General features: G+C 38.4%; 5 protein-coding genes across 10 annotated transcripts in view; 3 read left to right on the top strand and 2 right to left on the bottom strand.

The window, feature by feature from the left end:
- Nucleotides 1-620: 620 nt before the first annotated feature.
- zgc:91944 (uncharacterized protein LOC436941 homolog) lies at nt 621-14,185 on the bottom strand. Of its 2 annotated transcripts, XM_026929914.3 has the most exons (11): nt 13,938-14,185; nt 13,328-13,439; nt 10,633-11,044; nt 9,645-9,730; nt 7,514-7,624; nt 6,580-6,705; nt 6,221-6,374; nt 4,598-4,680; nt 4,351-4,446; nt 3,597-3,718; nt 621-2,021 (listed from the first exon to the last, which is right to left on the bottom strand). In XM_026929914.3, the coding sequence occupies exons 2-11, from the start codon at nt 13,404-13,406 to the stop codon at nt 1,878-1,880; spliced, it is 1,413 nt and encodes a 470-aa protein (XP_026785715.3). In that variant the 5' UTR covers nt 13,407-13,439; nt 13,938-14,185; the 3' UTR covers nt 621-1,877. The 2 variants fall into 2 exon arrangements, with proteins under 2 accessions (XP_026785715.3, XP_026785717.3); XM_026929916.3 differs by lacking the exon at nt 6,580-6,705.
- Nucleotides 14,186-17,604: 3,419 nt separating this feature from the next.
- LOC113536238 (gap junction beta-4 protein) lies at nt 17,605-19,065 on the top strand. Its single transcript, XM_026930078.3, has one exon. It carries the CDS (start codon nt 17,673-17,675, stop codon nt 18,489-18,491), a length of 819 nt encoding a protein of 272 aa, XP_026785879.1. The 5' UTR covers nt 17,605-17,672; the 3' UTR covers nt 18,492-19,065.
- Nucleotides 19,066-20,234: 1,169 nt separating this feature from the next.
- On the top strand, nt 20,235-22,369 carry LOC113536239 (gap junction beta-3 protein). The gene is made up of 2 exons (XM_026930079.3): nt 20,235-20,346; nt 20,838-22,369. The coding sequence occupies exon 2, from the start codon at nt 20,988-20,990 to the stop codon at nt 21,756-21,758; it is 771 nt and encodes a 256-aa protein (XP_026785880.1). The 5' UTR covers nt 20,235-20,346; nt 20,838-20,987; the 3' UTR covers nt 21,759-22,369.
- A 1,208-nt stretch (nt 22,370-23,577) lies between these two features.
- tmem54b (transmembrane protein 54b) lies at nt 23,578-34,581 on the top strand. Its single transcript, XM_026929808.3, has 6 exons — nt 23,578-23,737; nt 26,831-27,021; nt 27,294-27,353; nt 29,300-29,491; nt 31,601-31,732; nt 33,869-34,581. The coding sequence occupies exons 1-6, from the start codon at nt 23,701-23,703 to the stop codon at nt 34,082-34,084; spliced, it is 828 nt and encodes a 275-aa protein (XP_026785609.1). The 5' UTR covers nt 23,578-23,700; the 3' UTR covers nt 34,085-34,581.
- An 885-nt stretch (nt 34,582-35,466) lies between these two features.
- Nucleotides 35,467-53,276, bottom strand: part of hpca (hippocalcin) — a 32,506-nt gene continuing 14,696 nt past the window's right edge. Inside the window, exons 2-6 of one of the 5 annotated variants that reach the window (XM_026929806.3) lie at nt 47,187-47,269; nt 43,945-44,092; nt 41,461-41,742; nt 36,921-37,026; nt 35,467-36,831 (exon numbers count right to left, since the gene is read on the bottom strand). In XM_026929806.3, the coding sequence (XP_026785607.1) occupies nt 36,734-36,831; nt 36,921-37,026; nt 41,461-41,742; nt 43,945-44,040 (582 nt within the window). In that variant the 5' untranslated portion in view covers nt 44,041-44,092; nt 47,187-47,269 and the 3' untranslated portion in view covers nt 35,467-36,733. The remainder of the gene's footprint in view (nt 36,832-36,920; nt 37,027-41,460; nt 41,743-43,944; nt 44,093-47,186; nt 47,270-53,276) is intronic. The other 4 variants (XM_053228471.1, XM_034298596.2, XM_026929803.3 and 1 more) reach the window with 4 other exon arrangements.

The raw sequence follows: 53,276 nt of genomic DNA, 5'->3' as shown, positions 1-53,276 counted from the left end.
GATTAAAAACTAACCTTTCATTATCATACTGGTTACAGCTCCTTACACTTCTGTCCTTAAAGTGAAATGGCAAATTTGCTTACGTGTTTTTTTCAAAGTTTGTGTCTCTGACCTTCCCACATTTGTACTTTTCTTTTGGCTTTTGTACTTCACATTTGACTCAGCAAATACAAAGCTCAAAATATGTCAATAAATACACACCCCACTGATTGGCAAATAGGAGTTAGTAAATAGTGTAATGATTTGAAAAAAAACTATTACTAGTTGGAAATAAAATGCACATTATCATAATAATTTTTTTTTTAAATTTTCATTATAATTTCTCATTGCCAAAAGCTTCTTCTTCATCTTCAGTCCTTTACCTCAGGCATATAAAATCTCTGATCTCTGCTCAGTAAAATTCTAAACAGCATTTAAGCCCAGGTCTCTGTTTTTGTGTGTGTGTGTGTATACATCTATCTGTCTGTCTGTCTGCATATATATATATATATATATATATCAAGCTTTGAAAATTAAAACATGCATAACCACAACTCAAATGCGTACCCTGAACAAGAGAGGAATCATGTGTGTGTACATACAAGCAGGTTGTTTCAATAAATTCAAACATGACACTGAGATATTATATACTGGTTTTATTTAGGTCATCGGGGAAATGCAGACAGAAATGAATCTTGAAAGCGTGCAACACTGCTTCCAGTTTTCATATACAGAGCTGAGGCCTGAAATATCATAGCTTTAAGTCTTCCTATGCTCAGAGCACATTTCATTTCAGTACGCACCTCTTAAACGTATCCCAGGGAAAGACTATTTAATTTGCCTCTGACCTTATAAAAAGCATCTCTGTAAATGATCTGATTTCCAGGACATACCTTTGGCTTCAAAGAGACAGGGAGAAAACAGTGGATCATCCACCGGAAAGAGGCATTTTACATTAGATTCTAAATCTGTTACAGTTATTACATGTTGTTATAATACTGCATTAGCTTATTAAAGTAATAATGGTGCTCATAGCAAAAAATATTTTTAAAAATGAACAATTTAGAGCCCAAACACCAGTCATAGATCACAATAGCTTAAATGACTGAGTATAGAGAGGCTTTAAGTAGTGGTTAAATATAAAAAGATCGAAAAGTCATGACCCTGCGCTATTACAGCTAGATCACACTTACAGAAAAACGTTTAGCTTTGCTTATTAAAGATTGAAAGGAAAAAGAGAGACATATAAACGATGATACATGACGTGTACATGAGACATGACATATGAAATCACAATACCCAAGACTTCATTTCAGAAGTGATATTAGCAATAGTGAGTGAATATGGGGTTGCTTCTCCATCAATTCTCTAACGTAGCTTTACCTGAGTAAATGGTGGCGTTCAGGTTCCAGTCTCATTCGAGAACTATTGCATATGGCTAAGGAAATCTCAACACACCCTTCCTGCATTCATACTAGCACCACAAATTTAGTGCACCCCGTCATCATACCCAAACACCTGTCCTGCAGGTTTGTCTCACACTCCTTACTCCTGTTTGCATGAGGTTTCTATTGTCAAACTGTTGCACTTGAGAATAGTGAGAAGATGGGGAAAAAAAGGCTTTAGCATGAGGTGGAAGGTTACCATTCTGCACCATAATTGTCTTTTCCTCTTAAAAGATGCATTAAGACTTCTTGGAATGCACAATACAGTGTATAGAGATAAATATTGCCATTACTACAAGCGTGATTACTGTAGATACATACAATTGCCTCTCTAGCACTAGAGGCAATTTGGTGTCTTGCCGTACGCACACATCCTCCCCCGAGATCTCGAAGAGGGACAGTAAGCGGCACAATTTCAAGCCTCTAAAACATTAAGCAGACTGCTCCCTTCGCTCACTCCTCATCAGCAGCCTCCCTTTTTGAATCATCCATCTTCTGATCCACATGCTGAGCAGCAGGGCTTGGAAGAGGCACTACTTCCACTGCAGGCAGTGTGGCTCCATCTGGCTCAGTCACTTTTCTCTGAGCAAGCTCTTCCTGAGCACAAAAAACACATCATTCACTTTTTTATAGTCGACCACAAATGGACTTCATTTGTTGCACTCTCTTTTTAATCCATCTGTATTTCCTGCTGGTTCAGTGGCATTTTCACACACATTGTGCTCACAAATTTGGGCCATCATTTCCACATTTCATGACCCCTCTTAGCACAACTATGATGTCAAAATGCTTATTTTCCTGACTTCAATTAAAGGCTTCAATTAAAATCCTGCTTTATTACAAAAATATTAACGTCACCCTTTCGTTGCTTGTGCAGTGCTACGTGTTGTGTAACACCACTCTCTGCATGGGCTCTGAAAAAAGTGATTCAGAGGTTCAGTAATCATGAAAAAACGGAGTGTGATTTTTACACCAAAGAATTATTAGAATTACTTAAATGCTTGAAGTTCTCTACTGAATTAATTCATGTAAATATGTGGCTAAAACCCAATGTGTATATAATACATTACTGTGCAAAAATCTTAGGTACCCAATTTTTTTTAAATACAAATTGTGTTACAGACGTTTATTTTATGACTTCTGCATTATTGAGTCAGCACAAAAACATTTTAGATTTACAAATATTACTTTTCCAACAAAAAATTAAACGTTACAGAAAAATGTTTGTATATCAGTAAAGAAAGCAATATATTACATAATACGCCATTTTTCAGACAAAAAACAATAATAAAGGTTGTCAGGTTTTAGTGACAGAAGCAGGTGTGACAGTTAAAGTCTCCAGAAGAACTGTGGCAGATTCTCCAAGATGCTCAGTAAAGCCTACTAACCAATTCCCTTTAGAAAACTGCACAAACTGGACACATATTTTAATTATGTTTTATTTGTATTTAAGCTTAGCATGAGGCAAATAAGTAAATAACCAAATTTGTAAAGTTTACATAAAAGAAAGGAACAATATAGGTTTGATTTATTGTTTTATTTGTGCAACATTTACCAGTCAAGTAGACGGACTTGAAATTTCAGTGTGTATCTGTTTAGTGTTTCAAATATCCATATCGGTATCTATATTATAGATTTAAACCTAAAGTGGGCGTGGCTTAAACTGGAAGGGTTTTTTTCTTGTTGTTGTTTTATTAAATACTGTATGAACTGTAGTACTATACCCATGGAAAAATCATCCATTTATTTTGAATAACGTAGATAAGGCTACATCCCTTGTATTTGCCAGGTTCATTCATTCAATTTCAGTAAATGCTTTATTCTGGTCAGGGCTGCTGTGGTTTAGGTTCAAGGTTTTTTTATTTGTCACATACATTACATACATGTGATGTATTAATGTTGTTTAATGTAGTTTAAATTACTAATGTGTTTATATTTTGGGAAACAGAAAAAACTAAGTTTATTAGACAATAAGGCATTAAAAAAAAGCAGTCTTGTACACACAACTGGCTATCAACTGTGTGGTTCTCACCCTCCAGTACCACCTACCTGGGCTCCCCTTCATTCTCTGTTCCACTCAAGTCCATGAGTTTGCCAATTCTGCTATATTTTTCAGTTTGAGTTATTATTGCTAAAATAGGGCACTGACAGTGGATTAGGTAAATTTCCCACCTGATCTGGAAATCGCTGATTCACAACCTGATCTCCAAACTCCTGGTTCTCAACCTCTTCACCATTAGAGTGGCAGCTAGGGCTTGGCACTTCTATGCCATGGCTCTCAAGAATGGCAGCCTCTGAGAAGGTGAGATAGGGTGGTTGTGGTAGAGTGAGAAAAATAGAGAAAAATAACCAAAATAGTTACTTCCATTAGTAACTATATTCCCTAACCATTGCTTCCATCTACTAGGTAATATGTAAAGAATAAAACACAACGGGGTGTGCTGTTACAGGAAAATAATCAGTGACAGGGTGGTATGTTGTGGCCTGTCATGAAGCGGAATTACTGGTACCACCCTGAAGTTAATTACTTTAAGTGTTTTATTACCACAGCAATTTTCCAATGCAAACAATTTTTATTTATTATAGAATGACATCATACCTTTGTATTCGTTTATAGCTAAGTTATGGAATCTCCACAAAACAAGGTAGTTTTTGTTATCACCTATGTTATAGCAGCTATAATGCATTGTTCCTTCACCAAAATCTGTTTTTTTTTCTCTCTCTCTCGAAGTTAATAAGACAAAAATGCAGTTTGTCATGTTACTGAGAAATTGCAAGTTGCACAGTCTTCCATCCTGAGGACTTTCCCATGTCGGAAAACTTAAAGGAACAGCTCTATCTCTGCGTGTCACTTTGGTATAATAATTAAATTATTTATTATCAAAAGATTGTCCTTCTGATTCTGATCAGTTGCAGGCAATCTCACCTATGTTGGCACGTCTCTTCATCTCCTTCCTGCGATTGGCGAACCAGTTGTACACCTTCAGAGCAGTGACTCTCTCAAATTCAGAAAGTTTGCACCCTGGAACAGCATTACACACACAGAAGAATGTGATTATTTCATTTTCATTTGTATGATCCAATCTAATTTAATTTGTAGAGTACTATCACACTGAGGCACAGAACAGGGGAATGTTATTGATCTGCAGACGAAACAGTTAAAGATTTCTCACCTGGTTTTTGGATGACAGAGTTGCAGGCATTGGCAATCTCCTCTCGTTTGGCTTCATCAGGATACTGATTCTCTATAAAGAAACTGAAGGAAGACAGCCAACAAATCATTAGTAAGAATGACCAATGACACATCTCATCCTGAAGAAACATTTGTCACCAGACATCCAAAAGTAACATTTGGATTTGATTAATATTCATAACTAAAATTATTATTATTATTATTATTATATACAATTTCTAAGTCAATATGTCCATGAATATTCAGCTGGTTATAATGTAAAGCACACAAAGCATGCATCTTCTTCACAGGCCATGAACTATCGACATTCATTGAACTCTACCTACAGTAAAGCCTGACAGTTACTACACTTGTATCCATAAGCCCTCTAATAGTGTTAAATGAGCCAGACCACGACCGTTCTGCTAGATGCAGTGTCCACTGTAAGACATATCTAGTGTGTGTGTGTGTGTACATATATATATATATAGTGTGTGTGTGTGTGTGTGTGTATGTGTATATATATATATATATATATATATATATATATATATATATATATATATATATACACACACACACACACACACACACACACATACATATACACACATATATACATACATTTGTCCATCTGATGGGAAAATTACGTAAATGGTATCAAAACCATTAACTTGATTTTCTCATCAGCTGGACAGACCTTACATTGGATAAAATCACTTCAGGTGTCCTATTGTCATTTGCATTTAATTCACAGCATTTTAGCTGATGGCCTGTTCCATTACAGTTTATAGGGGTGTCTACCTTAGAAAAAAAAAATCCTTGTGCTTGCACAAAAAAGTCATGGCCTACAATAACATAATGTTAAACCCTGTTAGTAATAAGGGTTAGTACAGCAAAGAAACCAGTCCATTAACGGTAATTGTTTATTCTTATTTTATTTTTATAGATGTAATTGATGATCGTTCACTTGCTTTCTGATGTACCTTCATTTCTTCCATAGCTTAAAACAGTACCAGCATCTTAACCCTATAAAGCCATTTTGAAAGGATCTCATTTCACTATCTATGCAAAAAAGATTGCCTATAATGTGTTGCATAGTCATCAGCATGTGTCTTGTGCCCTCTAGTGGGTCTTCAGTGAAATACTATTTCGCTGTGTGTTTACTGGTCATTTAAAAATGCTTGTGTGCCTGTGATAAATTCACATTGATCTTCCTGTGAAAGATTGCTTAATTTGAGAAATTCATGGTATGATTAAAATCAGAGTTATGAGCATTTTTTGTAAATCAATGTTTACTTAATAAGTTTAGCTTATTGTTGATTCAATCAATTAAGTTTTATTTGTCAAATAATGCCGTCAAATTAATGTGTCAAATTTCATTCTGCAGGCAGAATTGTAGGCACTGATGGTCTAAATGAACAATCGTGCTCAAAGCATAACTACTCCAGTGACAGACAAGAATTTAGGCAGGTGATTTGTAAGGATCTAAGGCTACCACGGACTGTTAGAAATGTTAAACTTTTATAAAGAAAAAAAAAAAGCGTGTCCAAGCCTCTGTAACTGCAGCTGCCATATTTTTATCTGGACCCTTTGCCACAAAGCCTCTCTGTAAATGGCTCACCTTTCCATGATCGACTGGCACTCTTTCCTCCAGGTGAAACGGCTGCCCCTCCTCAGTCTGAAAGGCCCGCCCACAGCCGCCCTGTCACCAGGGCAACCTGCAACCCTCCAGTCAGGTTCCTCTTTGACCAGCGAGCGCATGGACAAAGTAGCACCTTCGCATACATAACACAGACATGAGTCATGAAACTAAAACAGCACTTCCTTCTTACTAATGTCTCTTAGACAGACTTTACATATGGATGATGCATTTTATAGTATGATAAATCTTTTTATGAAAAATGTGAAAGGAGTGCTGTCTGGGTCATGCATTGCCTATCATCCAGCTGTAACTACAGCAGCTAGGTTCATGGCAGTTACCTGGCTGGGCCTGCTGTGCAGAGTACCAAGGGAGCAGGTGCATCAGTAGTTCTCTCTGTCTACTCCAGGGGGTGTCAGTCCTGCTCCTGGGGCCCTGAGCATGCTGGTTTTCAGTCCATCTGAACCCTTTAAGCCATTTGGGCAATCAGAAAACTGGATGTTAACTAAGGTCGCTTCCAAAGTCCAACAACGTCTCATTCATAGACGAATACAACCATATCACTCAGTTAAAACCTGCAGAGAAAACCGACGTTCTACCAGATTTATTACGAGTTGCATTAAGATGTTTTTAATGCAGGGGATTAAGTGTGCAGAGACATGCTCAATACTGCAGCACTGCAGAGGATTACAAAGCGACATGCTCAGAGCTCTGTTAGTAGAGTTAGGTGGTGTATGGACAAGACGAAAACCAGCAAGTTCCAGGCCCAGGATCAGGACTAAGAGGTACAATGCACAGTCTAGTTCTGGGGATCTACAGGAAGCTGAGGAGAGCTAAAAGTCCTAAAAGGAGGGTTTCATCCAAACTCTGCATTACTTTGTCAGCCCTTTAACCTCTGTCACTTTTACTGTATTAATGTGAGTAGATGACTGTTTTGGCTGGGTGACAGGCTCTTAAGTTCATTTCCCAAACAGTCATGCACATCTATAGGCTTTGCCAAACCCAACATTAACTCAATAATATAAATGATGGCAAATGAAATCAGCTGGTTTCATTTCAATCCATAATTGAAAAGACTTTTTATAGATTCATAAGGCCTGCTTTAGAAACCATACTGAATTACAAGCCCTGGAGGACCATGTGGAAAGGAAGTGTAAAAGAAAGTGGATGGTAAGTGGATGAACACAAAATCTAATGCAATGACTGTTTCCTCCAGAAATACTTTCACCTCATGCTAGAAACTACATGTATCTAAGACTTAGAAGCCGTGCTCACCCGGACTGTTCCGCTCCAGCAGATACCAGCGGTAAAAAGCCCGGCGCTTGGAGTCGCTCATCTCCAGGCCCTGCTGAAGCAACCACTGGGAGATGTAGCTTTGACTGATACCTACAAAAAAAACATGTGTAAATAAAGGAACACAGCCCTAATAGGCTTCTAGACAGTCTACCTACCAGATATATCATAAATATCCCAAGGTCAAGTGTGATTTCACAAGACTAGGCAGGCAACTGCACAGCATTTTTCACACGTGTCAGTGGTATGGCATCTGAGACACTCGGGCTATTTAAGGAAAATCTCTGACAGGATGGTAGAATTTAATCTATGTATCATACTGCTACCTTGCTAATAGCAAGCAATCCTCATCAAGAACCTCCCTGCTATAAGCCAATAAGCTGGAGATAAAATATTCAGGCTATTTTTAAGCCCACTGCCTAACAACAACAGAAAATAATTACCCTTTGAGCTTAACCATTACTATAAGCCATTATGGGATATTACTTTGGAATTGTTGAAGTATTAGTAAATTTTAGTGTACGTCGTAGCTGTTTCTTTTGGGTTAAATGATAAATAGCAGGACAAAGTTTAAGATGCATACCTCCATCTACCAACAAAAAATAAAAAGGGTAGTCTATGCCATTATATCGGCTGCATACAAGCTAGGTGCTACAATTTGTGAAGTTTTCCTTAAATATTGTACATATGTAAATAAACTGCATGGCCCTGCCCTGACCTGCCTTTTCAGATTTTCATCCAAGTTGTTCTTGTAGCAAATATTTAACACTGAGAAGCACAGACACTGATTGAAGAAACACATGAAATGTTATTATAATTTTAAAGTGACCTTGTGTTTTTAGAAAAACATTACATAAGCTGTACACATGAATTAAGATAACACAAATAAATCCAGTTTGACAGGTAAGACTGAGTTGCATGTCCCAACACTGGTTTTACTCAGATTTAAAAAGACATACAAATTCCTAAAAGCCTAGTGTAAGAATGTCCTGAACGAGCTCCTTGTTCAGTGAGCAAACAAACAGATAATGCACATTATTCATAGACAGGAACTTCCTTTCCATGCAAATCAACAGTGAAATATTTTCTTTAAAATGATATTAAAGATATTGGCATCACCTTATTCATCAAATTTGGAGATGGTCGAATCTGATTGTAAAATGAGTGTACACAAATTCCACGCTCAGTTTCCTTATTCATCAACTTAATCTTTTGGTGTATCTGTACAATCAAAATCACATCAGGTCTGAGTGCGTATAAATTAATTCCATATCTAAAACTACGATGCACCAGATGTGCTTTTATTCGTTTTTAATTCATTCAAATTAATTTCATTCAATATTTTGTTGAAATAAGGATTTGTTTATTTGATCATGATTGTAAACTTGGCTCGGCTGTATTTATAAATGAGGATTTAAGCTTTAAATGTTTAATCTTTAAAAAGCTTTAAGCTTTTCAAATTTAAGCTTTAAAGCTGTCTTCTGCTGAATCAGGCCTAACGAGTCCCAACATGAATAAAAATGTTGCAATAAATAAAGTTCACTTAACTACCCGCAGGTGAAGATGGAAAATGGTTCAGTTTCTACATGATTTTAAACAACTTTATGAAAAACACAGCACGCTTCCATAACTGTCTACAGTCACCTAAATAACACCGTTAATTTCATTGCCTCTGTTGAAAGTCTATTAACAGTTGGATTTATTTTATTTAAATTTTTTTTCCAGCTTCACTGTAATGAATTTTTCCATGCATAGTTTACTTCTTTCCTCAGATATTGGATAACTGTAGTCTGCTGAGTGCTTTCCTGTTGGATTACTGCTGCAACAGCTGCACTAATTAGGAAGTGTTTCATGTAAATTAGATCTATATGAAGGTAAATCGGGGCATATTGCATGCATGACGTAAATAAAGGACTAGCGGGAGGAAGCTTGCATCCAAACAGCTGAAGCTGATTTATCATTTGTGCTAAAACACAGCTCATTTTGATGTTTTATGACAGGTTCAAGAATTAGACGCAGATTTGTTCATACGTTATTCCAAAAGCTCAAACCGGTGGTCAGTTCTACTCATCTCTGATGAATAATGGCCATAGTATGAAGTTGGGCTGAGTACCTGTAACTTGGCCGACAATAGCCTGAGAGATCCTCCTGTTATTGAGGAAAGCCTTGATCTCCTCCTTTACCAGGTTACTGTCCCTCCTAAAACCCATACACACGCATCATATAAAAACTTACTGAATGTTACGAAGTGCTGACTTCTCCTGTTAAATAAACATCTCCTTACAGAAAGCTTCACCATAGCAATGATTATGCATTTTTATTCATTAAATAATACCATGCTTAATCCATTTACCAGGCTAAGATTGTGGAACAATAGATGATAACAGATTAAATAACATACATGATATATTAGAGAAAGAATAACATATTAAAACAAGTGCATTAATATAAACCTGTGATTTGGTTACAGCTGACACAGCTGGCAGATCTGCCATTATAGAAAATGTATCAAAACCTTTTGACCAATCAGGATCAAGAATTCGACACTGCGGTGGTATAAGAGTATATAATGAAATTTTAGAAAATAGTGCAAGTCCCTGAGGATTGTGCGAATTCTTCATGTCATATTACACACTAAATAGTCATTCCGATTCAGCTTTTTAAGGACCTTACCAACTTTTTAAGGGTTTTAGCAGCTGCTACAATTTATACATTGCTACAATTTGTACACTGAAACGACTAGTCCAATCACTAAAATAGTACAAACAAACAGTACTATTTGTGGTAAAAAGGAAATAGAGATGAACATTGTTTACATTCTCACAGTTAATATAGTCAGAAATTCATCCTACATACCAAAGGAAACAGCACCACTCGAACACATTTTAAGAGCTGCAAAACTTCTTATTAAAGCCAGCTGTCTCCCTCCCACGCCACCTGACCCACTTTAGAAAAGCCTACAACTCTCTGAAAATTACACGGCCGCTCCAGGGACATTTTCTGCCATCGTTCGGGGTTATATTAATCACCCATTCCTGCTAGCCTTCGGAAAAAAACAAGATAATACCAGCAAAACAAGATGATATGATACAGTCTTATACCTCATGTACTCCTCCACCTTCTCTTCCAGATCCCAATCCTCTTCTGCCAGGTCATAAGCGAACGACCTCTGAACTCCGCCGGGTGGGTACAGGGGTGGGGACGAGGCATCGTAACTGTTGCTGGGGGACAGTGCAGCATCTAGAACCGGAGTCTGTGTGGTAGCTGAGGTGAGAGAAGATGATGAGGAGGATGAGGAAGAAGGTGCAGCCGGAGCTGCAGAGGTAGGAGCCCTAGGCGGGGCTGAGTGATTGTCACAGAAAGGCGAGCGATGCTCTGGATCCAGTCTCTCTAGAGACTCCAGGGCCTGGAGGATCTGAGGTTTGGTCAAGCCTGATAGCCTGAGGCGCTGAAGCAGGTCGATCTGCTCGATCGTGTAGCGTGGTTCCACATCACAGCACTCCATCCTGGCATCTGTGAGAAGAGCCCAGTTAATCTTTCTGTAGCTGTAATTGAATTTATGAGTATAACAAAAGGACTATACATCGATCACAGAAAGAAAAGATATCTACATTCCAGTAACCTCAGAAATGTGCTTTTTGTGTGCTCTTGCACTCATTTCACCACATCATTTCTAAAAACCTGGACACACCACTGCAACCATTGACTTTTTATTATATTGCTCCATTTCTTACCTAGTGAAGGGAAATTACATAAGAACAGCTCTGGTGAGGCATTCTCTCATTTAAGATTAAGTGCAGGGGCATCTCGTATAAATGGGCTAAGCCCCTGTGTCTTAACATAAAAAAATACATCAATATAAGATTCACATCAGATCAGCTGTTTACATCGTACATATCAGATTATTTGGCGCTAACAAATAAAAAACGATCTGAAAAAGGAATATTTGGGATTTTTGTCGACCCAAGTACAACAGCACGGAATGGTATGAAGAAGCGAGGCTGGGGCTGATTTCATTCTAGTTCAGACTATAGATTTATGAAGCCCACCAGTGACAGTCATATCAGGTCAGTGACACACCCCCTAGAGTTCATCTTCATTTGTGCTTACATTTTTCATCCTGCTTATCTGACACATTCACAACAAGTCATAAAATAGTCACTGGTGTAATGAGTGCGAACAAGGTAGATTATTTACACTATCATCCTTTTTTCCCCTAAAATGTGTTTGTAGGAGAAACAAAAAGTAGATAGATAAAAAACAGATGACAGAACCATAAATTTAGTGTTTTGGGTTCAAACGAAAGGGTTACAACTAGTCTGTTTACCATCTTTAGTATTCAGGAAACACAGAATGAAGCCAATAGAGCATTACAGACATGAGAAATAAGAAATCGTGACTATATCTGCCCTTAATCCAGTGTGTGAGTGTGTGTAATAATTTGTTCCACATCATTCTTAACATGCCATCAATAAAGCCTTGTGAAATAATGCATTGCTCAACCCTAATACTGGAATTGTCCGGCTGCTGATAGATATTAGAGATCTAATATCACCACTAGCTGTCACTGATTCAGACTGTAATGTCTGCATAAGTCTGAATTTAATTTACATGTATTTTGTTTATTAGCGGACCCCAACAACTGCCCTGAGGCGTATTAATGGGTACTATAAAATTATTAATGGGTATTAAAATTATTAAGGCGTATTAATGGGTACTATTTAGGCGTACTAAAAAAATATGCAGTGGGGTCCATGAAGCATAGCCCGGGGGGGGGGTCTGTGATTTTTTTTTTTTTTTTGCAGGAAAGCCATCACTTTCAAAGCTACTATATTTATTAATGTGTAATTATAGTTATGAACATGTTTGACTGGTCACTGGAATTGAATAGGTTTAAAACCCCAATGTCTTAAAAACAAGTCATTTTTCAAAAGTAAGCTCGACTTGGACCTAATGTATTCTGTTGGTGGAAGTTTCAGGAATTGAAAAAGCTCTATAGCTCCATAAATAAAGAGCCAGATTATTATTGTACATATTTCAATAGTGAGCCTAATATTTAAACACACTATACGGTCAAAGGTATGCGGGAGCCTGATCATGACCCGCGTATGTGAGCATTCCCCAAACCTTTGCCACAAAGTCGGCGGCACGCGTGTATCTAGAACGTCTGTAGCATTACGATTTCTCTTCACTGGAACTAAGTGGCCCAAACCTGTTCCAGCATAACAGTGCCCCTGTGCACAAAGCGAGCTCCATGAAGACGTGGCTAATCTCCAAGGAAATCTCTCTTAATGTAGAAGAACTCGAGTGTCCTGCTGGGATGAACTGGAACACCGACTGCACCCCAGACCTCCTCACCCAACATCACTAAATGCTCTTGTAGCTGAATGATCACAAATCCCTACAGCCACGCTCCAAAATCTAGTGGAAAGCCTTCCCAGAAGAATGGAGGTTAATCTAACAGGAAAGGTGGGAATAACTCCACATTAATGCCATGCATTTTTTTTTTTTAATAAGATGCTCAACAAGTACATATGGGTATCATGGTTAAGTGTCCACATACTTTTGACCATATAGTGTATTAGTTTCACAAAAAAAATCTACTCTTGGGGGGTGGGGAAGGGGGGGGGGGGGGGGGTAGTGTCTGTGAAATTTCTATAGTTAAACAGCTCCAAAAGCTTTGTGAAGCTCTGATTTACACTCTAACTGTGGTCAAAGCCGCCATGTTGCGCAATAACTGGAGGCTATAATGGACTGTAATGGAAGCGTGTGAAATGTAAAGTGCGGTTTCTTTACCTGAGAGTTGCGGTGACACGCGGCCCGTGGGGAGCGGCTCAGCGCGCGGAGCCACAGCGCGGAGACTCCACTGGCGCATGATCCACTCAGCACCGGGGCTCGGGGGCAACGCCTGCAAACATCACGCTACTCAGTCAGCCTGGACAGCACAGCTCGCAGCTATGAGAAGTGAAGCCCAGTGAAATGCACAACGGAACAAACCGCAGTCATGGCGCTTGTCCGCGCGGCTCGTGCGTGCTGTGCGCGGGCGCTGCTGCAGCTCGGGAAGCGGGTGGTTAGCTTTAGCAAACGAGCGGCTAAGCGTTTTTTTTTTTTTTTTTTCCAGGCACGAGCTGAAATGTTGTTGCTTTCTGTGCGCGTTTGTTATAATCTCTTATAGTGCAGGGAAATCACTCAACATCACGGCAGCACACATGACAAGGCTGGAAGCGTTAATATTGCAAACTACTGTCGAAGTCTATAGAAATAAACCGCCACGGCTTTCCGACATACTTTTTTTTTAAGGATTGCGGACGCACGCGAAATGGCAGCAAAGCTCTGATGAATAGCTGAAGAAGTGCCAGAAGTGTTGGAAGCGTTAGCAATGCGAGCTAACGCCGTGCACACTCACCTCGCCTCCTCGCCGTGCTGCCGCGGCTCGTGTGTGCAGCCGGACTGGTTGGGTGACTCCGCTGTCCCCCGGCTTTCAGCTCGGCCCAGCTGCGCTTGGCTAGTGAAGGTGATCCGGGAAGGGTCACATTGTCCCGGGATGCTGCAGTGGTGTGTGGCTCGGTGCACGAGCCGTCTCAGCGTGGACTGACCTCTCACCCGCAGCGAACTTCATACAGGAAGTGCTTGTGATTCCACCAGGAGGACAGAGGAACTTTCGCTACACTGTATTAACCAGAGCTCACAAATAAAACTGTTTCCACACAGACCTGTGCATCTTTTATAGCCTTTATTTAAAAATATTAAGATTCTGAGTTTTTGCATTTTTTATTTTTCTTGTCAGCAGTGTGGTACCAAGAGTACATCTTTTGTATTTTAGTTTTGTATTTTAGATATATTTTATATCTTTCACATGGAAACGTGACTATCTAATGTACCTTCAGAAATAATTTAGTGTGCATAAATGGATCACTGATCTCCCTCTAATGTCACTAAAAGGTGATTAAAGATACACAACATGCGCCTTCCCAAGTGAAAGACACACGCTAAGGTACAAGATTCATCCTTCATGGCACCACCTTATAGTGACGAGGAAAAGTTCACCTTTATTTCTGAGAGTGTATAAAACCTGAAAACCTGATGTACACTCTCAGAAAATGGGATCTAAACTTTCCTTCTCACTGATGTGGTACCTACAAAGCTATATCTATTGTACCTTTGTGTATTGTGTAACTACTACATGGTATTGTGAATGTACAAGGTGTCCCAAAAGTCTCCATACACAGGGGAAATTAGTCAAGTCAAGTCAAGTGGAGTTTATTGTCATTTCAATCGTATACAGCCAGTTGGTACATAGACGAAACAACAGTTCTCCAGGACCAAGGTACTACATAAGACAAACACAGAACAACACAGAACTACAAGGGACTACATAAATTTATTCATAAAGTGACTACTGGGGTAAACAATGGCAACAGTAAGTCCCAGTGCAGCGCCGACCAGTACACAGTTCTATTAGAAGTGAATCCAGTGACAATAGTGCAAAGAGTACAATATAAGTTAACACTTTTTAGCAAAATGTCTTCCGAAATCTTTCATACTTAGTGTGTGTGTATATATATATACACACACACACACACACACACACACATATATATATATATATATATATATATATATATATATATATATATATATATATATATATATATACATATATATTTCAACTTATCTGGCTCTGTCACAAGGTTGCGATGGACTTTAACGGGAAACATGGCAAGCACATCACGCTGTTGCCAAACTTATTAACAAATTCAAAAAGACTGGAAGTGTTTCGAACCAACCAAGAAGTGGACGTCCACAAACATCCACTGACGAAGGCACAACGGACATGGTGCTGGCAAACATAGTCCCCTATGTATGGAGACTTTTGGGACACAGGGGACTGTAGTGTACTTTCAAAAATGATTTAAGGTATATAATTGGAGCTTATGGGTCACTCTTGTACCTTTTATTAGCTTTCAGAAGCTTTAAAGGTACATCTGTGGTCCAATTCTGTAGCATACAGTATATTCACATTTCCAGTGAAAGATACGTATGAAAGATATAAAAGATGTACCCTTGATGGTACCACACCAGTGACAAGAAAAAGTACAGTTTGGGACACAGGTCCATCACACGGCACCATGCAAACACACATTAATACATTCATTCATACACAGGGGCAGTTTAGCAGTCATTCCACCTACTGGCAGAGAACCCAGAGGAGAACATGCAAAATTCCACATAGATAGAACCCGCTCTCTGGCTTGAGCTGGGGACCATAGAGCTGTGAAGCAACAACGTTACCCACTACACCACCATTCCACCTCCAAAAGCACCTATTTTTAATAAAATTATTGTTAGATTCCAGTTGACATTATTTATTTAAGAAATAATCGCACAAGCAATAGTGCTGTTGTACTGAAGCGAGAGCACTGTTGGCCATAGGATTTTTATGTAACAAAGACAAGCGGAGTGATATAAACTGTGAAATGTACTAGTGCTTGTATTTATATTCAATATCAGCACTCTTGGAATTCTGCTTATCCAAGGAAATAATTGCTGGAAAAAGAAGAATATTAGAACACTGTAGAGTTAATACAACTTCGAAGCACAACTTTCTTAAAGTGTCATGATTTGGAAAAGATTTTTTATAGTAATACAGTATCTCAATCGGTCAACTCATAATGATAAGTGATGGTTGTTGTTCTCCATGTAAAGACAACGTTACATAAAACCTCTATCATTTTACACATTTTGACAAATTCTCCAGCACTGCCTTATAAAATATTTATGCAATGCAGTGCTTATGAATGTGTTATAAAGGCACTCTGTAGATACCCTTCATATAAACAGCACAGCTCTGACAGAAGATATATCTGATTTCAGATACTTTTATGGTGGAGCTCTGCATAACCTAAGCCTACTAGTAAATGGATTTACAGAACATGTTTTTTTGCTTAACAAAGAAAAATCTTTAATCATTGACATGATGAAGTTTTCTCTAAAGATATTTATTTATCATTTGTGGAAAGAATCTCCCGTGTCAATATGTTGTAATGGTCAGTAAGTTTTCTGCACCCGGATAGTCTTTAGGACAGAAGACTTTGAACATTTCAGTTTCTCTGTTACATGACAAGCTGCGTTTCTTTGTCTTATTAACATCGAAAGAGAGAAAAATGTGAGTCTGGTGAGGGAATAACTGTTTACAGCTGCTATAACGTAAGTGAACTAATAGGAATCAAATTGTCTCGTGGAAGTTCCACAACATTAAAACTGTAAATAGTTAAAAATGTGATGTGTCGTTCTTTATAAATAAAGTAAAAATTGTTTTAAATTGAATAAAACATGTTTTATATATTACTTGTAGGCTAATTTATTTTAATTGTCTGTTAATGCTATGAAAGCCAATATGTGAATACATGCATAGAAAATGTGTGAAAATGTTAAAATTGTAACATTTTCTATTATTTATAGTTCTAAAAATTACAAAACTTAAAACAGAGAAAATTGAATTTCAGGATTCCATTCCAGCTACGGTGTAAGAGCATCACTGACATTTTGAACACCACTATCTGATTACAAACTGAAGCTTTTAGGTTTATGTCCATTTCACTATGGCAAGTATCTATCCAACCACTTGATCAAAGTATGACATTCACTGTGTGAGGAAAGGCTTTAGACATCTTTAGACAACTTTAGGCAGACTGACTGTTTTTACAATGGTGTTTGTCAAACTGACTCCTTACCCCGCACGATCTTTGCAGGAAGATAGCATAGGAAAGATTAAAATGTTTTGCAGATATTTTCCGCAACATGCTAAGAGGTAGCTGAAGTCAGCCTCACCTTTCTAGTACCACAATCTTCAAAGATCCTTTTGTTTAATCTGATAACAGAGACCTTACGTCCAGAAGAAATGTTGAATTGTCGAAGAAATGTTGACTCTAGGCACAAGTTAGCAAGGCGGCCCAGTGTTTGCATGTTATCTAGGTTGTCTCACTCTCTATTTCACGCACCCACACTATTGTGTTTACTTACTTCACTGGGTTGGTCGCCCTTGGTCCACATAATAGCTGAAGTGAGTGACACACCTCAGGCAGTCGGAGCAAGTGTTAGGAGCCAGCCACACAATCACCTCGTGTCCTCTCGAGTGAAAATGAACTGGGCTTTTCTTCAGGGCCTCGTCAGTGGCGTCAATAAGTACTCGACAGCTTTTGGTCGCATATGGCTGTCTCTGGTGTTCATCTTCCGTCTGCTGGTGCTGCTGGTGGCTGCTGAGAAGGTGTGGGGTGACGAGCAGAAGGAGTTCGACTGCAACACCAGAGAGCCAGGCTGCCACAATGTCTGCTATGACCATTTCTTTCCCATATCTCCCTCTCGTCTGTGGGCACTCCAGCTCATCTTCGTCACGTGCCCTTCACTCCTGGTGGTCCTGCATGTAGCGTACAGGGATGATCGTGAGCGGAAGCACCAGCTGAAGTATGGAGAGGGCTGTGCTCATCTGTACACAGACACCAGCAAGAAGCGAGGGGGACTGTGGTGGACATATCTCTTCAGCCTCATATTCAAGATGGCAGTGGACGCCATATTCATCTTTCTTGTGTTCTACATTTACGAGGCCACCTTTTTTCCTTTGCTGGTGAGATGCCAAGAGGCTCCCTGTCCTCAGGTGACTGACTGCTACATCAGTCGGTCTACAGAGAAGCGCATATTCACCATCTTCCTAGTGGTGGTCAGCTTGATCTGTATCCTGGTGTCCCTTTGTGAGACACTGTATCTCATTTTTAAGCGCTGCCATGAATGCGCCGTCTCGCACAAACTCAACAAACGTGAGAGACATTTTGCGACAATCTCTTCTCAGTCTAGCAAACATAATCAGGATAAGATGGCAGAGGAGGCAATGTTCAACAAAACTAACAGTCATCCTCCAGCCAAGGACATTAGTGCTCCTGCGTACAGCTTAGCCATCTCCTAAATGATCAGCAAAGATGAACAAATACATGGTTTATTGAATATTATATTTATCAATGTCATCACTAGCAATTTATGTAAAATTACTTGTTTTTTTTTTTGTCTAATGTAATGTAGAGGACGAGTATGAGAGTGTATTTCTGTCCCATTTCTTAAGCTTGCTTTACTTTTTTATGTTCTAGATTGTTGTATTAAAAAACATAATCATTAAATGGCTTGGTACTGATTTTGTATTTGATGTCTTCTTATATTATACTATTTATGGAACCACTGTAATAAAACTGAGCTCAGGCTACTGTTTGTGTGGAGCTTCACATGTTCTCACTGTGACCATGTGGTTTTCCTCCGGATTCTCCAGTTTTCTCCCACTGTCCAAAAACATGCTGGTAGGCAGATTGGCTATGCTAAAATTGCTCCTAGTTGTGACTGAGTGTGCCCTGCAATGAACTGGCGTCCCATCCAGGGTGAATTCTCCTGCTTCACACCCAGTGTTCCTGGGACACTGCCTCCAGATCCACCACAACCCTGACCAGGATAAAGTAATTGTTGTATAAGATGTATAAATTAACTAATGTAATAAAAGGAAACTATAAATATTAAACTATGACTTACAGATTGATATAGTTCTTGTGCTGTTTGGCAAGAACTAAGAAAATCAAATGTATAAAATATATTTTCCGGGAACCGCCTCTAATAAACATCCAAAAGGATCAGTGCCAATAGGCTACTTTCGTTGCAGATTAGACCATCATAACTCATTAGATATAACCTCTTAAATTATTAATCCTATAACACATGGCCTGTGAATTAATTTAACAAAAACTGAATAAAAATGACAGTGATCATTTACCATCCTAAAACCTGCCTGTTTGTCTGAGGTGTGCTAAGCAGTGCATGTGCAGAGGTATGTGTGTATGTGTGTGTGTGTGTGTGTGTGTGTATCTGTGTGTGCATGTTTTTTTTTTTTAATTTAAAAAGTACAATGGAGAAACCAACACCCACTATCAGATCATTTAGCAATAGGCAGAGTTTTAAAAGAAACTCCCTTAAAAACAAACAACCTGATTAATCAGCACATTTCTGTCTGTCCTGTCCTGTATTATTCATGCAATTCAAAAATAATAGCTCATTAGCTTTATGACACATTATGTGCTTATCCAAGTTCAGACCTTTTGTTATAAAGGTTCATTTCTTGAGCAAATAAAGAAGCCATATTTGTCATTCCAGTTGAGTCATAAGTACTTGAAGGAGGTTGACTGGAGTGGCCAGGCACCAAAATAAAGGTAAATATTCTTAAACAATTATGGACTCAGATAAGCTCCATGCCTGAACAGTCACACAGGATGTGATAACATCCATGAAGTTTTTGATTTGACATAAAACATGGCACATGAACCATGTAATGAGTTTCTAAGCTAATTCCTCATGAAGTAGTGTATTTTATAATAACATCCTGATGGTCTGGAAGGGATGCTGTCATGTAAAAGTCTATTATAAGATTTATATTTATATAAATGTATATTATTATAGAATGTGATTATATATATGATTGATAAATCGAACTGAATAAAGTAAAGATAATGCATGGCATTATAGTCCTTTTACCCAAAATTGTATTGTAGTGGACTTGTTATGGTCACTTTAAAAGTTGCCTCCCATATCATGCTAATATCAAGATAAAGTTTTAAAGTGTCGAAACCACACCTCTTTCTGAAACACAGGATAAAACCTGCGGACACACAAAGTGCTACTACCCAGTTTAAGAGTCAACAGATGTTTGAGAGGAAGTTGGTGAGCTGTGAGCTAGTCAACAAGATCTAGTCATCAGAATTAAATCGATGGATTAAACAACATTATAGGTATGACACCTTGGCTATATTTATTGTCTGTATATTGTTTTTTTGGAAAATAATCTCACACATTGGCATGTTATTTTTAAGTATTAAAAGGACAGCAACAATCATATAATCCACAGCTTTCCAACCCTGGTCCTGGAGTGCACCCTGTCCTTCACATTTTAGTGTTTTTCCTGCTCTAACAAACCTAATTCAACTCAGACAACTTGGGCTGTTAATTAGCTGATTAGTTGAATTAGGTTTGTCAGAAGAGGGAAAATGTGCAGGACAGGGGATCCTCTGGCAACAAGGTTTGGAACCTGTGATGGAATTAATAATGTTGCTTTATTCTAATAGTAGTGGACTTTAATATTAGTTTCCAGTAGGAATTGGTATAGATTACATATTCAGGTTAAAATATTATTGATATCAGAAACGGTTTAGAAATTTTATTAAACCATTTTGTAACTGCAGTACTTCAGCAGTGTGCAATAATGAGATTTTTTTTGTATTAGTTTATAAAGGTTTCCTATGACTGCTGTCAGTCAGTTGCACCATCTGAAAGCAACTTCTACAGCTTCCTTGATTCTCTAAAGAACAGAAAAATCTTGGACTGTAGCCTCTCTAAACTTTTTTAACCCATATACGACAAAACCTGTGGCGACATGGATTGGAAGACACTTGAATCCCTCCTCAGTGGGGTAAATAAATACTCCACAGCTTTTGGACGGATCTGGCTGACTCTGGTGTTCATGTTCCGTGTCATGGTGTTTGTGGTGGCTGCTGAGCGTGTGTGGGTCGATGACCAAAAAGACTTTGACTGTGACACCAAAAGACCTGGCTGCCCCAATGCCTGCTACAACTACTATTTTCCCATTGTACACACACGCCTCTGGGCCTTACAGCTCATCTTTGTCACCTGCCCTTCCTTCCTGGTTGTAATGCATGTGTGGTACCGTGAAGATCGTGAGCGCAAATACCGCCTCATGCATGGTGACGGGGCCAAGCTCTACGACAACCCTGGGCAGAAACATGGAGGTCTGTGGTGGACGTATCTCATTAGCCTGTTTGTCAAGACAGGTGTAGAGGTGGGATTCCTCTACCTGTTGCACATGATCTACCACAACTTTGACATGCCTCGCAGTGTGGTGTGTGATGTCGAACCCTGCAGACAGGTGACATGCTACATAGCACGGCCTACTGAGAAAAGGGTCTTCACGTACTTCATGGTAGGGGCCTCAGCCATCTGCATAATCCTGAACGTTTCAGAGATCTTCTACTTGATCGCCATGCGCTTTTTGCATCTCACCCACAAAGGAAGCCACGTCACTAGACGCAGGAGGTGTGGAGAGACAGGATGTGATGAGTGTGATATGCCAATGAACACGATAGACTACAAGTTAGCTTGTCCTGAGAAGGTAGAAAAGCAATCTTAAAATGGCAAACTCAAGCAAAAGATATCACTTTAATACATGAAATTGTCATTTGAAGTTAAGTTGTTGTATTTTCTTGCTACAATGTTTAAAAAAAGGAATATTGATTTTTATTATTGTGACTGTTTTGGCCAGAATTTAAAGGAATAGTTTAGTCAAAATGCTATGCTAAGTGCTATGCTATGAAAGTATAAATTATCATTAACTATGAACATTATTATGCCAGTGACATCAGCTCAGCTAGAGGAAAATGTTTTTTGTAATATCATCCCTAAAATCTGGAAGAGTGTTTCAGAAAATTATTAGAAACGCAGCTTTTTAAGTGCAGATAAAAATGTACTTATTTATCTGAATCTATTCATAATTCTTGGATTTTTCTCTAATCTTGGAATCATATAGCCTATTTTTCATGATTTGTAGTAGTTATTATATATTTAAAGCTAACACATTAATGACTATAGAATACTTTGTTTTATCATAAATATTTTTTGGACACAAATGTATTGTTATTATTATTATTATTATTATTATTATTATTATTAATTGATCTGTTGTATTGTTATTGTTATTGGCCTTCACTGTTAGCCATACAAAGCATCTACTTGTTTTATAGACTACCAGAAGAGGATAGTGGACACTTTTTGTAATATGCATAAAATAATAAATCAAATAAATAAACAGCTTATGAGTTACTCGTGTATTTTTATGTATTACAGCTAAAAATGTCAAGCATTTCTGTTGAAACATAAAAAGGGCGCCCTCTATCATTAAGTACGCTGTATATTATTTTTATTTTATTTATTTATTTTTTTAAAGAAACAGATTATTTTCTCCCCCTTGTGGTGAGTCGTGGATTTGTGCTTTTTCTTAGTATCCAAACATGTGCAGTAGAGAAAGAAAGTGCAGAAGGACCTGCTGGAAATCAAGCTCAAGTTGATGAAGATAATGAAGTAGACTGATTATCTGGAGCAGTGGTGCTGGGTTAGGCTTCATCCAGTTTTGCATATGTACAGTTATTATCTTTTCCCTCTTCCCTTCTCACACAGAATCACTGGGATGCGTTTATCCTGGTGCTTAAACTGAGTTCAGTGAAGTCATAACCATGAGGGAAAAATAATAATACTGCCCACTTTGAATAGAAATGAACTGCAAGATTAAAAAAAATAATAATAAAAATGTTACTTTCTTAATGTGAGGGATATGATAGAAAGTGCAGAATTAAGAAAGCACACAAATATGCAAAATACTTCTGTGTGAAGGCATAAAAGTACAAGGCATCAAAATAATTTTAATAATAAATTAAAAAAAAAAAAAAAAAGGCATCAAATATATTTGGTTTTTAAATGGCCTAATATCCATGCTTAAAATAATTGTAAATAATAAAATGTGGAAAAATGCTTAAATTATAGGTAGCCAGCTGACTGTATGAAATCACAGACAGCAAATTAAGACTTAATCACATTATTATCTTAATGCTGACCTTATCACACACTTTATTTTAGCCAGAATGGTGGTAATAAACGTTAGGGCCGTACAAAATATTATTAAAAATATTAAATAAATAGATAAATAAATAAATTAATTAATTAATTAAAACTTAAAAATCACGAGTCACTTAAATATTTTGGAACCAGAACCTGAGCAAAACACTGACTAAAAAAAAAATTCGAATCATTTTAGTGTACACTAGCCAATGATTCGAATCACTAAAACGACTCATCTTCCACGTCACTAGTCAACAGAGCGCGCATTCTTGTCTGACGTTTGAAAAAAAAAGGCGTCTTTCAGCGCATGCGCACTATTTATAGCAGCTGAGTCTGCATGCCATTCAGAGCTTTAGTAGCTGCTGAACCGTGTCAGGTGTGGAGCTTAACGTGTGAAGATTTGTGTAACTTTCCGTCGTCGTGCAGGAAATTCATGCATAATTTTATTTATGATGACTTAAATGCCATTAAAGGCGCAGGATAAAATGGATCATTCAGGTGAGCACCAAATATATGTAAAACTGTATCATCTTAACTCAAATGAAGTACTGTAGTCAATGCTCAAGGTAGTTTGATCACTAGTTTACACTAGAGTATATATATATATATATATATATATATATATATATATATATATATATATATATATATATATAATATATTATATAATATATTATACATATGGTTCTGGGCTCTTTTTAAACAGAAGTAGCTGCTGCAGATCAAGTTGATAAAGTTTATTCACTTTATTATGTGTTTGATTTATTCTAGGCAAATGCTGCAGAACCTGCATCTGTGTTCTGATTAATCTGGTACACTTTGCTCCAAAGCATGATTGTGCTATAACTTTTTCACCAAATCAAATCTCTTTCTCTTTTCCTCTCCTAATGGATTTAATAATTACCAGCACAGTTCAGGTTTTCTCTTACACTCACTGAAGGTTGAAGACCCCACTGTGTTCACTGAGTGTGTGTAATGATTAATAGAGATGACATTTTTGATGCAGCAGTCTTTACCCTGGCCTCGGTGTGTGATCAATACTGGACTTACTGTTCTAATGTTGCTGTGATTTTGGACTGAAAATAATCCACGTAGTGTCACATCTATAGTTCAGGGCTTTAGCAGTTTACCACTGAAGCCAATGGGAGATATTCTGCCTAATTTATGACAAGTGTGGAATTGAAGTCCTTATAATGAAGAGTTTCAAATCTTCAAACTTGAGTTGGTAGTTGTTGGGAACGTTCTCTTTATTGTGTTTTGAATTGATGTGTCATCTGTTTATATACTCAACAAACCAGTTAAATTGCATTCATTTTAACCTCATGTTGTACTAGACCTTGTTAAACACAATAAAGGATTAGGTAAGAAATGTTTGAAGAAATGGAGCTGTTTTTTTTTTTTTTTTAAGGGCTCTGGGTTCTGGATTTTCTTCTTCATTGTAATAAGTCACAACAGATTTGAAACCATGTGCTGCTTATAGCTAATTATCAGTGTATTTAGCAGTCTGTGCAGTATATCACTAGTGTAGCTTGCTTCTAAACTTATAACCGATCATTAAAGACCATATTAAGCATGTTTGCTGTTAGCTGTCACATGCAAGTACATTCAACCGCAGGTAATTCTATATTTTGAATTGAAGTAAATTTAAGGTGTAGCTTACTTTAGCTTAGTCTCCAAAAAGAGAGAGTATAATACTTTTAAAACTACTGCTGGCTAGGAACAGATAGTATTTGAGGGATAGTATTTAAAGAAATACTATGTCTGTAGTGTATGTATGATTACTACAGACAATCTCAATACCTTACCTCTAGTTAGGTATGTAACTGTGGTTTTATGAACCCCAGATAACCACCGGAGGCAGTGAAAATTACCTGCATACTTTCTGTGTGTCTGCTGCATGCCTTTAAATGATACCAGAATGTGCTGTTTGACATAGTATTTGCTATCATTACAGCCATTACCGTCTTCTCTCTGAGTTCTCGCTGGTCCAGGATGACAAGGAACCCTAGCCTTTATGTAGAATTATTTGTAGAACCACAGGTACATAGGTGACTAGCACTCTATTTCACCCCTCCTAATTTGCTAGAGGTGGTGAGAATCATCTGGATAATCTATGCTACATGAGGAATCAACACACCTTTGGACTAAATGGAATGATGTTTGGAGGTGACGGCTGCACGTCGGCTAAAGCAAAGCATGATGTTAGCTTGATAGAATTTTGTAGTGCATGGTGATCTCCAGGTAGCAGTAGCACAGACTTTCTAGCTACAAGCTAACTTGTCTGTTAATTATGTGACTGGTGTCTGAGGGAAGAAGCTCTTTTCTGAGTTCATATTGAGATCCAGTGCTGCAGTGTATGAGAGGAGGTTGGAGATGTCCCGATGAGCCTGCTCCTTGGTGGGGGTACATAAATATTAGTTGTCTGTATGGTGGTATCCTAATGCCTCCGGTGACGAGGCTGCTTACTTACATTTCGAAAACACCAATGGCCAAAGAGAAGCCAAAGGATAGACCTTTGAATTGAAATGCCTGTCCTTGGAGGGTGAACCTTAAAAGGCATCTGTGTTCTGGGGTGATGGTATCATTAAAAGAACCAGTCCTGTGGTTGCACGGCATGAAATACATCTGATGACATTAGCATGCAAAATGGAAGGGTTTTTAGAAACCAGTTCACCCTTTCAAATCTAGAAATGGACAGACTCTGCCATCCTTCTTCTGAACTAGGACATATACTTGAGTATTGTAAAGGTGTCCACCCCTATGATCACATCTCTTTCAAAGAGAGAATGAACTTATTGGGTTAGACACACTCCATGAGAGGGACAGGGGTGAGTCACTACTACTAAATCTTTATCAGTACAGAAGAAACTCTCAGAAGTGGCTGTAGATGCAGTGTTCTTGAGCTTCTCTAATGAAGACTGAGGAGGGTGACTAATCACTAGAGAGAGGGCTCTTTTGGAGGACATTAGTCAAGTTTTGAGCTTATTGATTCCAGCTGAGCCATGTCCACCAAGTCATTACTTCATGCAGAAAGTGACTCACTGCTTTCTGGGTTTCCTGGTATGTTTCAGTCATCACCATAAATGGGCTCTTGCAGTTAGCGAGCTGTTTCTAGGCTACTGACTTTGTGCCAGATTCGATTTGAAGCAGTCTGTGAAGTAGATGTCTGATCCAGACACACCAGGAAATTCAGACACTGTTTGCACATGAATGAGTTTTGCTCCAGTATTCAAAACTTTGATAAAACTACATAAAGACAGCTTTAGTTGGACTTTCACTCATGTCCGTCACTTTCAAAGATCTTTATAACGACAGTAGTTTTGAATTTGTGTTATACAGTTGCATGTTTTAAATGTTTATATATGGAACTGCCATTGGACTTCATGGAGTTTTGAGTTGACTTTTTTGTCTTTTTGCGTGTTTTTTTTTTTTTTTTTTTAATTGTTTTCTAACAGGGACTTGTATTGAAATTTCAGTGTGTGCTAACTGTCCATGTATTACTGATGCAGTAGATAAAGATGTTAAATTCTTTTAAACTTCTGTCAGTTTTTTTTTAGCAGTTAAGAGGTTGTGTATGTGTTTCTGTCTCAGGAGTGCCCTGTGCCAGTGTGCAGGAGTCCACCTCTATAATGAAGATGGGCCTGTGTATGGTGTTGGTGGGCCATTTGAATTTCCTGTTGGCGGCCCTGGTTCATGGCACAGTACTGAGGCATGTCAGCCTCAACACCCAGACACTGGAGTACGCTGTCTCCAACATTTTGGCTCTAACAGCCGGCCTTGTGGTGAGACATGCCAGAGCAAACAAACACTTCCATCTTCACCCACTGAGCACCAACACCTTTTTCATGTCTTTTAAACCTCTTCATGCTCACTGGTTTAGCAGAACCACCACCATGCTACCCTTATTGCAGGGGTGGAGGGAGAGTTATCTTATAATGCATTTCACAGTTTCAACGGGATAAATCTGATAGAAATATAGAAATTTTACAGCTACAATGCAATTTGTTTGATCCTTAATCTTTCATGTGCATTTCTTTCCCTAATGTCTCCACAGGGAATTTTAGTCGGAATACTCACTATAGTCCTTTCTAAAAATGAGAAGAACCGAGTCCTGGTAAGTCCGAATGAAGGGATCTGTTATTCTCATTCTGATTGGTCAAGCTGTAGTTCATTATTTAAAGCACATTCTGTGATCTCCTTTTTCAAATCTCATGCTTTCATCTTTGCTTTAAGCGATTCCTCAGTTGAATGCTCTGTTGAAAGAATGTTGTTAATAGCAATCTCAAACGTTGACCTTCTTGACCTTTAAGTTCACTTACATTATCTGACACTGGTCTTGGGCTCCTCCTTGGAAGGTGATGTCTTCCAAGAACATTTTACCTCTTTAATCCTCTGTAATCATAATGATGGCTTGTTCACAAAAAACACTGACTTACAAACATGTTTATTATTCTTTTGAGACAGGTATACTTCATATTTACTTTTTTTGTTTTGTTTTTATTGGTGCTGTCGCCCTCTTGTGGTGTATGTACAAGTCATTAATAGTCAGTAAAGTAACTTTTAATAGTATTAACTATTTATGTAGCACCTTTGATACATAGAAATGCAGCTCAGTCTATGTAAATGAGGGGAAAACAGTGTAAATAAGAGTATAGCAAAACAAGAACAAAATGACATCAGCTGATGTCAGTTTTTTAAAAAAAAGGAAACAAAATAAAGGGTGGCATGGTGGTGTTGCAGGTTAAACAAATGTAGACAAAAACACAAAATGAAATAGAAAATAATTCATTACATATAGAGAAAAATCCAAGGAGTTACTGCAGTGAACTTCTGTAATTAATGTAGAGGTAATAAAACCTGCAAACTTAGTTCTATGCTGCAGGTTTTATTACCTCTACATTAATTACAGAAGTAATACTGCTATGATTAATACTCAAGTGTGTGCATGTGCACATGTACGTTTCTCCATTGTACTTTTTAAAATAAAGAAAAAAACATACACACACTCACCAGCCACTCTATTAGGAACACTGGCAATTGTCCGGTCAGCCAGTCATGTGGCAGGAGTGCAATGCATACAGTCATGCAGATACAGGTCAGGAACTTCAGTTAATGTTCACATTCAAACATCAGAGTTGGGGGTAAAAGTGTGATTTCAATGGCTTTGACTGTGGAATGGTTGTTGGTTTCACTGGTTTGAGTCTTTCAGAAACTCCTGATCTTCTGGAATTTTCACACCTAACAGTCGCTAGAGTTTAGACAGAATGGCGCAAAAGCATCCAGTGAGTGGCAGTTCTGTGGGCGGAAACACCTTGTTGATGAGAGGTCAGAAGAGAAAGGCCCGGGAGGTTCGAGCTGAGAGAAAGGCTATGACTCGAATAACCATGCAAACAACCACTCAAATAACTGTGCTGAGCAGAGAAGCAGCTGCTGCTCACTGGATGTTTTTTGTTTTTCACACCATTCTGTGTAAACTCTTGAGACTCCTGTTGGGTGTGAAAATTCCAGGAGATCAGCAGTTTCTGAAATATTCCAACCAGCCCATCTGGTGCCAACTACCATGGCACCGGGATGCAAGAAGGCATTTTACATTGAGGATGCTGGAATTTTAAGTATATGTGGGGCATGGATTATGTCACACCCAAATGATAGTCAACTAATTTTTCTTTTAACAGAATTTGTGTGTTGATTACAATAATAGATACCACAACACTGTTAAACTGTCAAATCAGAAGGTGTTAATTAATCTTCTACAACAACACGACTCTGTCAATAATTATAACTGTAACATAAATGATAGTTTTATATTAATGCACTTATTCTAATTTATTAGCTCTATCATTCCTATAGTAACAGCTCACACTATAGGCTGTAGCAAAATGCCTGCGATTCACCTGTCTCTACACATTGTCAAAACAGAGAAGAGCACATACACACTGTACAGAGGAAGTTTTAAAATGTTTGTGACCTAATAAAGTCAATAATAATGATCTTTGGTGTGTAGTAGCAGAAGGCTGTCTCACTGATCTGTTTGTGTCTTCTTGCCTCACGTTTGTTCAGACATGGTGGGTGTGCATGCTGAGTGCAGTAGGGGGCGTGCTGGCTGCTGCTTCAGTCGTCGGGCTGCTGGTCGCTTTGGTTTGGACGTTAATTTATGGCACCAAAGGCCTTCTGCTCCACTGCAACTTACCTGATGACATGAGCTACTTCAGCATCACTTTTGAGTGTCCCTTTGATCCCACACGCATTTATGTGAGTCAGTCTGGCATTACAGTAGATCACTATGGGAATATGTTATATTATAAGTCATTTTGTTTCTTTAAAAAAAAGGCAGCCTACTGGAAATTACATTATATTATCGCAATCTCCTGTGTCCAATAGAGATAAGGTAAATACATGACTATTTCTTTACATAATATGGTGATAGTGGGTGTGAATTGTGAACTAATTTAGCTGAAATAGACCTTGGGGAATAGGCCTTGGGGTGCACTGGGTGAGAAGTACTTACATGGTAGTAGGTAATAATGTTTGCTAATGATTTTAACTATTGGGAAGAGGGTGGTGATGTATTTCATGTTTTGCTCCTTTATCTGCTTTACTGAGGTAAAGAGAACCAAAATACATTATAGGCTAAATTATGGCTAATAGTAAGGTTATTTTTTTAATCCATTAAACTAACATTAAACATTACATTAAACATTACTAACATTAAACTGGCATTGGAGTACCCCTTAATACTTAGTTATGACAAATTTGACAGAAGCTGGATTTTGCTTTGGGACAACAGTTTTACGCATACACAGACTCCAGAATTATTGGCACTTTTCAAGGGGCAAAAACAACAATACCATAAACAAACTACTTACCGTTCATTTAACAAAATCATTCTTGCACTATTTATTTTTACTATTAGTTCTTAATAATGATATTTTCTCTTAAATATAAATGTGACAATTTTATTGGTGTGCCTAAAGAGTATTTTTAAAAAATTCAAAGAATTTGTCATTCATAAAATGTTTTTAATTTTTTTTTTTATTGCACCGGGATATACGTATGAAATCGATAACTTTCAACACAAAAGAGATAGATGGTGGTTGACCTGCACAAGTAAGGTAATGCATACAAGAACATAAAGGCTTAAAAATAGTTAAACCACTGCCTTGATATATTTTAGCTCAGTGGACTCAAACACCTTTTAGGTGATGGGCCACATTACAATTAGTCCAATGTAATGTGAGCTGGGCCAAGACAATCACTTTAGTAAATATTTAACACATTGACAACTCCTCTTAAATGTGTTCATTTATCAGCATTTATCTGGAAGGTTAATTATTAATGCATAAGCAGATTAAACAGATATCACCTACAAAACAGTTGAAGAGACTGCCAAATTCATTACATAAAAAAACCACTGCAAACTTTCCAAATTATGGTTTTACCATAGAGTGCCTTGCATAATTGGGATTATATGTCAAATTTCAGCTTGTTAATGAAGAATTGCATCATTAGCACATTTTGTCAGTAACTTGAATTTTGAGCCCTGACTTTATTGATCTATTTTGCCCCCTAGTGGAATAACAGACTAGCTTTTTTATTTTTCAGTTCAATTATGATCCACAAAACAATTTTAGATTCTATGTTGATTCTTTTTTTATTATTATTATTATTATTATTATTTGGCTGAATTAGAACCTTTATTAAGATGGTACTGATGATGTCTTTTTGACACCCCTATTTTAACACAAAATATCACTCATTGCATGTGGTGGTAATGTTATATATAATTTTCACAAAGAGTGCCAATATTTCTTGAATTGACTGGAATATCCTGCTAGAATTTTGATCAGTCTAAATCCATATCTGGATTTCTGTTAAGCTGCTTTGTGACAATATCCGTTGTTAAAAGTGCTATATAAATGAATTGAATTTGTAATATTGCAGGCAGAATGCTGCTTACGTGATTCTGTATCATTCCTGGGGATTATTCATGTCCCTCAAATTACGCATGATCCTTTAACAAAACAGTGCACCTACTGGAACAATGAAATCTCCCCCTTTTCTCTCCTTTTCTCTTTCTTCTTTCTGCCTCATCTTACAAGAAGTTTGATGAAAACAAACTGTGTGCGCTCTCACAGCAGCTCTTCTCCACAAGAACAGACCGGCTCTTGTTTCAAGAGCGTCTTTTTCATCACTGTGTAATGATTCCCTCCTCTTCTGTTCACTTCATATTGGCTAGCCCCATGCGAGCTGATTGCTAGCACTATGGCTGAAATTGTTGCTAGCACATATTGGCCACTCTTCATCACGTTGCTATCATGTGTGGGCACGCATGCAGTAAGCAGTCGCTCTCTGTGTTCTCAGGGTACCACTCTGGTCCTGTGGGTGCCGCTGATCGTGATGAGTGTGGTGGAGTTGGTGGTCTCAGGACGCTGCTTTGCCGTGTCCATCTCTTTCATCCGCCGCAAAACAAGAATACACTGCGAGACCAGCTCGGTGTGTACACCATGGAAAACGTGATTACTCATATTGTGTGCAACTCACTCATAATATTTCATATGTGCCTGCATGGTTACACAATTGACCTTTACACTTTGTGTTTTATTCTCATTTAAGTTCATCTTTATAGTCAGTTTAAAAATTGTACATGGGTCAAAACTGAAAAGGGGTTTCAAAGAGCAAATTCATATATAGCGCCCTTAAAAAATATGCCACTGAGATTAATTTGGACTGTATTGTAACACAGACCGGCCAACAATCTTCAATGACAATTTTGCACCTTGTTCTCTGAACTTCATGTAATTCCATGATTTTTAAAATAATCTTATGACTTTTATGAGTCAACAGAGAAGCAAGAGAGGAATCATATGTTATTTATGCATATTAACTTAGATAATTCTCTGTAAAATGAACAACCTTTGGATGGGGGAAAAAAGACACACACTGTTGCATATTGTGCTCCCTAAAATATAATGACAATTAAGAAAGCAATTGTTTTTTTTTTATGCTTTTATGTGTCATTTGAAATACTAGACAGAATCTCCCATAAATTTATCATATGAATCTCTGTTGTAACTGTAGGCTTAGTAAACAAATTTTATTACAGAAACCTAGGTTTCAAGTTCTGAATGCAGGCAGAACCTTTTTGTTTTCTAGATAATTATTGTGGAGTTTAGAATATGGCTTACACTTAAATTTTGTCTGAGATCAAAAGTAGAGATAACTTCAGTTTGGAAAGTCCAAAAGTAGTGTGAGCAGATATGATGCTAAGGGACTCTAGTACAGAGGCCAAGATTATTTATTTATTTATTTATTTATTTATTTCCCCCCATGTTTGTTCATTATTGGATCAGGCTATATATAATCCTGAGATATTTTAAACAGCAGTCTGGTGTTGACATCATTGTGTTGTAATATACAGTAGATTTTGTATGTCTTGAACCATCTTCCCCACCACACAAATGCCCTATTCAGTATGTTCTAGTGGCAGTCTAGGGCCCTCATTCAGGATAGCTTTATGAAGGCATGCGTTTCATGGGGCCGGAAATGCTAACAACTTGATTTACTGATGTAATCAATCACAGTTTTTTATTAGTGTGTGAATATAATTGCATTTTAAATAGTTTAATTACATTTAATAGTTTGTGGTTCGGCTCACGTCTCATTAAAGGCTAACCAAGTTAGCACGTTAATAAACGTAGCACAAATTTTCTTGATTTGTTGGAGAATGGAGCTCATTGTCATGTTTTTAGGGATCGAACTGATTTCTCAGCTGTGTGCTCTGAGTGGTTTATCAGGGATTAGACCTTCTCACTTCAGAACCCACAAAATGGAAATATTTGTGCATGCTTAAGACCTTTCATTATAGAGTTTTTGGTGACAGACACAAGAGAAACTGAGGATATAGAGAGTATTTCCCATCATCATGATTGCTCTGATGGATGCATCATTGCTCTTGGCCCAACCTGCCTGCGGTTCCTCTACACTGAGGCAGATGTGAAACAGCAATCATGGGTTTTCCAAATGTCACTGTGGCTAGCGACTGCCATCAGAAATTTATGCTAATTGAACGGTTTTCCATTCTGTGAAATTGGATTTGTGAAGCACATTTGGTAATATTAAACGTTTCAAATATTGCATTAAAATGACTCTCCACTGTTTCTGCTTAGAAAAGGTTCTCCTTTTTAGGGTATTGTTTGAGGAGACGTTTATGTGCCAAATATGGTTCATTTGAGGCGTTTCTGTTTAATCAATCAGTGACATGAACATGGTGACTACGAACAATTAGGATTTATTAAGATTAATTACTTCCACTTGTGTGTACCACCTGCCAGTGTGAATTTGATTAATCTCAATTTAATCATATGTACATCAATTCTAAAATTTAATCACTGCAGGAACCAGTGAACTGTTTTCTGTGTGAAATTGATAAATGAGGCGTCTGCTTTGACCCCCATCTAACATAGTGATTTTTTTTTTTTTTTTTTTTTTAAAGCCACTATTTAAAAATAACACATGCAATCCTCTAAGGGTGTGTGTCCCTGTGTTTTTGAGAAATTGGGCGTATACACAGCCAGTGATGTATGACTCATACTGCAGCAGTACTGTAAGGCTGTGTGTGTTCTCTTCCAGGTGAAGACCCTCAGAGCAGCTGTGCCCCCAGTGCTTCCCTGCCGTGTCCCACCACCCCGCAGTTGCCATAGAGACTGTAAGCTGATGCGCCCCCCAGAACAGCATGAGCTGCTGCGAGCGTCACGGCCCTACAGCTCGAGCCGCTCGGCCCAGAACAGAGCAGCCTCGTCTCAATTCAACAGAGCCTCACTCAACAGGGCCAGCTTCTGGATCTAATTATAAGCCTTTGTATTACACTGACCAAACTCAGGTCGTTCTTGAACGGAGGTTAGGAAGGAAATGAAACTGGAAATGAGTGCATATCTACGTGCAAGTTGTGCATTCCATAAGAGTTTACTGATAATGTGTGCGGTCCATGTCGGCTGGTTTGAATTGAAAACGCACCATTAAAATGGTTTACTTGAAGGGAGAAAAATGAAGGATGGAGAAACTTAGAGTCTGGCATGCTGCCTGGTAAGTGTGATCCTGCTTGCTGTATATGACTGCGTGTGTGTTTGCACATGCATTTAATAGAGGAGTGAATTATGTTGTATAATTAATGGGGGAAAAAAAGTTATGATGTTGGTCTCAGCTCCTGTGTCTTTTTTTTTTTTTTAATAATTTAATGGTGTGTTAAATAATGTGCAAAAAATTACATGCTAAATAGATTAAAGTATTTATTTTAGATGAATAGATTTTGCTCTTGATGACTATTAATAAACTTTTCAATAATGTGTGTGAACTGACTGTCCCGTGAAAACACATCACCGCACAACATAATGTAACCCTATGAACTAATGAACCAATGAGTTATCAGATAAACACTGACACTGCTCAAACTCTTTTCTGTTTTTCTGCAATTATCACCATGGAAATCACCTCCAGACAACGTTTTAAACACATAAGTATATTTGTCATCAATTTCAGCAGAGAGGGGGGACAATTATGATGTCTTCATGCAACATAAAAGAGAAATTGCAATAAGGGTCCAGAGGCATGTACAGTCTCAGTACAAATTTGGAAGCAATGAGTTGGAGAGCTAGACAAAAGCTGGGAGTGTAGTGATACAAGAGCGAACGACGCTCCGTCACCATACACAAAAAACGTAGGAAGCAGATTGAAACGTTGCCAAGGGGAGATGAAGTTTTCTCTCAGTTGTTGTGACACCAAGTGGAGAGCTGAAAGCAGTGATATTTTCATACACCCCTTCAATCAAGAGTGGAAATAAGCCCTTAGAGCTAGCGCTCACTGTGATAACCTCTCATTTTGGATTAAGAGAAAAAAATATATAATTTTTCTAAGAGTGAGGTGTGATAAATCATTACACTCTTTTCTGCCATTTTAATGTGACAATTTTATGAGTACTTTTTGTGTTATATATTGCAATAAAAAAATCTGTTGCAGGTGGGTAAAAAATAAATTAGGGGTTGGAAGGAAAAGAAAGAAAAGCAAAAACAAAAGTATTCGAGTTAGCAGTAGCCTAGGCAAATTGAAATATCCAGTGGTGAATAAAAACTGTTGGCAACACATTTTTATAAAGGATAGATTTTATGAGAATAGTGAGTTGAATGCAGGTGTGAGTCAGATTATGTGTTTTATGTTTCTGATTATGGAACTGATTTGCAGATTTCGGGTTGAATTTATTACTGAAATTCAAATCTGAGGCTCAAAAACACAGTATTACCTCAAAAAATATACCGTATTTAACGACACGAAGTGATACTATAAATTTAGCCCACACACATGCAGAGGAATCATGCACACATCACACTCACATTCACACATACACACAGAGCGCCTCGAATCGCATGTGCTACAAGCGTCTGATTCCAAACACCATGGAACGTTTCCCCTGATGCAAATCATGACCTTAGTACGATAAAGGTTCACATCTGGGTTAAAATTGAATGGCAGATAGAATCTTATAATACTCTGGTCATGAAATATTTCTTGCGAGTTTTGCGAACCCTTGACAGTGATGCCACGAGGTCCTCTCGCACACCTCAGATCAGCAGTTAAAAACATTCTTGCTTCAAAGTAAGATCACCAGTGGTTTACTGCTGCAGACCTGAAGACAACACAACACTGATGATTTGACAGAGATGAAATCAAAGTTTCACAATGTGCTAAAACACCACATGCAAAAAAAAAAAAAAAAGACTGAACAAATAAATAACCTCAGAGGAAACAATACATATGTACAAAATCAAAGTAAAAATCAAGCAAAATAAAACAATGGGATCTGCAGCCTTCTCGTACTAAATGAAAAATCAAAAGCAAACAAATCCTAACATCCAGTCCATCAGTCCACTGCGTCTACTGGAGTTTTTTTATGGATTTGGATACTTACGTGAGCTACATAATACTGTCTGAGTAAAAAGGCATCTACACTAGCCTCCTAATATGTTTTATATCTGTTTATACCGTGTATATATATATATATATATATATATATATATATATATATATATATATATATATATATATATATATTATACACACATCTATACAAAAACAGAAAGGAAGGAGAATAAAATAAAAACAGGATAGTAGACATGGGGAGGAGCTGAGGGCAGGGAGGAGTGGGAGTGCATGCACAAGATCCAGGGAATGGTCCTTCCCAAAACCAGGAGCCTGGACTATGGTGGCTAAACACCGTGAGCTGAGTGCTCCATGGGCCTCAGAGACACGGACAGACGAAGCGCAGCAGACAAAAGACGTCTTTGCGGGTGTTGTCTTTGTTCTTCGGATGTATGTGTGTCCCTTCTCAAAGAAACTAAAAGTAAAACTGATGCACTTTTTTCTCTTAAAATTCTTCCGTCTGGAACACAAATAACAATGAAAGACGAAAACCTTCATGCACAGAGCGCCTGTTTCTTAAATGACTCAAAACTGCGAGGCACTGCTGGGGTCACACTGCAGCAGCCGCACGATGGACGGATCGCTCTTGGCACCTTTTATGAACTCCTCCAAAGAGAGCTTACCTGTGTGGAGAGACCAAGAAGTGGAGAGTTTGAGGTGTATACAAAAAAAAACATTTTAAAGCTATATCCAAGTACAGCTTTGGACTCACCATCATTGTTCAAGTCCATTTGTCTGAAGATCTTATCCGTCCTCTTCTCTGGTGTGGACTCGTCTTCAGGCATCTTCATCACAGAGGACACCATCTTATAGATGGCCTGTGGCATGATACATAAAGATAATAACAGTGTTGTGAAGAGCAATAACATTACTAGATTTGGTTTGCCATGTGCTAGTGTTTGTTTTGGTTTCTGTTCTCCGCCCCATCTAGTCTTTGGTTTGTTGCCTGTTTGTGTTCACTTGTTTTGTGTTAGTTTGCCTTTTTATATCATCTGTGTGTCATTGTTCTTTGTGAAGTCTTATCATGCTATTAGTTACTTTAATTCTAAGCCTTTTCCTGAGATTTGTGTTCCACGTTTCATAGTACTTGCTAGTTTTGATGCAAGTTCCCTTTCCTCAGTTGTGTTTTAAAGATTGGCCTGTATTAAGCCTGCTTGTGTTCTGATCTTTGCTATGGACTCTGATTAAGATTCTTGGATTTGTCCCAACGCATGTTCCTCTACACAAATATCAAGCATATTATCTTAATTTCTGGTCTCATTCTGATTATGCACAGTTTAGTCATTTGTTTGCTGCTCAAGACTCACATCACATCCTCACATTATTTCATTGTATTTACATTCCTACATAGGCCAGAGACATTAATCATAACTATCCACTTCTGCTTTTTGTTTTGATTTGTGAAGGTCAACACATGCTTCTTCTTGAGATGAAGCCAGCTACTTCATTTTCTGTATACCCGAGCTAACCCATGATTAGCTCTGAGGCCTCATTTATCTGCCAAATGCCATAAATGTTATTATCTCACACATGAAAATTTCTAAAAATAAACTTGAGTGGAAATAATGTGTGGAATACTGAGTGGTACATACTGTCATGATTATGGTCATGCATACATACACGTTTACTGGGGGATGTGTGTGTGAGTGTGTGTTCAATTTAGTGACTCTAGTGGCAAAGTAATCACCTGAACATAATGGCATTTGATGCATTTGTGCTTTTCTCATTCGCAAATGTGTTTTTCAGGACTATGACGATTTTTTTGCTACATGCTTACATACATAATTGCCTTAAGAGCCATTTTCAGATAATGTTTTAAATTGAAGACAGAACTACAGAGAGATCATTCATTCATCTTCAGTAAGCTCTTTATGGCCAGGGCCACTGTGGATCCAGAGCCTATCCCAGGAACACTGGGTTTAAAGTGGGAATACACCCTGAATAGGACTCCAATCTGTCGCATCGCACCATGTGCACACACATTCACACACAGGGGCAATCTAGAGTCACCAATCCACCTACTGGCATGTTTTGGAGGTGGAAGGAAACCGGAGCACCAGGAGGAAACCCACATGGACAGGGGGAGAACATGCAAAACTTCACACTTAGCTCAGGATCAAACTGGGCACTGTGGAGCGGTGAAGCAGCAACACTACCCACTGTGTCACCATGCCACCCCCAAAGAGATCATTACAATGAAATCTACTGCGTGGACTGACTACAATGCAATCACAATGTTGCAATGAAGACATTGTCAAAGAATGCCAATAAATATATTCATTTCATTAATTTGCAAGTGACCAGTGATGCCCAACTGCGATGGCTCTTAGTAAAATGCTTCCAAGATGAGTTATTAGACTATTCACATTTTAGAAAGTTCCTCTTTTTCACCAATGTTTCCTAAAAATGGATTGAGAATCTTGCTCCTAATTATATGCAAATGAGATCATGAGCAAACAAAAATGTGTGTGTTAATAACCGCATGTTAATAACCGTTTATGGGTAGGACCTAAAGCTTGTGCAGGTGCACATTATATTAAGCTTTTTGGGATTTAGAAATGAAACGTGCATTGAAGTAGTTTTATAAATGACCAAGAAGACACAGAGGATTGCCATCTTTCCCACTCAGAGAGCAGGACGAGTTCTACTCCTGGCCACGGATGGCTGTGGCCTGTTCATGATTCAAACTCACGATCTCCACACTCTGCTGTTTTTTTATGATACAGTAGAGTGGAGTGCCTCTCCAATCCCTCTCCACATTAAAGCAGTGCTCATGATAAAAAATGAAACAGCTCTGTAATCACTGCGCACCGGCCAACTGTAACAGCCATAAACCTACAGATAATCCCGGCATTCTACAGGCAGGGATAAATCCCAGTTAAATTTAACCGTCTAATCCGTAAAGGAACAGAATAATAGCTGCTGCTGCCACCATCCCCCACTACATCTGCATAAATCTCCTCACTGGGGTCAGTGGCTAGGGGGTTTTATTCGCCACAGAGCACTGCTTGGTCTGACTGCAGCTGAGTACAAGCTGTACACGTCGAGCACATACTAATAGCACTTCCCCTCTCTCAGGGCTGCAGGCAAAGGCTCCTGAACTCCCAGTACAAATGAGTGTGTGAAATAACGAGTTGAAGCATTTCAGCTCTACACCTGAGTGCACTCACAAAAGCATACAGAGTCTACAGCAAAGATAATATACAGTTAGCCTTGCCTGACATCCTTTATTAGAATCATGTCAAGCCAAGCTGACTGCCTGGGGTCTAAATTTAGAAAGTTGAGTTTTTGATGGTGGTAGATTTAATCTAATGAACCACATGGCCTTATGACAGGCAACAATTAGTGAATCAGACCTGACAATCTATTACACACATCCATATAGACTAGAATATCTCATTATAAAAGCCATCAGGTGCATCAGGTATGCCGCTGTGGAGATTAGTCTGGGTACTGGGAAAAAAAAAAAAAACACTGAGGCAGATGCAGGAAGGTGGTAAAAAAAAAAAAGCAAGCTAAATGTACTTCAGACTAGATGAAGCCAATTCTACAGTCAACTACATAAGACTACACTGGAAAAAGTCTTTTATTTTATTTTATTTTTTGGCTTTAATGAACCGCTACCACTTTGATATCACTTTGCATGAAGTGGAGAGGTGTGAACAAGCCTGTTTTTCAATCTCGGCCCCACCCAATTCCTTTAATTCCTGCAACAGGTATTTTTGTTGTCTTTTAAAGCCAAATAAAAAATTTTTAAAAATCTTACACTCTGGCAGAGTGAATTCTGTTATTACAAGTGCTGTGTGAAAAAGTGCTTTCAGAGCCGCGAGCTGCACATCACTATCCAATCCCACTCAGCTAGTTTAGAGCCTGCCACTCTCAGTTTCAGAAACAGTGTTTCCAACTGAGCCGCACACTTATTCACACGAGTGCATTTTAAAAATTGGTACATCCTTAAATAGTCGAATAACTTGATGCACAGTTATTATTTTTTATTTTTATTATTTACCAAATGTCCCTGCAAGGATAGGAACATCTGACAGTTTTGATGTTGTAAGGACAATTGGCTGGTTCGAGAATATTTATTTATTTATTTATTTTTCTTTTTTCTGACAAAAACTGCAGCTTTTATTTAAAAAAGCTAAAAGAGCCAAAAGGTTTGCTTATGATTACTTACATTAAGGTCAGGGTCAGATTCATGTGTAGGCATAGCATTAAGGCGCTGGAAAGTCCTCACAAGTATAGTAAGACAAAAGTGTGTTTGTGTGTGTGTGTGAGTGTGTGCCTCATCAATGCAGCCAAGGATGTAACATATGGTGAACTAAGGCGAACAGTGCATTAATATTAACAGCATTTAAAAATTGACACAAGCCCATCTTTAACAGAACAGCTTGTGTAATCAGCATGTGCAGATTGCAGATTACAGCACAACAGTTTTAGCACATGCAACTAAAACATCCGTCAGTGAAACACCAGCACAACAAAGTGCACTGGAACTGGAACCTCACTGTGGTTTTTTTGCTGAAATTAAAATTCTGTTATCAAAATATCTCATTTCAAAGATGAGAATTTGGCCAAGGCGAATTTTAAAAATAAATGGTGGACTAAGCTGAGACGAGCAGCGTAACTCCAAATATAACAAGAGCTTATCTGTAAATTTTGATGACATTTTTCGTGTTTGTAGTAGGGTGGTGGGTAGCACTGCTGCTGCACACAGCTCCAGGGTCCCCAGTTCAATCCTGAGGTCAGGTTACTGTCTGTGTGGAGTTTTTTTTTTATGTTCTCCCTCTGTTTGTGTCTGTTTCTTCTGGGTTCTCTGGTTTGAGTGTGTGCGTGGTGCCCTACTATGGTTTGGTGTCCCAAATCAGGGTGGATTCTTGCTTCATGTTCAGTGTTCCTGGGATAGTCCCTGTGACCCTGATTAGATTTAAGTTGTTGTTGTTGTTGTTCCTCTTTCGGCTGCTCTCGTTAGGGGTCGCCACCGCGGATCGTTGGTCCGTGTATTTTGATTTGGCACAGTTTTTACACTGGATGCCCTTCCTGACGCAACCCTCCCCAATTTTATCCGGGCTTGGGACTGGCACTGAGAGCACACTGTTGCATGCGGTTCCCTGGCCGGGAATCGAACCCAGGCTGCAGGTGAGATCACTGTGGCCTAACCACTAGTCCTCCAGGGACCCTGACTAGTTTTAAGTGGTTACTAAAATGAATTAATGAATGTTTGTATTAATTCTCTCAACATGCTCTCTGACCTGCACAATCTCGAGCATCTCCTCACGACTGATGTACCCGTTGCCATCCAGGTCGTACATGCTGAATGCCCATTTCAGCTTCTGGTCCAGCTTTCCCCGTGAGGTCACACTCAGAGCGATGATGAACTCCCGGAAGTCAATGGTGCCGTCGTTGTTGGTGTCAAATGTGCGGAAAACGTGCTCTGCAAACTTGGAGGCATCACCGTATGGAAAGAAGTTGGCATATATCTTCTTGAACTCCTCCACGTTCAGGTGGCCACTTGGGCAGTCTTTAAGGAAGCCCTAAAGAAAAAGGAAAATAAATCTTAATCTCTTGATCCAAAGCTTTAAAAAAAATACATGATTTTTTCAATCTAATATCCTTTACCTGTAGTGTATTTGTGATTACGATGGACAATCATTTCTACATATTTCCCTGTACTGAGCAAACAACCAAAAACCAGTTTACTCAAAATTCACTAATATTGAAAGGCTAAGAGCAGCTGTTGAAATTTTCCAATAAATGTTTACACAAACGTATTCTTATGAAGAATTGCTGAACGTGATTAAAAAATTTCTTCGGATGTATTTATAAATGAGGCTCTAAATCTGTATAATTCATCTGATCTGATCATGCATGGCTACCACAAAACTATTACGAAAGCTTCAAGTAACAAAAATTTGTTAGCGTGTAACAGTTATTTTGAATTTGTGTTATATAATATAGCTGTGTATTTAAATTTTTATCCACATAATTCAATAACTGGGATTCAGATGGAGTCTTCTATTAAACCCTCAAACTTTAAAAAGTTGCGGACAGTCTGTATCATCACAGAACAGAGGAGACTTCCTCTTATCAGTCAGGAGGCACTTCGATTTACTGTGTTCCACCATCCCGAGGTGATCAAACATACCTGTGGTTTTCATACATCTTAATAAGACACTCCTTTATGCTGTGGTGCGACACACCACCTTACCAAACACATCACCTTACATGTCAGCTAGAAATTGGTGGATGAAATGGATCTATGTACAAAGAGATAGAGCAAGCAATGTACTAGGCACTACAATAAATCCTTTTTTTTCTATAATTTCATGCAGCAGTGAGAAGGAATAGAAGGATATAAGAAAACAGTCCACTGTAACAAACTGGACATCGATAGACTGATATTTCTAGCTTTAGCCGAAACCAATTATGGGTTGCGCTTAAGGAATTTAGAAGCAACAGTGCTCTAAAGATCAGGGGATGTCAACTGGATTAATATTGAGATTTTAGGGATTTAACAAATCAGTAAATTAATTAGCATGTCAGTATTTTGTGTGTTACAAAGCTAAATTTCTCATAACTTACCAAGTAGAATAAGAAGATAAAAAGTTAACTAATGGGTTAGAAAACTAATGTGGATGAACTCTATTGGCCATTGTATATTCTAGGAGGCGGGGCTTTGTGTACATGTGCATGGAGTTGGGGTCACCAAGTAAACAAATCATTCTCTTGTTTGTGCAGTTCTCCTTGTAATGTCTAGAGCCCCAATTTTATTGCATCCCATATAACACCAGCTGGACTGATACTTTTAACTTTAGCTTTACAGTTTGCACTCAAACAATCGTGAAGCAGTGATGTTTCAGGGGATTTCATTCTGTTGGTGGGATGGCCAAGCGATTGGGTTAAGATCGTGGTTTAGAAAATTTAACAAATTAGGAAGTTATTTAGTGTGTCAGTATTTTGTGTGTTTTAAAACTGACTTTATCATACCCTAGAATAAGACAAAATAAGTAAAATAAAATGATCAAATGTTAACTAGCTGGCTACAGAACTAATGCTCCATTGGCCACTGTGGATTCTAGAAGGCGGGATTTTGTGTGTCACATATGGGAGATGGGGTCAATGAGTAAAGAAATCATCCCAATGTTTATGTAGTTCACATTTTAACCACTATAGCCCCACTTTCAGCCAATGCACCTCAATCATCATCTATAATACAGCATTTATGAACTATGTTGAGAAACATTTCCTCATATAAATTAGCCATGAAAAGGCCCTGTTTCAACCCCCTGAGTGGGAAGCCTGTGAATAAAAATGCAGGTCAGAGTGTTTAAGACCTTTTCAGCCCATTAGCCAGCATGAGTCACTGTGGCTTACATTTCACCACACACTGCCTAATTCATTCAAATATCTGTGTATTTACAGCAGGCATTGAGGCCGCACCTCAGGGCCATCACATCAGTGCCTGACCCTGAGATACAGAGCCTCTTACTGCAGCTCATTTCCCAAGCCGACTACACAAAACAACATATTGTACTCTTAAAGTGCTATATCTCCAGGAAAATAGGTGCCTTTATGTTGCTGTCATCTAGTGGCCCAGGATGTGCATAAATACCATCATGTGACAGAAAGGCTGTTGACCCTTTTGCTGCTGGAAGACTAGAAATGTCTCACTATTGTCAAGGAATAATATAGGTACTTGTTGTAACATAGAATTTATTACAGCTGCTTTAGCTCACCTTGTACCACTCCTGTAGCTCATGGTCCGAAAACTCAGTGTTCTCCCTCAGGTCCTGTAGCATCTCCGGCCTGAGCTTGCTGTTCTGCTTTCCCATGGTGACGAGTCTGTGTGTGCACAGCAATGACACAACCCTGGGGTCAGACCTGCTAACAAAAACACACCAATTAGAGCACAGAGCAATGTGTTTAATAAGCAGAGATGACCAGACATGCAGACAGAAAAGAGCCCTCATTACTGCACAGAGACCATGCTGTTTCATTACGAACAGCACCAGGAGCTACCACGAAGAGAATTTAAACATAATTAGACGAGTACTATGTGGCAGACCCACTACTGATTTCTCTACTGATATGCGGTCAACTCTACTGGCACACTTCAAGAAAACTGACAATTTTTTATAGCATTTTATTTTTATTTCATTATTGATTCATATTTTGAGTTTAGTGGAGCGTGGTGGTACAGCGGGCAGTGTTGCTCAGGGTGTTACTGTCTGTGTGGAGTTTAACATGTTTTCCTCATGTTGGTGTGGGTTTCCTCTGGGTTTTCTGGTTTTCCTCCCACCTCCCAAAAAAGTGCAATAGGTGGATTGTCTGTGCTAAATTGCCCCTAGTATTGAATATGTGTGCACGGTGCCCTGTGATGGACTGGCAACCCATCCGGGGTGAATTCTTCCGCCTCATGTCCTGTGTTTCTGGGGTAGGCACCGGATCCACCACCATCCTGACCAGGATAAAGCGGTTACTGAAGATGAAGGAATTTTGAGCTTAAGCAATTGGGGATATGTAGAGTTTTATTTGACCAAAATATATTATCAAACTGTTATCAAACAATAGCTGTGTTGAGGTGATTATAAAAAAAAAAAAAAACACCTCACCACAGCTCACATCTGACCAATAAAAGCTCTCAGGAAGCCTTTCTTTACTGTAACCCTTCCAAATAGCTTATCACTGTAGACGTGGCATTTAATGTTTTTCCTTGCCACTGTCTCCTCTGGTTTGCTCATTAGGGATCTAAATTTACATCCAGATTTCTGTTAAGCTGCTTTGTGACAATGTCTATTGCTAAAAGTACTGTGCAACTAAAACGGAATTGAATTGAATCAATAGCTGATTTTGTAAATTGACAACCCCAAAATAGACGTATACTGTACAAATCTGAAACTGTGATCACTGGGCTGCTCTTTGCCTCCCTCACCATCCTCCTCACAGTATGCTTATGTGTCCTATCCTGGCAAATTTCCAACCTTTTCAAAACTTTTTTAAATTATGGTCCTGTATTACCTGAGTTATGAATCATCTCATTTTTTGTGTTGCTTTGGTTCTCCCCATAGTGATGTTTGATAAAGAGATTTTATATGTGTGCAACCTCATATTTCATCATCAAAGGAAACAGCTTCTAGAGTGTCTAGAGACTGAGAGCAATTTCCTAAAGAAAAAAAAAAATCAAAGATGACAATTTGAATGTATTTATTTCAAATATTTTAAGGCTGTCAATATTTTTGACATGCATGCTTTTGGGAGAAAGTCTATTATTGAGGAAATTATGTTCTCATAATACTCTTTTGATAGAAGAAATGTAAATATTTTTGTTTGAAGGGAAAATGTGAATCATTATGTGTAATGTTGATTTTATGCAACCATTTTGCTCATTCTTTTGAAGGATGCCAATAATTGTGGAGCTGAGTGCTATAGTGTGAGTGTGTGTATACTTTTCTGTGTGTCTATTAATAAAATAATTGCATCCTCTTCTACTAACTCAAAAATGTCCCTGCATCTTTTAGACAGACTCAAAAATTCATCAAACCAAAAGGCAAGATGGAAGGAAAAGCTGTTTGAGTTGAATGTTTTCATGGCATGTTTTGAGAACACAGTCGCAACTCGGGAGCCAAGAATCTGCAGTAATTAATAACACAGTCGCCCACGCTGCCTCCGTATCCCAGTCCAGACACGCCGGGAGGAGAGCCATGAGAAAGAAACACTGGAGGAGGAAGGAGGAGGAGGAAGGAGGAGTGATTCACAAATATTCTTAAAGATCCAGACACTTCCAGAACAATGCACTGGCCACATGCAGGTTTTCTCATTTAGCCCTGATGATGAGCTAAAGATGGGACAAAGATAGCATTAGTGCTGCTGAGTGCTCAAAACTGCAAATTTGATTAGTCAGAAGATGATTAATTAATTGATTCCTTTGACAATTGTTCTGGCTTCAAGCCATGTCACAGGTTTATATTAATATGTATGTTCTTACACATTATCGTTTCTAACATAACAACTCATTTACAGGGACTTCTATGGTGGACACTCCACATAATCTAAGGCTAATAATAAACATACTGTTATTTAGCAAAGAAAAAAATGTATAATAGTTGATATGGCCTTTGAGCTATGTCATTTCTCAATAATATAAGCTGAGATGTCTTATTAACTTCAAAAGAGAGGAAAAAAGAGAGGCTGGTGAGGAAACGACGGTTTATAGCTGCTTTAATGTAAATAATAACAGGAACTTGTCTCATGGATGAAAGTATGACATGTCATTCATTAATAAGTTAAAAATTGTTATAGTTGCTGTGGTATAAAAGGAATAAAACACTTCAGGACATCCTGTTATTGGAAAATAACCAACTATAGGGTGGTAACAGTATCTCTGCTTCATGTTGGGCCACATCACACCAACCCATTGGTGATTATTTTCCTATAACAGCACACTTTGGGTCTTTAATTCCTTATAAAAAACCCAATCAAGACTAAATACTTTTCTAAACCTTTGCCTTTGTTTCTAATCTGATCATTTCTGTATGACTATGATTATGATTATAATTATAGCTTGTCCTATATCAGTTCCCCTCCTCATGGCCTCTGGAGAGAATTATAAAAAGCTCTCTCAGTCCAGTGGGCTCTGAGGATTTCCAGCTCTTACGCAACAACTCTCATAAACCACAGAGGCTTGTTATTAACTTGTGCTTTCTCTCTCAGACCCACATGCACTCTTGACCAGTTAAATTACGTCGGGTATAACTTTGACCCCAGTTTGGTGTGCTGAATATCGGATTTCCCATAAATGCAGATTCAGTAGACGTCATGTACACTGTCATTACTAAGTCCTTTAGGACTCTGTCTTTGCTGATAGATTTAGATTTAGGGATCAAAGCTGCAACACGAAGGGAATGTGGGAAAACTCGACAGCACTAACAACAAACAGAAAGCAGAAGCAGCTTACTCTGAAGTCGGGCCTAGTGCTTACTGTATGTTGGAGAGTTCGGTACACAAGCCGCCGTTTTAATCGCCTGGATCAATGACTTGTCCCTTTTTAAGTTTTCTGCCAAGCTGCAAATAGCAAACAAAAGGTGAATCAGTTCAAAATTGTAAATAAAATAAAACAGTTTTGGATACAAATTGAGGATGGACATTAAAAAATACAAAAGCTGTTTCTAACAAGGTTGTGTAACATGCTATTCATTCCCACAGCATAGACGATCTGCTAACACGCTCTGAAGTGCAGCACTCCACACAGCCTTAATGTCATCACTCGTATCCCCAGGTGTCATCCAAGTGTTATCAGCCCAAGTCATCTTTATTGCTTAATGCCTTTAGAAGAGGTGCTTTAAGCCAGTCTAAATCCTGCCTTAAATACAACCTGACTCACAGAGGAGAAAGAAGGAAGGAGGATTTTTTTTCCTCTCAAATGCTCTCTCTACAGTAAAATCATCAACAAATTACAAACAGATCTGACTGTTTACTTGTGACCCATGTTATAAAAAGCCCATCTCATAAAACCCTTTTAGAAAATAGCAGCAAACATGCAGGAGTGGAAATTCAATTCAAATCTACAATTTGGTTCTGGGTTTCTTTTTAAATATGTCCAACCTTCAATTTTCTGTACTGAGCAACAGGCTTAACGAGTAATCTATTCTCCACCCAAAGTGCTCCATGTGCACTGAGCAAAATGTCCAGCCTGTTCAGCACACAGGACAAGCTTTCTATCCAATCTTATCTCACACACAGCTGTTCCTCTATGTGGGTCAGGATCAGGGCTGCTAATCCAGCTGTGAAAGGGTGTATAATGGGGGGTGTACAGTAATATCGTAACGACACCGTGGACAGATTGGATTCGACAGGCAGCTGGGGGGTGGGGGGGTTGTGTCAACATTCACAAAGGACAAAGTGAAGCTCAAGCTGACAGCTTAATAAAGTTGAAAGAATTGAACCAGACAAACAAGAAAATTAGAAAAACTAGGTGGTTAACTGAGCAAGATCTAAGTTCATTTTCACTCTGCATAAGCTCTTAGTATAAATGAAGTAAGAACGGTTATCGCCTGACTGCACACATCCAGTACAAATCTCATAACAGGTCAAGAGCTACATTCCTCACTCTTGTAACGACATACTTTTCCTGTTAATTTCACTGAATTTAATTTGAAGTAGTTACTGAATAAAATGCTTTAAGATGAATAATTAAACAATAAGCCAAGTCAGTTCTCAAATCAGCAGGTGTGGAAGAATTTTCTATATCAGCAGCTCTGACAGTGGTTCCAGCGGTAACATAAATGGCTTGTTCCTATAGTAACAGCTCATACACAAGGACTTGTAAGGCAGATGTTCCATGTAATCTAAAGTTAATAATTAAAAAAAAAGAAAATAAACATGTCTCACAGAGAAAACTGTTGAATCGATGACAAGGTAGAGCTTTCTGGTAGATGTTTACTAAACATTTACAGGAGTCTCCAGTGTCACACACGGTGTGTGTAAGGACAGAGGAGTTTCCACTTTAAAGTTTCTCTGTTACACAACAAGCAGACTTTTTTGTCTCATTAACATCAAAAGAAAGACAACGACTTAATAAAAATAAATAAATTGCTTAATAAAGCAACGACTGTTTATAACTGCTATAGTGTAAGCGATAATAGGAACTAATTTGTCTTGCAGACATTCCCTAACATTAAATATAACTATAAACTGTTAAAAAGCATGACATGTCGTTCATGTATAAATTAAAAATGAATGACACAGTGGTATAAGCAGAATGACACAGTTCAGACTGGGCTTCCCAACAGGCCACATCACACCACCCTGGCATGGATTACTTTCATATAACAACCTAGCATGTGTTTATTCCTTACTTAATGCAGAGCATCTGGCCACTGTAAATATCTGAAGATTAATAAACATGACTCACCAATTATGTCAACCACATAACATGCTGAAATCTTAAAGATGATGCAACGCGAAGTGTCTTTAAGACGTGCTGTTTACTTGGGTCTTTTTGCATTGCAGATATCTGTCTTCCTGAATTCTACATAAATTTTTTTTTATCCTTATTGTACTGGGTCTACTTGGCCAGCATGTATTTATTGTCTTGTATCTTCTTGTCTATTCAAACTTGTCCTAATTTACACTACATGCTGTCTAGTGATTATCTTTCACCACAGAAGGTGTTGTCAGCTTCTTTAATATATGGCACCAAAGTGCTGAAGAACACTATTTTGTTCTATTGTATATGGCTAGAATGACAATAAATCTCTCTACTTTATTGCCTCCATTTTAAAGCTCTCCACTACTACTGCTAATACTACCACCAAAAGACACTACTACATAGTGCACTACATGTAGGGAATGTGCAGGGAGCCATTCGGGATTCGGCTCATTTCAGTATGTGTGTTTGGTGTGCTGAACAAAAAGCTTGTCTGTCAAGTACAGCAATGTAAGAAAAAAGCTCAGTTATTGATCAAATCTTTTCAGCAGTTCAGACAATATTGATTCTGTGTGATGTGCTACATGGATGGACAGATGGATAGATGGAGAGCCCTGCAGGTTAGAAAGAAAAACAAGATGCCAGTCTAAGTGCTGAGACTGAGAGTGCCACTGTAGACCAACAAATCAGAGTATTAAGACAAGGGTACAAAAACACTAGGGAGAGAGGATAAAAATGTTTCCCACAGTGAGAGGATCTTATTGCAGCAACTATAAAAAGGCAGGAAAAAGAAGACAGAATTGATTTTTTTCCATCCCTCATCAATTTTAGAGAAACATAAGAAATTAGACAAGCAATCTGATCTCTGACTTTTGGTCTCGCTCTATACCAATGTCTCTCTTTTTTCTCTGACCTTTATCTAGTTGTCTGTCCTTGGGCTGTGTTTTCATTCCCTCTGGCTTTCTCCTTAATTGCCACTTCTTTGAAAATTCCATCTCTCTTAATCAGTAGCTTCTGATCTTTTGTCTCTTTCTTCTCCCCTCTCAGTTTCACTCTCTCTCTCTCTCTCTCTCTCTCTCTGACAATCCCCCTCCAACCACCCTGCAGGCCATGCACATGCACGCACACATACACACACACACACACACACACACACAATCCCTGTGCTGACATCCAATATTACAATATTACAGGGTATTTGATCCCTCAGAAGCCAAAGATGGCTCTCCTCCCTGCAAATCCTCTGTTGACATCCCCTGCGCATCAAACAGCAGTGTTTGCTGAAGCAATAGGCAGCCTGCCTGTCCTGCTCTTCCTAGGCATGCTAGCGACATTACCAGAATATGCTGCAGTTAAGCATATTCAACAACATTGCTATGACGTCAGAGCTTCATGTGTACTCTTTATGTACAAAACTGCGCTAAACTGTATCTTCCAGGGGCATAAAGTTTACCTTTACGTGGTACCTTTACCACGAACTGTGAATGAAGTGTACCTACTCATTTAAGATTTAAACATTAAACACCAATGTTTAGTGAAGTTGTATCTTAAAGGTATCTCAGACCTTCTTGAAAATTTATATAAACCTGTATAAGCACAGAAAGGCTTATTCTTACAGGTATCAGCTGTCATAAAGACTGCTTTCGACAGTCAAACTGACATACCATCTAGATTTTTGTTGACATAAGGCTCTGCTATGACACTTTCCTGGCTGACTTAAGTTAACCGTCATGACTTTGTAACTCTGTATACTTTTAGTGCAAGGCAAATAATGGTGTAACATTAAACAGCAAAACCAATGTCACTTGATTTTTTTTAAGTACTGTGTCATTATGGTGTCATCGGTTTTTAGAAATTCCTAGAAATGGTAACATGAAACTCACATTCAGAAAGTACAATGTAATGACAGAGAAGATCTACGTACCTCTGTCATTACATTGTCAAGGCATTGCCACAGATATTAAGAAAAAATATTTTATGTAGAAATATGAAATTCATTTAATTAACTTAACAATTAAGTAAGCAATAAAACATGATAGCGCATGCTGTGATAGGAAAATAATCAATGACATGGTTGTGTGATACATTTACACCCCTCTAGAGCACCTTTTTCTTCCTGACAGCGTACAATGTTACAGCAGCCCTGGATCACTGTGCTGTTCCAGTCTTTACAATGCCAGCAGGTACAGCTATTAATGAAGCCAGCACGGGTCAAGCCCCGACCTAAATCACTGAGGCATTTATTTCACAGACGGCTCATATGGGAGGGAAGGAGAGGAGGAGGAGTTGGTAAAGATAGGCAGTGATGAGGGAGTGATGGAGACAGAAGGAGATGAAGGGAGAAGGAATAGTAATGAAGGTGGTAAAAATAAAAATGAGGCTGTGTCCTCAGTGGGTGAGTCCCTCCGGTCAGGGTGAGAATAACAGCTCACTTTGCAGTCTTCATTTAATTCCTCAGCTGGGACTTCTGCCAATCTTAGCTGTCCATTCGTCAAAAGGATAACAGTGTGGAGAGAGTCTGCTGAGCTGAAAGCTTCTAACAGTTTTTGTTTAACATGTACTGGATGGAAATGACCTGCCAGGGTCAGATGAGGTGCAAAAACAGAGGTGCATGCTCATCCCTCAGTCTCATTACACTGGGGAACAAATGATTGAATGTGAATTAAAGGATATTGCTGAGAGATAGAGAGAGGGAGAGAGAGAGAGCGAGAGAGAGAGAGAGAGCGAGCGAGAGAGAGAGAGAGAGAGAGAGGGGGAGAGAGAGAACCATGTGTGGGCGTAAATGTTCCAAATGTAGGCAGATGGATGGAAGTGCAGCTGTATGCCATGAACACCCCACGCCACCCGCCCCTTCAGGTTCATGCATCTACAAACGCATCAGTCAGAGTGCTCTGTTATCAAACCAGCTCAGTTCAGCTCTCACAGGGAAACAGAAAATACTGATTGTTATAATCACGACCTGCCTTTGCACAACACGCACACAATATTTATCATCATGATGGGGTTACTGCGCCCTGTGCGGCGTATGGAAAACTGATAATCGGAGGGCTGATCTCACTGGAGGCTGTTTGACCTCTGATGCACAGCGTGTTAGTGTGTGTCATGGCTAAAAGCAGGATGGGGTATTAGCAGGAGAGCATGTGGATAACTGCAGCTGCCTGTAATCATTTGGAGAAATAATGATTAGGCCTGATGCCAGAGTGGTCTCTTTAAATTGGGTCCAATCCTTTGAAATTAAGACAAAATTCTGATTAAAGGCTGATAGGCTTGTATTAAGACCTTAGAATTATAAGGTTCTATCTGACAACTCTGTGATGTTAAGATATGTATTTATAACATTATCTCATTTTTGGGAGAAAAAAAAAATCAGATATAACCTTATAATTCAAAGGTGCAACCCCAGGAAATGCATGCTAAAGTACAGGCAGAATATTTCACTTAATTAGTGCAGGTATCATTTAGACAGAGCTTTTGAAGAAGGCAGAAGAATTGGGTCAAATGCAACCATGCTTCCATTGAGGAACTTTTAAAAGGTCCTTTCTATTTCCATGTGGGTCAAGCAAAGAGGGAATGGTGACCTCCATTCAGCACCAAACCAGAGAAAGAGACAAGCCCCACTGCATGGAGCTAAAGCAACCCAGATTTCATGTTTAAAAGAGACAAATTCCAACGAATTATCTACTACTGCCATCAGAATATCCGTGTCTGAGAGAGAGAATATCAGCTACAGATATCAGCTAGTGAAAATCTGCTCAATTACAGAATCATTTCACGGACCAGATCCTGTAATTAAGCAGTTCTATCTGACAATTTTTTGAGCTACATTGATTTAACATTCAATATTGTCAAAGCAGATGCATTCTTTTTATATTTACTATAAGTAATAATAATAATAATAATAATAAGTAATATTTTGGTTTAAAACCTCTCATATATGTTCAGTGGCATGTAAATAACATATTTATGTTTAATTACAAATTTAATTAATTTTGGCCAAAAAAGTCACATAGCAGCTTATAATACTGAGGTACAGAAATAAAATAACAATGGTGGATGTTCCCAATTAAGCTACTAATATATTTAAGTAACTCTCAAGTCCAACATATTTACTTTTTCCAGTTTCCTTCTATAAAATCAACTACA

The sequence above is a fragment of the Pangasianodon hypophthalmus genome, chromosome 23 (genome assembly GCF_027358585.1).
Source record: "Pangasianodon hypophthalmus isolate fPanHyp1 chromosome 23, fPanHyp1.pri, whole genome shotgun sequence".
NCBI classification, from domain to species: Eukaryota; Metazoa; Chordata; class Actinopteri; order Siluriformes; family Pangasiidae; genus Pangasianodon; species Pangasianodon hypophthalmus.
This window is presented reverse-complemented; position numbering and strand designations above follow the sequence as displayed.

Excerpts from the sequence above, each read along its gene's own strand:
- LOC113536238 (XM_026930078.3), top strand. The coding sequence starts at position 17,673 with ATGAACTGGGCTTTTCTTCAGGGCCTCGTCAGTGGCGTCAATAAGTAC.
- LOC113536239 (XM_026930079.3), top strand. The coding sequence starts at position 20,988 with ATGGATTGGAAGACACTTGAATCCCTCCTCAGTGGGGTAAATAAATAC.
- zgc:91944 (XM_026929914.3), bottom strand. The coding sequence starts at position 13,406 with ATGCGCCAGTGGAGTCTCCGCGCTGTGGCTCCGCGCGCTGAGCCGCTC. Across the intron at positions 11,045-13,327 it reads CGTGTCACCGCAACTCTCAG|ATGCCAGGATGGAGTGCTGT; the intron begins GTAAAGAAACCG and ends CTCTTCTCACAG. Across the intron at positions 7,625-9,644 it reads TATTGTCGGCCAAGTTACAG|GTATCAGTCAAAGCTACATC; the intron begins GTACTCAGCCCA and ends TTTTTTTTGTAG.
- tmem54b (XM_026929808.3), top strand. The coding sequence starts at position 23,701 with ATGCCATTAAAGGCGCAGGATAAAATGGATCATTCAG. Across the intron at positions 23,738-26,830 it reads GGATAAAATGGATCATTCAG|GAGTGCCCTGTGCCAGTGTG; the intron begins GTGAGCACCAAA and ends TTTCTGTCTCAG. Across the intron at positions 27,022-27,293 it reads CTCTAACAGCCGGCCTTGTG|GGAATTTTAGTCGGAATACT; the intron begins GTGAGACATGCC and ends ATGTCTCCACAG.